The 72,089-nt window shown below is 36.3% G+C and overlaps 3 protein-coding genes across 5 annotated transcripts; 2 read left to right on the plus strand and 1 right to left on the minus strand.

The window, feature by feature from the left end:
* Positions 1-6,215: 6,215 nt before the first annotated feature.
* Positions 6,216-28,329, plus strand: LOC116259296 (inositol-phosphate phosphatase). 2 transcript variants are annotated; one of them, XM_050079172.1, is made up of 12 exons: positions 6,216-6,519; positions 6,644-6,699; positions 6,795-6,845; positions 8,065-8,145; positions 8,238-8,341; positions 8,468-8,552; positions 23,301-23,355; positions 23,468-23,511; positions 27,536-27,604; positions 27,690-27,752; positions 27,861-27,917; positions 28,052-28,329. In XM_050079172.1, the coding sequence occupies exons 1-11, from the start codon at positions 6,507-6,509 to the stop codon at positions 27,912-27,914; spliced, it is 675 nt and encodes a 224-aa protein (XP_049935129.1). In that variant the 5' UTR covers positions 6,216-6,506; the 3' UTR covers positions 27,915-27,917; positions 28,052-28,329. The 2 variants fall into 2 exon arrangements, with proteins under 2 accessions (XP_049935129.1, XP_031492895.1); XM_031637035.2 differs by having other exon boundaries at positions 6,220-6,519; positions 27,690-27,790.
* Positions 8,609-12,381, plus strand: LOC126410301 (uncharacterized). The gene is made up of 2 exons (XM_050079171.1): positions 8,609-10,664; positions 10,958-12,381. The coding sequence occupies exons 1-2, from the start codon at positions 9,642-9,644 to the stop codon at positions 11,708-11,710; spliced, it is 1,776 nt and encodes a 591-aa protein (XP_049935128.1). The 5' UTR covers positions 8,609-9,641; the 3' UTR covers positions 11,711-12,381.
* A 35,058-nt stretch (positions 28,330-63,387) lies between the features above and the next one.
* LOC116259161 (photosynthetic NDH subunit of subcomplex B 4, chloroplastic) lies at positions 63,388-71,452 on the minus strand. Of its 2 annotated transcripts, XM_031636830.2 has the most exons (6): positions 71,204-71,440; positions 71,066-71,128; positions 70,713-70,872; positions 70,232-70,287; positions 64,097-64,168; positions 63,388-63,781 (listed from the first exon to the last, which is right to left on the minus strand). In XM_031636830.2, the coding sequence occupies exons 1-6, from the start codon at positions 71,288-71,290 to the stop codon at positions 63,647-63,649; spliced, it is 573 nt and encodes a 190-aa protein (XP_031492690.1). In that variant the 5' UTR covers positions 71,291-71,440; the 3' UTR covers positions 63,388-63,646. The 2 variants fall into 2 exon arrangements, with proteins under 2 accessions (XP_031492690.1, XP_031492691.1); XM_031636831.2 differs by lacking the exon at positions 71,066-71,128 and having other exon boundaries at positions 71,204-71,452.
* Positions 71,453-72,089: the final 637 nt, after the last annotated feature.

Raw genomic sequence — 72,089 nt, forward strand, 5'->3', positions numbered from 1 at the left:
AGAGAAAGACCAGCAAGAAATGAAAAGAGGGCTAGGGTTGGACCAAATTTATATCAAATTTAAAAAATTACAAGAATGGTCCACCTTAGTAGTGTAGTTTTCGGAAAAGCGGTTATATTTTTCAAATATTCATGTCGCAACGTTTTTGCTAAAAACTTTTTCAAGAAGAGGCATGTGTTATTTTCAGCATGAGTCGGATATTTCATACGAAATAGCGAATTGGTACCCTCTAAGTCCTTAAAATGTCCAAAAGAGAGTTTTTATTAAATTGTTTGCAATTTCAGTGAAAAAGTGAAATATTATGTTGTATTTGCTCTATAATGCCTTTAGTTTTGTTTGAAATTTCAGAAAAAGGGTTCTGAGATCTCTTGTTTCTATATAATGATTACAATATTATTATTTGAATTTTTGGATGTGAGATACTATGTATTGTTGCATGTTTACTCGACTTTGTTTTGTTGCCATTAAATCAAGTTATAAAATGGCTTATTTTTGTTGTATGAGAAACCGAGCCTAAGGGCAGTTTTTGTGAGAGGTAATAGACGATGTCTAATGATGAGAAACCCTCACATTTGAAATTCGAAGGCGAAACGTTGACTGTGTGCAACAGTTTATGTGAGTGGGAGCTTGTGTTTTTGCCCAGTGTTTGGCTTTGTCTCGGGAGGTGGTGGTGTGCGATAGCTCATTGTTGGCGCACACTCCTCTGTCTGTACTGGAGGGTCCATAGGGTATTGGGTGGCATAAGGGTCTGGGATTTTGTTGTTGTTGTTGGAGAGCGAGGCGTCTCCTGGTCCCTCAACCCGGGTGCCTAGAGGTGGCATGCTGCTGCAGCGGCGATCTGGGATATCTCAGGAAGCTTCACTACATGTTACCCTCGATCTGTTGGATCGCCTGGTGAAGATGTGTTCTGTTTTGCCCGTCAGTGCCTATGGGGTTTTCTATTGTTGCTCAGCACGATGACCATGACATTGTCAGAGAACCACGGTTGGAAGCCTACAAAATTTTGAAGGTTGTACACACCTCATTTTGTTTCTGATAATGAGACGTAACTTTTTGTGTGTTAAGATTTGGGTACTTATGGCTGTTGATCATAGGGACTCATTCGTTTTTGTTTGAAGAGATAAAATATTACTTTGTTGGGCCATGTTCCATTTATAGCTGAATTTTTCCATACTTAGAGGAATTTTGACCCTTCTTTCTATCTCTACAGATAGTTCTTGAGGGTTTGTAGCTATTAGATCGACCTTCTCATGCTTGTGATGGACGGGCATTGGCAGTCTGGACACTGCGTCGGATTTGGGCTTAGTGGTTATTTTAGTTGTTTGGGTCCAAGTGTTTTTATTGTTGAAATCAATAAGAAGTTGTATGTTACACCTGTTGCAAAACATGTTTCAACAAACAAAAATACCAGGTAAAACATATTAAGTAAAAATTCATTGACTTTATGCACTAGAATGAGTAGTAATGTCATCTGTTAGATGTTGAAGGTGATGCTTTGAGGGGTGGAGCATATGCTGATTTGTTATAGCTGGCAATAAAAGAGACAATAGGTTATATGTCCATATGTCCTCAATAGAGAACAAGTACTTATTTCATTTGTTACACATTATACATGATGCATTTGATGGAGTTGAAAGATGTTTTATTGTACCATAGTTTAAATGAAGTAGATGTTGATTTGCCACTACCACAACCAACAAAGCAGACAATAGGTTGTAGTCATCTATTCTACTATACTTGAACATCTATAGAAATGTCGTTATTTGAGACTAAATCAATCATACAATGCTGCTATTGATTGAATGTCTTGTGTCTTGCATTCAGTACAAGCAATATTCACTGCCTTCGCATGACTTGTGTATGTCATTTGTTACACACAAGGGTGCAAGTTGAAGATGATTCTATTGAAGCATAGTTAGCTGAAACAGATGCTCAAGGAGTCACCAACAGTTAAAATAAATGATCAGTGGTAGACTGTGAAATGCCAAAGGCAACCATACAGTTAGCATATAGGCAAATGTGGATTGGAACTGAAAGGCTTCAATCCTAGATTAAATTGGTTCATAAATTTGGTAATCTTCACATAAATAATTTGTTTTTGAAGTTCACATGCTCATGAAGCTTGAATTAAGCATTCCTCAATTGATTAGATGTTTATAAAAAATTTGGAGTACCTATTAGTAATGATTTGTGATATATATGGTAAGTTGTATGCACTCACATGCTTCATAAAAGTATGCACCAAATGTTTGAACAGTGGCCAATCATCAGTTCTGTTTATTTTATGTTGTCATTTTTTGAATTCACAACCATTCTCACCAATCATTTCCAGCTTATTGAGTAGGATCTTTTATTTATACATGCATGCATTCAAAAGACAACCATAAGCTTTGTGATATGCAACTGTTGTATCATGTATATAAAGTACATGACATGCTCTATTTATTGGTATGACTTTTTGCTTTGATTCACAAATCCAAAAGTAGACTTGTGCATGCTTCTTAAGCTTTTGTGCTGTACACCTTTGGAGTAATTGTGCTGTACACCTTTGGAGTAAGTAACTTGCTATTGGTAGTTGGAGAACTAGATGGGAAGACCTTATAAGTGAATGCTAAATGGAATAGCGATGTGCACCCATATGCAACCCAGAAAAAAAGAAGTTGAGTTGAGGACAATCTTTTGGGGAACTTCACCGTACATAAAATATGTAAGTATTTGGTATTAAATAATACATCTTATGTCTGTTGCTACATTTTACAACCCATGTGTATAACAAATGTTGCAGAGACTATCAATTGATTTGCACTTTAGTTATGCAAAGATCCTTATCCCCATAAGCAAGGGAAAATGTTTTGAAAATATTCTACTGTTGATTAGAGAAAGTGGTGTGAATCTGGAGGCAAATTAAAAATAGGGAAACAAAATTTAGGAAAAGGGAAAAATATTTGTTTGCTTGCATATAGAAAGTCATGTCAAGGTTGATTTCCAGCTTGGAAATAAAATCCACATCTACTACAAAAAATAGCAGTTTTATTGACGTGAAGGAAATGTCAAAAGAAAAAGCAAAACCGTCAGTAATATATATATTAATGGCACACTGCACCTGTAACGTAGATGGTGTCGCTGAAGAAACTGCGAAACCGTCATTGTTTTACCGACAGCATAGTAATGTTAGTAAACTTTGCACTATTACTGACAGGTACTCTATGTGGTAAAAAGTTCGTTTTGTATTGACGTTTCCAGACCCTTAAAATAGTGGACAGCTAGACGAGCACAATCAGACCACGAATATATTCTAGTTAAAATAGCTTGTCGCCCACTGGACAAAGGCAGCGAAGTGTAAATGATGATGATTGATAGGACGGTGCACAAAATTGTAGGTTGCAGTTGCATTAAAGTGAACGGTTGTAGATGGATAGGTTGTTGAAGCAGTAAAATGATCTACCATGAAATATTGAAATGCTTTCCAATCTAATTTACATAAACTAAAAAAGTAGAGAATTAGAGCTGTGTGTGAGCATCAGAAGCGCGGTAACTAAATGAAAAGGGAAAACGAGCGTGTGTGAGCGTCGGGAGCAGCTAATTAGAGCAGAGAATTTGTGCAGAGGAAACCTCATTACACACTGCCCTAACAGATGGCCGATGAAGGTGGGTGCACTTGTTACTGACCGTGGCCAGTGAAGGTGGGTGCGATATGGACGACGGTGGCCAGTGGAGGTGGGTCGCCAATGGAGGTCGTCACATCGACGGTGTGCAGCTTCATTGCTGGAGGTAAAGAAGACCTGCAGTTAGGGCTGCACAGGAGCCGAGTCGAGCCCAAGCTTGGCCAGTTCAAATTTGACTCGTCTGAAAACACTCGAGCTCGAGCTTGGCTCTAAAGTCTTGACTCGAGCTCCTTATAGCAAGCTCGATCTCGAGTTGCCTACGCAAAATCGAGCTGGAACTCGATTAGTTTAACCCATTTAATTCGTTTAATATTAACTCGTGTAAGCATTAACTCGCTCAACTTGTGTAAGCATTAACTCGTTTAACTCTATAACTTGTAAAACCGGTTTTGACAATATTATATAGAGTATTGGTTTGCGAGTTGAGTTGAGTATAAACGAATCGAGTTCCTGAAACTCCAATTCGACTCGTTTATCATTTCGAGTATCATTATAAACTCGAACTCAGCTCATTTATAAACGAGTCGAGCACAAGCTGAGTTTTTTCGAGCGAATACTAGTTGAGCCCGAATGACTGGGTTACTTGTGCAGCCATACCTGCAGTGAGAAAACAGAAAGTAGAAAGGGGGAAAGGGAATCCGATGGAGAAAATAAGGGTTAGCATTGATTGACTGGAACAGCAGAACCGTCAGTAAGAGAGGCTACATTGATGCGCACCGAAACCTATCAGTAAAACGAACATACACTGAGGGCAAGGGAAACTTTAGTGATAAACTTATAAATACTGATGACTCAAGAAAAAAATGTCAATAATAAACAGAAAAATACTGACGACGCAAGTGATAATCAATCAACAATGACGATTGACGAAGGCCATCAGTAAAAGTTGAATCCTTACCGACATGCACGAAATACATTAGAACCTATTCCCTCCGCGAGGGACACCATTACTGTTACTGACAGGCACCCATAAGGTCAGTGAAACATTGACCACTGACGAGTATAGTCAAACGAGACTATTGGCTGAAATGAATATTGATTATCCGTTAGTTCATCAGTAAATATCCAGTTTTTAGTGACGACTCTTTCCGGAAATCAGCAAATATGAAGCTTTTCTGAAAACTATATCCGACTGTAGATAAAAGCTTTTTTTATTGATACCATTGGGACGCCGCCGACGAAATCCTTTTTTAACAGACGGTTTTGTTTCCCGTCAGTAAAAGTTCGCTTTGTTTGTAGTGATTTGATTTACTTGGGAAGTTGTTTCTTTCAACTTCTTGCATATGGATGTATATACCTAGTGTTGACCTCATTCACACTTTTAATTTAAACAACCAAGGGCTCTGTTTGGGAGCTAGCATTCAAATGAAAACCTCACAACCTTTTTGGGTGCTCTACTTTTGATATCTCGCCAAGCTACCAGGACACGGATTCTTTGCAAAGAACTAATTTAATTGAGCTGGCTAACATGGCGTCCTACATTGTTGCATGGTAGTAACTAGGGACTTTCACATATAAAGGTCCATACTGGAGAGAGAGATCGAAAAAATTTGTAAAGAGAGAAAGGTAGATGAATAAATCGATTGATCACCAGACGTCGGGAGAGAAAGAGGGACAGAAACAGCGGTTCTAGAAAGCAAGTGGAAGACCTTTTTTTCTCAGACGACCTTTTCGACTCGGCACTTCCTTAAGCTCCATTCTCTAACCATGTCTTTGGATTCCATTGCTCGTCAAAAGAGGTGGATTATTAAACTTTGATATGCCAAGTTGATCGATCGGCAAAGAGAGGCAGATGAGAGAGAGAGAGAGAGAGAAATCTGATTGTCACTCTGAGTCGGAGGGATATGATTGTCAGTCGGTAATTTGGCACCAGAAGAACATATTCTAACTTCGTATGTGGGGGCTGCACGAGCAGAATATCTGTAGAACGATAGATACATCCTTCGAATCAATGCATTGTTCTAGGATCTGCACACGATACGAGGGGAACGTGGCATGAAAGGAACAAGGGGTGAAATGGTTTGCCTCCAAGGCAGATTCGTAATTAATGTCTTTGATGAGAAGTCGATGCGTTTTACCATTATAGGAATGGTTAGGCTCTTAGAGTCTTCGGTCAGGTCCACTCTTCGGTAAGAAGGTGAAGCGTTTTACCATTATTGAAATGAGCGAGTTGAAAGACGGGCCTCTTCCATAGGTTTTCCGTAGGAATGTATAACGAGCGAGTTGAGTTTGCTTGAGATTGGCTCAACCTTAACTGTAGTTCAAGTCAAACTTTATAAGGCGAGTTTGAGCTTGGAAAATGAAATCCGAGCTCTAGCTTGGCTCATTTAAACTCATGTCACTTGAAGAAAATGATAACTAATAGAAAGGGTGATAAAATTCATTAACAAATTATCGAAATGCCTTTAATAATTGGTAAACAAGGAAACATGAGTCGAATGGGGTTTAAACGAGTTGAGTTGGAATAACTCGAAAATGACTTAGTTTATAACTCGAGTTTTAAATTAAGTTGGAGCTCGACTGGTTTATGGTGGGGTTGTGGTAATTGGACGCCTCCAAGCACGTGGAGTTGCGGGAGGAAACCCCAGTGACGTCCTTTGTTCGGGAAACGAACATATGGCTGCATGGAAGCATCTAACGCGACCCAAAAAGCTTTCCGGAACAACCACCGAATATTCGGCCTCTCGTTAACCACTCAGACTCCCGCGTACTTCCTTGGTCCCGTGTCCATCTTCATACGGAGTGCGCGAAAATCGAGCTACGCGTTCTCTCTCTCTCTCTCTCTCTCTCTCTCTCTCTCTCTCTGGTTCGTCGAGGCAACAAATATTAGGTTCCTCAATAATGGGGCACAATGGTATTTCTCTAATCATTATCTGTTTGTGGAGGTCCTTGTTTCTCCTTTTAATTCATTAGGGTTCTGTGTCATGTCTAGTTGAATTAGTTTTGACTTGTTTTGCCCTATGCATGAACCCAAAAAGATGTTGTCGGAACGTACCTGATTGTGGCGATTGAAGCGGCGAAAGGAGCTGGAGATGTAAGAGATTCTTTCCCCCCCTTGCAAATTGGTAAAGTTGGTGCTTGGCAGTGTTCTGGTTGGAGTTCTAATTTTGATTGGTTGGTGATATTTAGGTGATCCGTAAAGGATTTTACCAATCAAAACATGTAGAGCATAAAGGCCAGGTAATTATTTTAGGAGTGCATTGTGGTACCTAAGCTATTTGGGTTGTTTTTATTCTGGTTGTTATATGTTTGTTGCGCTCCTTAGGTTGTGATTCTTTTATGCATTCAAGTTCTGTGAAAGTGAAAACGAACTATTTTCCCTCAATATGGAGATTACTGTGAGCAATGGTTTTTCCCCTAAACTACTGGGTTCTGTTCCGTATTAATCGTCTACCGCTGGTACTTCTTGCACGTCTTGTTTCTCAGGTGTGGTTTGAATTTTTGGTTTTTCTACTCGTGTCCTTTTATTGGTCCTGTTTTTGTTCTCGTCCTTTTATTGGTCTTGATTTGCTTGTGGGTCTTTCTAGAATCAGATGTGGAATTCGATGAGGGCAACTAATGTTTGTGTGTGTGTGTGTGTGTATGAACACCTTCTAGGCGTAACCCAAATACTATTTTTTTTTTTTTACACAGTTTGGCATGGTGATACTAATTAATTAGTCCATTGGACAATGATTGAAAGCTTCCCTTCTGTTCAAGTTTGTGAACGGCACTTGTCATTCTTTTGCAATGAAAATTGTTCCTCTACATTATGCCAAAGAATATCGATTGTTGAAAACGTTGATTCCCCCATGAAGGTGGTATCAGTAGTTTAAATGTTGACTGATAATATGTACATGACTTGGTTCCCGTATAGGAATTCAATTTAGTCTGTGTTTGCTTTTGTGGCAACCAATTCCTGGTAACCGAGACTGCTTTATTTCATTAGTGTATTTGAATGTCAGTTAAATTTATTTCTCTTATTGGAGATCATTGCATGTGCAATACTTTTGTTCAATGTCTGGATAATTTAGTCTAATCTAGTAACGCTTTAATCTTTATAGGGAATACCATATTAGCTTGTTTTTGTTGCGTTTGATGCTTGCTAAACATTTGGCTTTTGTATGCTTGGACTATTTACACTGATGTGTTTTTCTTTACATTCCTTTTAATGTCCCATCTTTTCTCGATTTGTTTCCTTTCTCCACTTTTCTTTTCATCTGTTTTCTTTGTTTGATCCCTGGGGAGCACAAATCCACCTATGCTTTGGCTTTTACGCCAGACCACAAACACTGTATTCAAGCTGGAGATGCCTCCTTAACTTTTGAAAATTTAGCTGATTACCAGGCCATATGTGTATACGTTTCCTTTTCCCATTCTTTCAGTGACTCCTTTTTTTCTTTTTTTTATCCCATTGAAGGTTGATCTGGTTACCGAGACTGATAAGGCCTGTGAAGAGCTTATATTCAATCATCTCAAAAAGCATTTTTCTGACCATAAGGTATTATATGTGGGTAAATTTCCACTGGATAGGGAATGGAGAGAGCTGTTACTGAACCGTCATTATCATGATGACCATTTCTATTTTCAAAGTTTATAGGAGAAGAAACTTCTGCATCACTTGGAACTGTAGAACTGACTGATGATCCTACTTGGATAGTTGATCCTCTTGATGGAACAACCAATTTTGTTCATGGGTATGGACTGGTTCCGTTTTCTTGTGTTCTTTACATTTAGAATATTTTCTTGCAAGATTTCAATGGACTACACACTCAAAGTCTGCAAAGTGCTTGATGCTTATCTTAATGATGGGTGTTTTTCAGGTTCCCTTTTGTTTGTGTTTCAATTGGCCTTACAATCGGAAAAATTCCTACTGTTGGTGTTATATACAACCCAATAATCAATGAGGTAAGCATATGTATGCTTGTGATGTTTATATTTTTATGTGCTTAATTATCAAGCATTCCAGGCAATAGAAACTGTTGACGGATCTTGGTGTTTGGGTTCGGGTCTGGACCCGATCCAGTATGTCCTAATTAGGGCATACTTATATCATTGTAAACCCTAATCTAAAGTTTTAATGAAATCTTAAAAGAGAGAGAGTCTGGTCGCTAGTGGGCGCCAGTTCCTCCTCGTTCGTGGTTTTTTTCTTCAAGCTGAGGGTTTTTCCACGTTACATCATGTTAATCGTATTCCTTTATTCTTGATCTTCGTGTTTCTACATGGTATCAGAGCCGTGAAGTTCCGGCGTGTCTGATTCGCGTTTTGTTTCTGTTGTGGTCGTGTGAGAGGAGGACTCGTGCCGGCACTGTTCATTGACCATCGCCCGACGCCGTGCCGTTAGTGTTTGCTGCCCGATGGGGACGCGGTCATCGCCCGACGCTGTTGGTGTTCAGGCATCTATTCCAACAACTCACTCGGCGCCGTTGGAGTTCCGGCGTCTTTTCTAGCGCCTCACTCGACGCCGTTGGAGCTCCGGCGACGCCTCGACGCCCTCTGGAGTTCTTTCCGGAGACTCTGTTTCTGCCCTGCTTGCCGCTGTGAAGCTCCGGTGGACCTCGACGAAGGCTGTTGTGCCCGACGGTGCATCTTCTGGCTGCATCGCCTGAGAACGTTGCCGCCGCCGCCCCCAGCGTCTCCAACTGCGTCGCCCGTTGTTACTCCATCGCCTGGTGGAGTCCCTGCGTCGCCCGGTGGAGTCCCAGCGTCACCAGCTGTTGCCGCCCTGCCGCTGCCTAGCCTCTGCCGCCCTGCTTCTGACGCTCCGCCCTGCTGCCTCAGCGTCGCCCGACGCTCCTTGTCGCCCTGTTGCCTCAACGTCGCCCGACGCTCCCTGTCCGTTGCTTCTTGCCCCCCCTTCACCGTCTGCCTTGCCTGCTGCCTTGCCTTGCCTGCTTCATCGTCTGCCGTTGTGCCTTGCCTTGCCTACTTCATCGTCTGCCGCTGCTCGCTGCTACTGTTCCTTTTCTGCTCTCTTTATAGCGCTGGTCTGTGATTATGGCAGCGTCTTCCTCGTCCACCGTCAACACTGATCAATCTGAAATTGGGTCTTATAGACCTGAGAATGTTCCCGTTCAAGTCACAACTATTCGCCTTACCAAGGAGAACTATGTCTCGTGGTCGGCTGCTATGACTATGGGGATTGCAGGCCGCGGTCGGATTGCCTATATCAATGGAAGAAAACCTGAACTGGCAGAGACAAGTGGTGTGTGGGACACTTGGTTTCTTGAGGATAATCAAGTAAAAACTTGGATTGTCAACTCTGTTTCAGCTGATATCCAACCCCTTATTCTTCGAAAGAAGACTGCGAGAGACATGTGGGTGATTTTGGAGCAAATGTATGGCCAGAAGAAAACAACTATCCGGACTTACCAACTCATGAAGACTGTCTATGGAATTCGTCAAAGGAACTTATCTGTTGCAGATTATTATGGGGCTTTGAAAGCCAAGTGGGAGGTTCTTGATTATTATTATGACATTAAGTGGCATTGTCCTTATGATCAGGCACTTCATGTTGCTAAAGAGTGGGAAAATAGGGTGTTCCTCTTATTAGCTGGTTTAAATGATGAGTTTGAAGGTGTTAGAAGCCAGATTCTGAATTCAGGAGAAGTGTCGAGTATTGAGGATGTGTATTCTCGTGTTGAAGCTGAAGAACAGAGGAGGCTGGTTACTGCTGGGGGAAAGAGAAATCTCATGTCATATAATGAGAGATCTGCTCTTGTTAGTCGGGGTCCTGGACGCACCACTAGATCTCTTCGTAGATGTACTCATTGCAAGAAGAATGGTCATACTGTGGATTTTTGTTGGGGTCTTCATCCCGAGAAAAAGGGTAACAAAGGGAAATCATCTAATGGGAAGCCGACTGTCTCTGAGGAGACAAAATCTAGTGGAGGAAAGATCTCCATTTCTGCTGAACAACTTCGGGAACTGAGGGCTTATTTGGGTCGGATCGATGTCAATCAGGTTGAGGCATCAGATGAGATAAAGGCTAGTCATGCTCTTGCCATTGTAGGGATAAAGGTAACTCTTGTGTAGGGGAATGGATTGTGGACAGTGGTGCTACTCACCACATGACGGGTAACCCTAAATTGTTTCATGAGTATAAGTTGTCTTCTGGAAGGGAACGTGCATCTCTTGCAGATGGTTCCTCTACATCTGTGGCCAGAGAAGGGAGTTTGTCCTTGTTGGACAAATTTCATGTGCGAAGAGCATTACATGTCTCTCAGTTTCCCTTAAATCTCTTGTCAGTCAGTAAACTTACTAAAGAGTTGAATTGTGAACTCATCTTTTCTGCAACTCGTTGTATTTTGCAGGACTTGGCGACAGGGAAGAGGATTGAGATTGGTTTGGCGTCTGATGACTTATATCGTCTTCCCATACGCGTGGCCACGGCTCTTGTGACAGCGATCAGCATGACAGAAAAGCACAGAGAAGATTGTCTTCAGTCCTTCTTGTATTGGCATGAACGCCTTGGGCATTTACCTTTTGGGATTTTGAAACAGTTGTTTCCCGATTTGTGTTCCACTCTGAATTTGTCGTTGATTTCTTGTGATGTATGTCAGTTTGCCAAACATGTGAGGGCTTCGTACCCTATTTCTACTAGTCGTGTTAATGAAGCTTTTTCCTTGGTTCACTCTGATGTGTGGGGGCCTTCGGGAATTCATACCCGTCAAAGTTTTCAATATTTTATAACTTTTATTGATGACTTCTCTCGGACCACCTTTGTGTACTTGTTAAAGGATCGAAGTGAGGTACCTCATATCATAGAAACCTTCATTCTACTTGTGCAAACTCAATATGGTGGAACGGTTAAACCTTTCGGTCGGATAATGCCCGTGAGTATATGTGTCAGCCAGTTGAGGAGTTCTTTCGAAAAAAGGGGATTGTTCACGAGACGTCCTGTAGTTATACTCCCCCACAAAACGGGGTGGCTGAGAGAAAGAATCGCCAGCTCCTTAATGTCACCAGAGCCCTTTTATTTCAGAGGAATCTTCCAAAGCACTATTGGGGTGATGCAGTTCTCACTAGTGTGTATCTCATCAACCGCATGCCCAGTTGTGTGTTGAATGGTCGGACTCCCCATTCTTTAATTTCGAGAAGTCGTCAACCTTTTCTCCTCCCTCCTCGTGTTTTTGGCTGGGTGTGTTTTATTCATGATCACAGTCCCAATGTCAAGAAACTTGATCCCCGGTCTATTAAGGGTGTGTTTGTTGGGTATTCTCCTACTCAGAAAGGGTATAAGTGTTTTGATCCTACCACTGGTCGAGTTTATGTTACACGGGATGTTACCTTCTTGGAACATGCCTCTTACTTTTGTGAGAATCCTCTTCAGGGGGAGAAGTTTGTGGTTAGGGAAGAGTATTCTCAAAGTCAGGAGATTCAATTTACAGAATTTTTAGACTATAAGAAAGGAGAACCTCTCACAGTTGTTGATGTACCTGAGAAGGAGGAAGGATGTGACACTGGAACTGAGAAGGAAGGTCATCGTTTGTTTGGACAGGTCTACTCTAGACGAGGTGCTCGGACAGAGGAGGTGACTTGTGGTGCGAGATCTACTTTCAATCCCAATGCCATTCCTTCCCTGGATGAACCAAGTCCTACCTTGAAGATTCAAGATGGGGTTGAAAAGAAAAATGAAGATCTTCCCATTGCCCTGAGGAAAGGTGTCAGGTCATGCACTCAACACCCGATTGGTAATTTTGTATCTTATTTTAGACTTAGCAAAGATTACAAGTGTTTTGTATCTTCTCTTTCTTTGGCTGTGATTTCCAGGACCGTTGCTGAAGCTCAAAGTGATTCCAAGTGGGCGGATGCTATGAAAGAAGAAATGGAAGCCTTGAGAAGAAACATGTCATGGGAAGTTGTGGAGATTCCTGAGGCAGCTCACTTGGTTGGATCCAAGTGGGTGTATACCATTAAGTACAAACCCGATGGAAGTGTTGAAAGATACAAAGCTCGTCTTGTGGCCAAGGGGTTTAGTAAAAAATATGAGATTGATTATTTAGAGACTTTTGCTCCAGTTGCAAAAATGAAGACAGTTAGAGTTGTTATGTCTCAATGAGTGGAGGATGTACCAACTCGATGTTAAGAATGCTTTTCTCAATGGTGATCTCGAAGAAGAAGTGTATATGCATATGCCCCCAGGATATGAAGAATCAGAGAATTGCTGTAAGCTAAAAAAGGCTTTATATGGCCTCAAGCAGTCGCCTAGAGCATGGTTCGAACGACTCCGACGAGTGATGCAACATCATGGGTACAATCAAAGGAATGGAGACCACACTCTATTTGTGAAGAAAAAGGAGGGCAGAGTCACACTTTTACTTGTATATGTTGATGACATGATTGTCACGGATGATGATGAGGAGATCTTCAAGTTAAAAGTGTTACTGGCTACTGAATTTGATCTCAAGGATCTTGGCAAACTGAAGTATTTTCTTGGTATTGAGATTGCTAGATCTAGTATTGGCCTTGTACTAAACCAAAGGAAATATACATTAGATCTATTGGAGGAGACTGGTAAACTGAGATGTAGACCCGCTTCTACCCCACTTGATACTGGACACAAGCTAAGCCTTAAAGATGGAGAGCTGCTCTGTGAAGAAGTTAAGGGAAGATATCAACGTCTGGTTGGAAAGTTGATTTATCTTACCCTTACAAGACCAGATATTACGTTTGCGGTGAATGTACTGAGTCAGTTCATGCATGCATCTACTGATATACACCTGAAGGCTGTGGACAAAATATTGTGCTATTTGAAGAGAAATCCTGGCAAGGGACTCTTGTATGTGAAACAAGAGAATGTAGAGATTGAGGGATACTCCGATGCAGACTGGGCAGGTTGTGCTGATACCAGACGGTCTACCACAGGATATTGTGTCTACTTGGGAGGAAATCTTGTTGTCTGGAGGAGCAAGAGGCAGGATGTGTGTTCTCGATCTAGTGCAGAGGCAGAGTATAGAGCCATTGCTATGGGAGTGTCAGAGTTGCTATGGCTGAAAATATTGCTGACTGATATCGGAATAAAGGTTGAAGGGCCAATGAAGATGTATTGTGACAACAAGTCTGCAATCAACTTAGCCAATAACCCTGTTCTACACGACAGAACAAAGCATGTTGAGATTGATCATCACTTCATTGCTAAAGAGTTAATTTTACCTTACATGAAGTCTGAAGACCAAACCGCTGATATTCTGACGAAAGCTCTATCTTCAACTTCATTCGAGAGAAATGTATCCAAGTTGGGCATGTTTGATATGTATGCCCAACTTGAGGGGGAGTGTTGACGGATCTTGGTGTTTGGGTCCGGGTCTGGACCCGATCTAGTATGTCCTAATTAGGGCATACTTATATCATTGGAAACCCTAATCTAAAGTTTTAATGAAATCTTAAGAGAGAGAGAGTCTGGTCGCTAGTGGGCGCCAGTTCCTCCTCGTTCGTGGTTTTTTTCCTCAAGCTGAGGGTTTTTCCACGTTACATCATGTTCATCGTATTCCTTTATTCTTGGTCTTCGTGTTTCTACAGAAACTTAAAATTTTTTTGATGGTACTTTGATGTAGATTGTAGTTCCTATTAGTGAAGCTGTTATCCGTATCGTACGATACGTATCATATATGTTAAAGAAACCTATATGATACGTATTCGATATGCGATACGCGTGCGTATCGTGCGATACGGGCGCTGTATCGCACGATACGGGGTGATACACCCCCGTATCGTACAATACAGGTTAAAACACAATTTTTTTTATTTTTTAAAGTTTAAACACTCCTCCCTCTCTCTCTTTTTGTATTTAAAGACTTCAAGAGATGTATGAGGGAGAGATTTTGCACATTTTTATAAAAAATAACCAAGGATTCATCGATTTGGGAGATATTATTGTTAAATCATGAAAGATGATAGCTATATATTTTGAACTTATAAAATTGTGGTGTAATCTAAGTCCTAAAACTCCAAGTCCTAAGACTCTAAGTCTTAAGATTCTATAAAATTTTCAAGTTTAAAATTGTGATGAATGATTATTATGTTATTTTGAATATTTAATTTCTTATTTTTGAATGTGTTGTTGATACACATGAATGTTCCTTATGTATGATGATCTTTTTTATATTTGAATACATTTTTCTTGATTTCTGATTTTTTGTTCATTTTTTCAGATTTTTAATAATTTTTCTCTATTTTTTCTGATTTTTAAATATTTTTTAAAATTAAAAAATTAATTTTACGATTACGATACGTTACGATACGGCGTATAGGTCGGCCCGACCGATACGCGATATGCTACGCCTTTTATAACATTGAGTGAAGGTATTCTCTTTTAACATTTGTGACTTTTGAAAATAGAATAAAATCCTTTTCATTCCTGAAGATACTTTAGGGAATGATATGAATAGTCATGACTGAACTACAGAGAGAGTGGCAGTTGGTCCCCATAAGAAAACATTGACACATATAAATATAAAATTGTGGACATTCATGCAGGTTTAGACACTGGTGCCAAACATTTAAGAAACTTGGGTGCAGTGACAAGGCCGTACACATACATATATATTATACATATAAACACACACACACACACAGAGAGAGAGAGAGAGAGAGAGAGAGAGAGAGAGAGAGAGAGAGAGAGAGAGAGAGAGAGAGCAACAATAAGATCTGCAGCAACCAAGCACATATATTCATAGTTTATATTTATAAAATATAAAATCATTATACAAAAAATAACACATTATACTAAAAAATTCAAAAAATCAATCGGCCATGTCCAAGCCGTGTCCCATATCCACATTCGTGTCCAACACAATTGAAATGGGTATGATGCCCTTTTAGGAGTGTCAGTGTGATGAAGGCTAAAACTCTTTAAGTGTTTAGTTCTAAAATGTAAATCTGCAAGATAAAAGTTCTTGACTAATCAGCACAAGAAGTATAAATTCTTCATGTAAATCCTTCTGTTCCACTAGATTCTCCTTGACGTTGGTGGTGGTGATCTTGGTGTAAACTTGTAGTATATTCAGATGTATATGTTCAACACTCACAGCACCAATAAAGAATGAAGCTCTTGGTGTGCTCTAAGGCACACAACAGAAGAAGTAATCCTTATTGAATTCTTATCAATACCGAAAGATAGAAATAAAATCTCTAGAAGAGAGAGATTAAGAAAATCTACAATGCGTTTATAGAGAATTTTGAATGAGCTAGCTATTGACTCCATGCTACACAAAGTTGCAGCAGAAAACAGAAAAATAAAAATGATACTACAGAAAAAAATTACAAAATAAACCTATATATGTTATATATTTATTCACAAACATATGTATATATGTATATACATATGCTGATGAATAAGTGCAGAACATATTTACATGTAAGTCTAACAGTTGGTGGTGCCTCATCCTCATCTTCATAACTGAAGATGCTATTCAATTGTGTAAAAATCAACATTATCTTTAAGATTGGGACTACTAGATTTGGATTGTCTACTACAACCCTGTCCATGAAATGACTTCCTCTCAAACAAACATATGAGGGCAATCTCGTATGACATGGCATGGCAAATTAAACCATGGACAAACACGTTCTAGTTGGTCAACTGGGTGCAACTTAAATGTATCAAGTGAACCATGTATACATCAATTTCACAAGGAAAATTTTACAATATTTTTTAAAACTCACATAATTGATAAATTTATGCTCAATATCACAGTATTCAAAGGCATTGCTGAATCTAAGTTAAGGACTAACAAGAACTACTCCAATGTATGGGCACACTGTATGCACACTTACACATCAAAATTATATGAAACTCTCCAACTTATAATCACCATGCCGGGTCATTGGAAGCTATCGTACGATACGTATCGTATAGGTTTAGTACGATATGCTTACGATACATGATACACTCGTGTATCGTAAGCGTATCGCCCGCATTGTATGATATAGGTGATACACCCTCGTATCGTACGATACGGGTGATATCGTATGATATGGGGAAAAAGACAAAAAAGGGGTCCAGTGGCCCATTTAAACACTCATCCCTCTCTCTCTTGTGTTTAATGACTCCAAGAGATGTGGGAGGGACAGATTTTGCCCATTTTCATCAAAAATCACTGAGGATTCATTGATTTTGACAGATATTACCATGGAATAGTGAAAGATGATAACTATATGTTTTGAACTTATGAAATTGTGATGTAATATAAGTCCTAAGACTCTAAGTCCTAAGATTCTATAAAATTTTCAAGTTTAAAATTGTGATGGATGTCTATTATGCTCTGATTTCTTATTTTTGAATGTGTTGTTGATACACATGAATGTTCTTTATGTATGATGATCTTTTTTATATTTGAATACATTTTTCTTGATTTCTGTTTTTTTGTTTATTTTTTCAGATTTTTTATGATTTTTCTCTACTTTCTCTAATTTTTTAATATTTTTTAAATTAAAAAATTCATTTTACGATACGCTATGCTATACGATACACCTTTTACAACATTGATTGGAAGACATTATTCCTCAAGGAAAAGGCAGTCTACAAAGGCCCCCAAACAAGAAGTGAGAGAAATCGAGCTCCAATGCACAAAATTGGCCACAAATGTGTTGGCTTCACTTTGAACACACGAGCTACCTCTCTCATACAACTCATAAGAATGTGTAAAACCCACACGAGCTATAGCCTTTGTAAAGTCTCAGCCTCCTTTTTTTTTTACAAGAATGCACTCCACATCACATGGTACAGTAAGCACTGAAACTGGTTGGTTGACCTGACCCGCCTATCTGTTAAAATGTGTATTTTCATTGTTTATATGTATTCTTTTGTATTTTTGTGAGAATGTATATATTGTATTTATATATATTTTTATTTATTGTTAGGTGTACTTGTTATTTTTTCCTTTTTTTTTCATTTTTGTATTTTGTAATTTTTCGGTTTTTTGTGTGCCTGAACTAACTGTTGACCAGTCTTGAGTGGTTAGGTTAGGTGATTCCCTTCTCCCTCGGCGTATATATTACAAGGGTGCTTTTCCCATTTCTTTGTATGCTTCTTGGAACCTCTTGTAAAGCTATCTTTCTATATATCTTTGAGCTCTTGCCTAGTTCTTGACAGTATTTTTGTGGGTATTGTTAGTGCATGTGAAGCTCTTGGTTTGGGTGTGGCTATTTGTGTAACTCCTTTTTGGTTGTGTGAGAAAGAGTGTTCATGCCGTTGTCTTGACTGAAGAAGATACCATCTACATGGTATCAAAGATTGGCTGGTTCAAGATGTGATTTTTGTTTATCACCTCATGAACTATGTATTGCAATTCACATCATCTTGAAAGTTTGAATCAACAAGTTCATCACTTCTTGAACATGATCATCTGAGCTTCTGATGATGACAATGTCATCAACATATGTGAGTAACCAGGTAGCATAGTGAACCCCAGTTTTATCAAATGAAAAGGCAATCTTGAGGACTAACCCTAAGTTGGAGAGGGTTTAGTAGTGTGCGTGAGAGTTAGTGTCTTATTAATAGCTGAAAGACTATCAACTTGTATCAGAGCATGGCGACCCTGACGGCGTTGGAGGGCATGCGAAAATAGGCTGAGGTTGATCATAGAGTGATGTCCGGTAGGATGGAGTTGATGGAGAAGAACGTAGGACAGCTGGACCAGCAGCTGTCCGACGTCACACAAAGGATGCAGATGCTGGTAGCAGAGAATCAAACCATGACTGCTTTGCTGAGGGAGCTGGTGACCCAAACGTTAGCAAGCAATGGGTCAGAGAATGCCCACAGAAGTCGCGAGACCTCCATGGGAGAGGTCAACACCTGCGCACCCCGGGGACGTAGTCTCCCACAGGAAATCTAGGTATACCTCCAAAAAATCGACATTTTGGTGAAGGAATGGGCTACACCAAGTTGCCCAGGGTTGATTTCCCAAAGTTTGTGGGCGAAGACAAGGCTGAGAAATTTTTCGATAGCCAGAATGTTGCTGATGATCAAAGAGTAGGGTTGGCTGCGATTGTCCAGGTGTCTCCAGCCCTTCTAGTAAAAACGGATGGTACATGGCATTTTTGTTTTACATTACGTTACAGGACATTGAATGCTATAACGGTTAAGAACAATTACCCCATTCCTATGGTAGAGGTGTTGTCCATATTTTTCAATAATCTTTGGAGCCACACAATTTTTATTGTTGTAGATGCCATGGTTTGACATTCAACTTCAGTTGATGATAGAGACACCTTGTTCTGTTTCTTGCATCGCCAAGAAATTAACAAATTACCTAAAAACACACAAAAACCAGTGGTGAAATGCCTATTATTGAGATTTCCACTCCAATCAACATTTGTATAAGCAATTAATTCTAATTTAGAAGAGGAAGATAAGAAAAGCCCTTTGTTGATTGTATTCTTGACATAATGCACAATTCTTATTGCCACCCCTATATGTACTGAAGTAGGCCTTTGTTGGAATTGGTATAACATAAACCGCAGGAGGGATATCTAGTCTGGTGATAGAGAGATAAGAGAGAACATCAACAATTTGTCGAAATGGAGTGGGGTTCTCTAGTATCTCTTCATCATCAATCTTTATTTTTACTTTAGAGCTTCTGAAGTGTCTACAATTTTGTCATCTGACATCTCTGCTTTGTGAATTATCTCACTAGCAAACTTCATTTGTGAAAGCAAATAGCCTTTTTTGCTATAGGCAACTTCAATTCCAAGAAAAATACGTTAGTCTTCCTAAATCAATCATTTGAAAGTCATTCTTAAGAAATTGTTTTACTTTTATGGTTCCTTTATCATCACTGCCTGTAATTCCCATATCATCAACATATAACAACAATATAATTATGCCTATTGAAGTGTTATTCACAAACATGGCAGTATCTGAATAGCATGATCGGAAATCTTGATCAAACATGACACTGCTAAACTTGTCAAACTAGGCCTTGGGAGCTTGTTTTAAACTATAAGGAGCTTTCTTAAGTCGTAAAACTTTATCTTGAGGCAAGTCAAGTCCAGGAGGGACACTAATGAAAACTTCTTCATTTAAATTGCCATGTAGAAAAACATTTTTAATGTCCATTTGAAAAATAGACCATTGTTTAATAGAAGCAACTACAATATGAGTTCCAACAGAGGTCATACGAGCAACTTGATCCTGATCATTAGAATCATCGATATGTTTCAAGATTTTCGTAGGCATTCTATTAATCAAGTAAGTTGATGTTAAAACAGCTTTAGCCCAAAAATTTTTAGGAACATTTCTGGATAAAAGAAGTGCTCTTGCCACCATGGCCTGTACCATGTTCCATCGTGCCACCAAAAGAACTATGGCCACACCCTCTTGATATCACAAGTGCAGAAACTGTTTGTCATGTGTAGGCTGAGAAAGAGTGATTGCAAGACGACTCAGCCTATTATATGTGTCTGCTAAGTCTGGAAGATCACTGCTTGTGAGGATTTGAGACTTTGCCACAGAGTACTCTGAAGATAACCCAGATAGAAACTTTGCTATCATGCCAGTTTCAAAATGAGATGCATAGCAGTGCTTGCAAGGTGGGCGAAGAGCTTTTAACCGTCCATATGCAGCAGCCAATGTAGCAAAATATTGTGATAGGTCTTGATCACCTTGCTGTGTATTACAAAGCTCCTCTTTCAATTGTAAAATCTTAATAACATTAGTAACATGAGAATGTGTCTTCTTTAAGAAAGACCACATATCTTACCTTTGGTGTAGTATGCAATTGTTGGAGCGATACGAGACTCTACACTGTTCATGATCCATGACATTACAATGTTATTATCTTCATCCCAAGCAGCATATTTCCCCTTTTTCTCAAGAGGTTCATCTTCTTCAAGAATATGTTTCTTCCTATAACCAGCCGCAGACATCATAAATACCCTCAACCAAATTTCATAATTTGAACCATCAAGTTTGATTGTGGTTTCATAAGAGAAAGAGTTACCAGTCATCTTGTATTCATTAGACCCTTCTGACCTACTACTGTCAGCCATAGTAGAAAAAACATTAATAGAACACAGAGATCACAACCAAAAGACGTGCAGCAGGATGAACACAACCAGAGAATAGCAGACTAGTTTCAGACGTAGATAACTACTTTCAGATGTAGATATCAGTCTGCAATTTCAGATATAGATAGTAGGCAGCAAACATGCACAGGTTTGACAGCTCCACTGAACTTCAACTATGTTAAAAAAAAAAACTGTACCCTGTCTACACCACTTGACTTCAACGATGCTGTCCCTCCATAAAAACTGAAACCTGTCTACACTACTTGACTTCAACAATGCTGGTCCTTCATACGATTTCAAAGCTGCCAACAAAACATACCTTTAACTATGAGGATCCACGTGCACTACATGACCAAGCAGATCAGCATGCCCTAGTCAATCAAACGTTCTCTGGCTTGACCTTCTTCCACGGCAGCAACTGAGTCAGATCTGGTACACAACGACATCAGATTTGTTGTTTTTGTTTTTCGGCAACTTAACGTCATTAACAACAATACAATGGTGCTAATCACATCTCTACATGTTAAACGTGATTAGCCCCTTTCCACCAAACAGTTTGATTGTTTCTTTTGTAATCAGTAGGGACTTTAGACGTGAAACCCTAGCTTGAAGGAAGAGATGAGAAAGGAGGGAAGGAGCGTGAAACCCTAGATTGCACAGCCCTAGGTCCGTTGCTCTGATACCATGTTGAATATTGGAGGAAGAAAGGGGCGAGAGAGAGAGAGAGAGAGAGAGAGAGAGAGAGAGAGAGAGAGAGGAAACTTTCTGATCTCTATTCACGTAACCCTAATCTCATATTAAAAGAGATTAGGGTGTGTTAACAAATTTACAAATTCCACTAAAAATAAGATAACAATAAAGTAGACCCATTTCAACTTTCTAATATTTCAGAAAGCCTCTAACCGACTCCTAGAAGTATTTAACAACGATGAAGAAAGGAAGTTTTAACACCATCAAATTTGGGTCTTAGACCAATGACAAACTTATAAAATTTATCACGTTGGATTTGCTTTTCCCTTAAAACAAAATCTTGTGCATCAACCCAATGTGGTTTAAATATGCTTCACTCATCATACAATTGATCTATTTCGGCCACATAGTCTTTAATGGATCTGTCTCCTTGTTGGAGATTGTGAATCTTGAGTTGAATATTATGCATATATGCTACGTCCCTCATAGTGTGAGTTTTCTTTAAGTATTCCCATGCTTCTTGAGCATAATTTAATTTTGAAATTTGCCCACTAGTAGCATTGTCTACACAAGTCAATATCCATGTTATAATTTTGTGATGACCTACCTTCCACTCTTCTCACTTCTCATTATATTCAACCACAACCTTTTCTTTTTCCATTCCATCCAATTCTTTAGCCTTTTCATCAACAACTTTGGTCAGGACTAATTGAGGTTCAATTTTCATCCCATCAACTAGTCCCTAAAGGTTTTTAGTACAGATGAAATGTTCCATACTTCTAGCCCATTGGATATAGTTGATAAAAGTTTAGGAAAGGGAAGAGGGGAAACTTTTTTAATCCATTGAACAAGTTCAACAAAAGTAATCTACTTACAGTTTTAGAATTCCCTTGGAGAGATCTTTTACTTGGACAAATAAAGCTTGCTGGCCACGTGAAGAAAAAATGATCCCAGCAGCAAAAATAATCCATAGCCCCCAAGCGGTGGGAGATAATAATTTAGGTCTCGTATGTTGTGATCGAGTTGTTGAGCTTCACGGAGAAAGATATCCATGAAATCAGCAACAAAAGAATCTTGTGACAATACTAAAGCCACTAAACAGGTGCTTGTACCAGCAGTTTTTCTGGCAAGAAGGCAGGTTCTTAGCTGCAGGAAATAGTAAGTTGTCTTCTCAGCAATTTCACCAAACAGTTGGTGAATTCCTCGGTCACATACAACAAGATCTAATTTCCAAAGTCTTCAAAAGACGAAAAACCAAAAGCCAAAGCAATGACTCTGATACCATGAAAACCAGAGCTGGACTGATACCATGAAAACCAGACTGGACAACTGTTAGAGATGCTTCATTATCATAAACTTGAGGGCACCAGCCTCACCAAGAACTCACACAAGAAAAACCTCAAACTAGAGGTGCACAAACTTGTATTGCTGAATCTTACAGTACAACAGAAAAACAGGTCTCAAAGCCCATGGAAAGCATGTGAATAGTCACCGTTGGACTAGTTCCAACGGCTAGAAATCTAGCCATTGGGACTAGTCAACTCCCAGTCAAAGTCAAAGAGGCCAAAACAAAAAAGAAAGCAGAAAATAAGAAACAAAGAAAATACATAAAGAAAAGGAAAAATTACATAAACCAACCGAGTAAAAGTCACATTTGTTGGCTGAATTTAGTAAGAAGATGGAGAAAATGACACTTGATTTTGTTTGTATTCAACTGTGGGAATATAAACCCTATATCATATATGTATGTGCATATATATGCATATGTATACATATTCTTGATAACCTATGTTTTCTATAGCATTTAGCAATCTCTTAAAACATATATAACCAGCACATAAGAGCTGGTGCTTGTTTCTGTGTTAGTTGTGCTTATATCATTTTTTGGTATTCTATATGTGTGCTTCATCTGATTTTATTGAAGCGATAAATATTGTGTTAATATGTTCTTTGCAGCTCTTTACTGCTGTTCATGGACAAGGAGCTTTTCTCAATGGCAACCCAATAAAAGGTACTTTGTGCTCTTATTACTTGAAGGAATGTCTATTATGAAATTGTTGGATCATGTGATCTTATGCTTAAGTGCTTTTCAATGAAAAGTTTTATATTGTTGTTGTCAACAGCATCCTCTCAGACAGAATTGATCAAGGCACTCCTTGCGACTGAGGTAGGAAACATTATTTTGGCATCTAATTGTACATATACTTAATGCACATCATTGTCATTAGCTTTTTTCCGCAACAGCTTAGGTAGTCTCCCATGTATTCTTGGGTCCATTGATTCCATAGTTGCCATTGACAATGTGTATATCATTTAGTATATTTGTTGTAATTCTTAACTTCAAACTTAGAAGTTCCTTGATTTTTTGTTACCCCTCATTAGTAAGTCTTATCTTCAGGACAGGACGTGTTTTTACCTCCTTTGGGGTAAAGGAGGTTGCTTCATATAAAGTTCGTGGCATTTTATTGCTACATCTCACAAAGTGAGCTTCTTCAGTGATACGTTGTCCTCATGTGTTAGTGTGTATATTTTAACATGGTATCAGTGTAATTGGAGCCAAAACAAGTGAATACAATCCACTGCTCAGCCCTTGTATATGCACAAAAGCTTATACAATAAAAATCAGCTCCAGGTCTCACTCAAGTGGATACAGGCACCTAAAAGTAAAGAATTCTTGTGTAAAGAGAAGCAAAAAATACTTAATGAATCATAGAAAGCAAAGGGGAGTGATTCCCTTGATATATACAGCAAAAGGAGAGTGAACTAGCCATTATGGTAGCTCCAATGTCTAGAGAACTAGCCATTGTTGCTAGACAATGACTAGCTTAGTCTTGGTCAAAATCTAATCTTGACCAGAGCCAAACAAAGACCAAGAATAAATGTAGAAATATAAAAAAAAATTACATCGATAATGACATACATGTATATATGCCACATATATCTAAGTTTTCAAAATCCGAATTTGGACACATGTTGTTTAGTTCCCTACAAAGACTTAATCAGAACTTGCCAGCCCAACTGGTCCAAGTGACTACTGATAAATAATATATATGTAGATGGAAATAATACACAAATATATATATATATATATATATATATATATATATATATATATATCCCACACACGTTTATAGTTAAAAGTTAGTCTATGTGTGTGTGTGTGTGTTTATGCATGTATGTATCAAAAAAGAACTCTTTTTGCTTTGTTCAGTTTTGTTGATGAATTCTGATATAAAGAGAAATAATATCCTTCTTATTGTTCCCAGTTTTAGTAGTTTTTGTTTTTTAATAACTAATTAAAGTTTCGATATCTGTACTGGTCCTAGTCAAAATATTCTTTCTGTGGTAAAAAACTGGTGATTTTCAATTTAAAATACTTTCTATCTAGATTTTTGATCTGTATCAATTGTATATTTATCTTTTAGGCTATCAATTATAGTTACATGAAATGATTCGTATTTATGTGTATTGTGGTTAGAAATCTCTTAGTGCATGGTTATTCGTAATGTTGATCCACAAATATTGGAGTCTTTCATATGTTCATAATTAGGATATTTATATGATAAAAATCATATCTGCAGTGTTTGCGATTCAGACTCTTCGATGAGCCAATTTATAATAAGCCTTTTCTACGAAGAATCAATTGGTCTTTTTCTTCATATGACCCTAGTTTGGGTGAGTTGTTAGTTAATCGTATGTTGCTGATTGACTTATATATTTTGATTTCTATTTCTGTATATATTTGTTTTTATTTCATTAACTTGGACCAGTTGAAACCAGCAAAGTCTGGATTAGGCTTTTATGATATTGAACGACCAGTGGCTAACTTCTGATTTTGACAACCTGGAAGGAAATTAAATCTAGGTGAATAGTTTGTAAGAAGGCAAAATATAGGTATAAACCTATGTTCTTAAAATCTTCTCAGCACTTGTATTACAAGAAACTAATATTTCCTTCACACATTTATCACTCAGACAATAGAGAGGAAAACTGTGCACTAGGGCACTCTTACTTTAACGGTGCTGAAAACAGCTTCAAAGAAGCATCAAATACAAGGGAGCAAGTAGGTCTTATTTACAGGTACAAGAACTAGCTCTTGGGTCCCAACGTCTAGAAAACTAGCCAGTGGGTAGCCCAACGGCTCAAACAGCTAAACTTCCAGCTGAAAAAGGAATGCAAAAAGTAAACAAATGAAGTACAAAGAAAATACAAAAAACGGATAATGAAAATGCTAAAAAAAGGCTAATAAAATACTAGCCAAGGACTGACCTAAGAATGAAAATCCTAACACCCACTTGAGACTTATGGTATGATAATGTAAAGTTTTCAAAAAGAAAAGAGAAATGAGGAGCTCCAGTCCTTTGGGGAACAAATGTGCTGGCTGACATTCTGATCAAACATATGGTAATTCCTCTGTCACACGGGTGCTCCTCCTAAGGAGGAGTACCCACACGGTACGGGTACGGGTACAGCCCTGGGTACGGCAGGGTACTGCGTTGACCGCACCGGGTGCAGACAACGCACCCAAGGTCATTTTTGACCTTTTTTCAGATTCGGTCAAAGTTGACTGAGTCCAAATTTGTTCGATTTTAATGTTAACGATTTTTGCATTTTAACTTTTTAAATCATTTTAACGTTAAAATTTTTGAAACCCTCATTTTAGTGTCCCACTTCCCTCTTTTTTCTTCATTCTTGCTTCGTAGTGTTGGGATTCGTTTTTTGCTTCGCTAGCTCCTTTATCTTGTTATGTAAAAGTTTATGTTGTTCTTTTGTTTGTGCTTATGTTTCTGTACACGCGTGATTTTCCTCGGCCTCAGTTGAGCAGTAATTTGCGACTAAGGAGAATGAGAATCAAGAATGATAAATTTTGGATTATGATTTATGAATATCTTATTGTGTTTGTAATTTTTTGATATATATATGTGCGAATATGTTATTCTATTTGAAATTTTTTGACACATATATGTATATGTGCATGTGTGTGTACGGCCGAACCCCCGCACCCAAGTTTTTTAAAAATGGTTCGTACCCGCACCGGCACCCGTACCCGGGCCCGTACCTATGTGACATAGGGTAATTCAATAGTCTTCTTTAGATATTCCTCTCCCACAAAATGACGGTCCATCTCGATACGGTTTGCCCTCCCATGGGAAGTAATATACCTTGTACTATAAATAGCATTTTTGTTGTTGCAACCAATGTGATTCATAATTTCATATCGTGCGATATGTATCAATAGGTTTTTCAAACGATACGCCTACGATGCACGATACGTTTGTGTGTCATAGGTGTGTCATAGGTGCACCGCCCGTATCGTGTGATATGGGTGCCGCCATATCGTATGAAACATTTGATACACCCCGTATCGTACGATACAAAGAGACTTCTTTTTCCCTCTTTCTAAACATGTCTAAAAGTTGTGAAAGGGGAAGTTTTACTAGTTTTTCTAAAAAAATTGCCCATTTATGTGATAAATTGTCGACTTAGGGAAGAACTCGCTCGTGGAGAAGAAGGTTTGCTCATGGCCCTGTGGGGATGATGAGATCTTGATCGATGGTAATCATGACATCTTATATGTTGTGAACTTTTAATGTAATCTAAAGCACTTTAAAGTTTAAACTTTAAAGTCGTGATGGATGCTTATTATGTGATTATGAATTTCTTACTTCTCATTTATGAATGTGTTGTTAATATATTGTGGCTTATGAATGATGTGATGAGTTTTTTATATAGAACACATTTTTTTTTTGAAATTTTCTTTGTTTTTCCTGATTTTACTGATTTTTCTCTATTTTTTTAATTTTTATGAAGTAAAAAATTAATTTACGATACGTCATGAATTATGATACAGTGTATAGGTTGGCCCAACCGATACACGTTATGATACGCCTTTTACAACATTGGTTCCAACACAGCTTGGATGGTTTCTCAAGTTGGATCCTGACATCTTCAAGTAGATTATTCAACCAAACAATCTCCTTTGTTGTTGAGGTCATAGCATGGTATTCTACTGGGATGGATGGATGGTGGAGAAATCTTTTTGTTGTTCCTTGCATCTCTATGAGATTTCAATGTACCTAAGAACATACAGAATCTAATAGTAGAATGTCGATTAGTGCCATTTATCCTTCTGAAAAGATAGCTTGGATAACCTTTCAATGACTTCTCACTTGTGCTCTTTCTGTTGTTAGGTTGGCACAAAACGTGATCAAGTTACTGTGGATGCCACCACAAATAGGATCAACACGCTGCTCTTTGAGGTGTACCAGTGTTCAAAGCAAATTTCTATTTCAGTGAACTATCTCTTGTTGCAACCTTGTAATTTTCTTCATTTTGTTATGCCAGGTGCAATCTTTGAGAATGAGTGGATCTTGTGCTTTGAATCTATGTGGTGTTGCATGTGGACGGGTTGATATTTTTTATGAACTGGGTTTTGGTGGCCCTTGGTGAGATTCTAAGTTATTTATTATGTATTTTAACCATTTCTCATAATCGACTATAAACTTTCATGTACAGGGATGTCGCTGCTGGGGTTCTCATGGTTCAAGAAGCAGGAGGCCATGTCTTTGATCCGTAAGAATTATATGGTTATTGTAGTTTGATCTTATCATTTTGTCATGATGTTATGATGTCTTCCATAAGACATCGGTTTTAGCATTATCTTTACCTATTGCAGAGTTTGATATTGTCCTATGTTTCTCCTTCAGATCAGGAGATGATTTTAACCTAATGTCTCAGCGGGTTGCTGCGTCAAATGCACATTTGAAGGACCTCCTTGTTGATGTTCTAAAGAAAACTGCATGATTACTTCTCATCACCTTATGTCTCAAAGGTTATTTATTAACTTGTGTCTTGAACAAATTGAGTCGATGTTTCCAAGTCCTTTTTGGTCTCCATCGCAGAAGTTTCTATTTCCATTGTGCATTTTTGCCAGTACATTAGATGTTACATGATGACCATTGGATATTCTATTTCTTTGCTCCGAGTTCTTCTTTGGCATTTCTATTAAATTTTTATCTTTAATATATTCCTGGATATTATACATGTTCAAGCTCATCAACACATTGCAGTTATAGAGTCTAACAGTGAAACACCGATGCCCATCATTTGTGTACTTGATTGACTTGCAAAGCTTCAAAACTAAAATGTAGGACTGTCAAGGCATAATCAGCTTGGTGGACAAATGTAAAGTTGTTCTCTGAAGTTGGACATACAAGTGTTTTGCTCCATAAATGAAAGGAACAAATTTTTGATAATAAGATCGAGGATCTAATTAGGTTAGTAAGTCCTGTCTTGATGGAGTGTGGAAGCTGGATAAGACCGATGAAAACCACTCGAGTGTTGCCCTTGGTTCCATGGCGCTTGGCCCTGGTTTGTCAGTAGGTTGTGTCCTTTCACCATTGCCGGGTGGTTGCTGGGGGTAGAGGTGGTGGGTTTTGAAAGGCCTGATCTGGTCGAAATTTCTAAAAATATATTTACTGACGGCTACTGAAATGCATCATAGTGTGTGCACTCATTCATGATTTGAGTTCGAATTCCACGTTTTGGTCGTTTTAGGCATCAAGATGATGAGGTTTAAGTTGGACTTAAAGAAAAAGTAAATGAGAAACATACTGGTGTTTTTGAGACTTAGATATGTTTTGCAAGAAAATTTGGTTTCATAGCGGCTTCAAAATGAATAATTTAGATCATGGATCAGATCTAGACTCAAACCTGAGTCTCTTATCCAAATGCCAAATTATTGAGAAATTATAGAAATGCCCTTTATAGGTGGTGACAACCTTGTTTTCGGGAGTAGGGAGCATTTTTGGCTTTTTAGAAATCAATGTGCCATAATAGGTTTTTGGCAAATTTTAAATCAAATTCAACGAGTAAAAACCCTGAAGCTAGAACCGTGGGATACATCTAGAACTTGAGAGAATGCTGGTTTCTGGTCGTCTTCTTCCTCAGGTGCTCGAGTTGGTCAAATTACTCCATTCATCGACATTGTTGAATTGGTCGGATGCTTCCGCCCATTTTTCTGCATTGTTTTTTGACATTTTTATTCCTTCCATTTTTTGTCTTCTTTCTTTGCTGATTTTGCATGAATATGAAGGAGAAAGTGGAACTTACTTCTCACCATGAATTGGTCGAGTGCCAGCTGTGGTGGATGACATTCCTTGGTCATGATCACTTCTACTTCTTCCACATTTTGTACCCTTATTGCCGTAATTTCCTAGAACTTTTTGTTGCGCTAAAACGTCAAAAACTAGAGATGAAAACGTATGTACCAGGTCTTCCAACTCTTGGTGATTCTTTTCTTGTAATTTTCTTCGTTGGAAAACTTGTGTAGGTATTCTTCTCACCCTTTTAGTGTCTAGGAGTTTGGGTTCTCAAGTTTAGTTTGTCTAACTTATTGTAGTCTTTATTTTTCTGCAATTTTTTGGGCCGTTTGACAGCAAAGAATTGTGGAATAAGAAAGATGTTTCCAGAAACAAAATTCTGGAAACAGTGGAATGGGAATAAAATGCATATTTCTGCTTGTTTGATACATCTGGATTTACGTCCCTGGAAACAAGTTTCCTTGTTTGTTTAAAAGGCTATTGAAAAAGGGATGGAAATTAGAATGGGCGGACACAAAACCATGTTTTTTGTTCTTTTCTCTCCACTGTTCTCTCGTCGTCACCATGGAACCAGTGGAACCTGACCGGTTGGCGATCGGTGACCAACGATCGGCTACTGGTGATCGACGACAAGCGGCGGGCGACAAGCAAACGAGAAAACCCATCGCAGGTGGGTTTTCTCATTTTGTTTCTTTTCTGTTTTTGATTTTTTTTTTTTTTACATTGGAAAACCGATGGCCAATGCCGGCATCGGAGTAGGGAAACACAGATGAGAAAAACCGACACTGATGCCGAAGAAAATAAAGGCCGACGCCATCCTCTGATCTCTCTATCTCTCTAGTCTCTGGAGATCGTCGAGGGTTTCTACCGTTCGCAGGAAAACAAAATCAGCAGGCAAGTGATACTAGAGAAAATACAGAAGATAGCTCAGACGATAGGGATAGCTTAGACGCCTCAAGTTCTTCCTCAGTCTGCCTCCTTCTTGTGCTTTTCCTTCGCTGTCTTTAAAGTGGCATATGATAGTCGTGGATTGCTCCATGACCAACTATGATTCCAAATACGGGATTTACGATGACAACAACCCCTCACCATAGAAAAATCCACCACCATTTTTTGAAAATCTGCAGAAAAAAATTAGGAGTGATGCGGTACAGGGTTCGGCGTCCTACAAGCCTTAATCCGGGGTAATCAAGATAATGATTGAGTTATGTTTTTCTAATGTATAAATGCCTGCCTATCATGTAACATAAGACCCATCAAAGAGAAAGAAAGCAAACATTATAGGTTTTTGAAAGGAGAGGATTAATTTTGAAAAGAATGATGTCTAGGACTAAATTTTGAAAGAGGGTTTGAAGAAAACCCTAGGTGGATTTTGATAACTATTTCCTCATTAGGTCCATGCATCCTAATCTATATGATGCATGACTTTGGACATTGATTTTGACAATAAGGTTGGTAATAGACTTTCCAGAACGGATTTGATAAAGGCCTTGAAAATCTAGTTTGAAATAGGCTTTCACAAAAGAGTTGAAAATTTCTTTGAAATAGGCTTGAATATGGGAAAGGTGTTCAAGAGTGGACACTGCAAATAGGTTATTTTGAAGAAGGCTTTTGAAATAGAATTGCCGAAAATGGACATTCGAAATAGGGGAAATTGGGAAAGGTTTGGGAAGGATTTTGGAGAGAGTTTGAGAGTGGTTTTGGAAAAGAAATTCTGAAAAATCAAGTGATTTTGGAAGTATTCTGTAAAAGACGGTAATGGATTCAAGATTATTTCCACAACTATATTTTGACCTATTATGTTGATTAAGCACTTGAAAACCTTTTGAAAGAGGCTTTGAAAACTATGAATGGTTTTTTCTAAAGTGTGTGTTAGAAGGCATTAAGGAGACCATGATCTTCTCAATATTTAGGTTTTGACCAACCATATAGATTTGGTTTTAATTTCCTGAAGTGTGTGTGAGTCCATAGTTGAAAATTTTGAAACCAAGTGTTTGAGGATGTATGAACAAATCACAACATACTAAGCACAAAAACAAACTATATGCATATGCTATCTAAACTAAAGCAGTGAAAAGTAAAAATTTCATTATTCTTTTCTTTTCCTTACAATGTACATTGATCTTTGAAAAACAAGGAAAAGAAAATATAGGAAGAAAATAAATGAAAAGCTGCACAAGGAACGAGTAAGGTTAGTCGCCCAAACTATATATAAAATTTGAAATGAACTCAATGACATAAGGTCAACAATGAATGAAACCTTCGCCTTTGCTCATTATATACCTTCAATGCAAACCTGTGAACACCCAAGATTTTTACAAGTCCAAATGGCTATTTTACCCTTTACCATGAAATTTCCAAATTGAATTTCAAAGACCAAATCAAGAACAAAGGGTCATTTATGAGCCAAACAAGCACTTTCCCGAACAAGCACTTTTAGTAAGAAGGCTTTGTTTTGATATGAATGCCATATCAATAGGTGTTCCATCATGCAAATAAGACATATCCTGTCCAGGCAAAATTTTTGAAATGACACCTTTTCTCTCATGTCTTCCAGCTACTTTTGATTTTATGTTTCTATGAGATATATACACAAATCATTTATGGATTATAAATGGAACTCTCCTTTTTTTGGAACCACCTACATCAATAACTCAACCTTCCAAGTTAGAAATTATCAATTTTCCCTTGCAACCTAGTCTTAAAATTGCATAACATTTAAGCAATTAAGTCATTTCTCACCTTTATATGACCCTAGGAGTCACTAGAATTAGCTCATTGGGGTTATCCAAGTTTGAAGTCACCTCTTCTATAGCTCAAATCAGCTCACTAGAACCCAAAACAGTGATATTTAATTGAACCAAGTCAAAACAAGTTCACCTTAATGAAGAAAAATTTTATTTCACTTATTTTGAGTCACCCAACCCAAATTACAGTCACATACAAACTTGTAAATTTGCCACTGGGTTTTTCTCTATCCTGTTTTTAGGAGTTTGAGCAAGTTTTGAGCTCAACCTGGAAGAGTGAGCTTAACTTGAGTTAGGACCATATTTGTCATGTATAAATCAAGCTTCATTTAGTTCGTTTGAATTCGTTCATCCTAGTTGAAGTTCAATTCACCCAGTGCTTTCTCTCTTGTTTTAAGGGTTTGAGCTGAATTTGAGCACAAACTGAAAGAATGGGCTAAAACAGAGCTAAAACCATGTAGAGCTAAAAACGAGCTAAAACCATGTTTATCATGTATAAGTATAACTTCCTTCGGTTTCGTTTGAGTTTATTCATTTCATCACAGTTTGAGTTCAATTCAGTTCTGAGTGCTTTCACTTTCATATTTTGGGGGTTTGAGTTGAATTTGAGCTCAACCCAAAAGATGAGCTAAAACTGAACTAGAACCATGTTTATTATGTATAAATCAAACTTCATTTAGTTCACTTGAGTTATTTTATCCCGGTTTGAGTTCAATTCAGTGTTGAAGGCCGGGGAAATCATTTTTAGTACTTGCTACACTCTGAAAGCTCCTGCAGAGCTCAATTTTTGTATATACATTATACATACCTATACTATACTATACACACACACACACATGTTACGTATGTGTACATTATACAAAGTACGTATATATGTAATGCAAATATGTTATAATATGTTATTTGTTACGTATTAGATAACATTATGTGTGTATAATATATGTGCATATCATGTATACATATATACTATTGTTACAATTTATACTATTATATGACACGTTATATAATGTAATATATATATATATATGGCATATATATATATGCCATATTAATATATTATATATGTTATAGCATATATACACATATATTATAGTATATGTATATATTATATAGATATGTTACGTGCATATAATATATATAAGTTATACATTGCGCATATGTTATAACATATATAATATGTAACATATATTATCCATATATATTTTATGTTATAACATTGTATAATATATATGTAATGTACATATACATTCTAACAATATTACATATATGTGTATATATGTAGTATTAAGTTGTATTTTATATATATATATATATATATATATATATATATATAACGCATATAATGTATACGTATAACACATATGCATATATTACGTGTTACATACATATGTACATGTATAGTTACATACATATACATTTACATATTATTATATAATATACATATATAATACAAATACACGCGTAAAATACATATATTATATATGCATACATATATAGTAACACATATTATACATATGTAATATACATATGTTATAACATATGCATATAATGTCATATAATGTATACATAACATTATAGTATTGTATGTTAATATACATATGCACACAAGATATCCTATGTAATATATACACATAATACTTACATATATGTGTATGTATATACATATATAACACATATATTATATATGGGGTGAGTGAATGATGGTTCTAGTAATCTAGAGTCACCCAGCCATCTAACCAAGACTGTCCATTTAAATCAAATACATTGTTGAGAGATGAGAGAAAAACAAGGAGAAAAATGTGTAAACTAATATTAGATGGTGGAAATTCCCATCACCTTTTTCTCCTTATTTTTCTCTAAACAGTCCATCATGTTGGATCAAACCGTGCATATTAGATGGATGAGTGACTCTGAAAAGCTATAGTTGTCATTCAATTTCCCATTATTCACATATACACACACATATATATGCTATATACTATTAGCATATATAATACGTAAACTAATATTAGATGACGAAAATTCCCATCACCTGTTTCTCCAAACAGTCCATCATGTTAGATAAGATGGTGCATATTAGATGGATGAGTGACTCGAAAAAGCTAGAGTCACCATTCAATTTCTATTATACACGTGTACACACACATATATATGTACATATATATAGCATATATATATGATATATACTATTAACATATATAATATGTTAATACATATATAATATTGTATTATATATTGTACATATTGTAATATATAATACATGAAATACATCTTATGTATTATATATATATATATATATATATATATATATATATATATATATATATATTTGTTATACGTACACATATGTACATATTAACTAATATATACATATATATAATTATATATACATACTATATATATAATTGTATAACAACTATGACACATTATATACGCACTATATACATATACATATAATATACCTATATACATGTATATAGGTATACATATATATACAAATAATATAAGTTATCTGTATATATTATATAATGTAATATGTACGTATATAATAACATATTGTATATGTCACTATATAAGTGTATATGTATATAACATAGTATATTTGTGTATAATATAATCTGTAACATATTATATAACATGTATATATGTTATACATACATCAATATATATATATATGTTATACTACATGTAGTATAATATAATATAATATAATATAATATAATATAATATATTATATAGTATAATATATGTATATACATACATAGTTATATATATTATATGCACATATAGCATGTATGTATTATATGTATACACTATATAATATATACATATAGTACCTATACAACATATGTTTTATATATATATATGTGTGTGTGTGTGTTTGTGTGTACATATATATGTATATTAAAACATATATGTTATAATATACTATATATGTTGTGTATAGATGTAGTATATATATATAATTTATGTAATATATTATACATAGTATATTACATATACATTATGTGCATAAATATAATAAATTATCCTATATAATATATATACGTATATTACATATATGGCATATGTATATGTACATATAATATATTAGTAATTTGTAGTATAATATGTGTATATGTACATAATAAACCACCTATATATTATGTTGTATATTTATATATGTATATATGTACACACACACACACACACACACACACACATATATATATATATACATGTACATATGTAATATGTGCATATACATATACTATATATGTAATATACGTATACATATTATATAGTATAATATATCATATTTATGCACATAATGTATATGTAATATACTATGTATAATATAATGTATTATATATGTATATATGTACACATATATGTATATATGAATGGTTTAATATATTATATATACATATATACTATGTAATATATGTTATATAATGTACGTATTACTATATATATATATATAATTCATTTATTATACATATATATTACAATATACGTATAGGTATCTTATACATTATAACATAATATATGTGTAATATTATGTTATATATGTACATAAAGAGATTATATACGTATTATACATATAACGTAAAATATGTATACAATATGTTGTACATATATACAATATATATGCATATTATATAAATATATTATATATTGTTATAATATATAACTATATTATATATATACATATATATATACACATATAATATACAATATATTATATATATACGTCATACGATATATACACATACGTATATTATATACGTACAACATTACATGTTACCTATGGCTTTCACGGTCGTTTCACTCTACTAAAGCTTTTTTCTTTTGTTGATAAATTACGTGCACCTTTTGGCACTTGGAAGTATGACTCCTTAAGTGTCTTTTTCATTTGTATTTTACGAAAATAAAGCAATAAGCAATAGTTGATGCCAACCAATGAGAAACTACATTAGTCCAAAAATTTATATACCGTGTAAGTTGAATACCGCAAGAAAGAAAGTAAAAACAAAACATAAGCCACATTCATGATTTGTAATTATGTGCCATTTTTTCCCCATTGCACCCATTTTCCAAAGCAATCATAATTCTCTTTTGTATCCACATCCATTTTCTAGATATCCCTTAAAGAAAGTAATCCGCATGAAATGCCACAAATGCACCCAACCCTCTTGAACAAATTGGGTACCAACTCCTAGCAGTAGAAGCTTTTTCTTCCATACAGTTACCAGCCAAGTGGAGAACATGTGTGATGCAAATCCCCTCCCACTAATCTTTGTCGAACTCGGATAAGAGCTTTGAAGCTTTGCTGCAAAAGGGGGAGGGGCCAGGTTTATTAAATTTTCAAATTTCAAAGGACAATAGTTGAAGCAGTCAATAGTTCAATATTTGAAAGCTGAGTTATAAAAACTTGTTCTCTCTAAGTTCCATGGTTTTGTAGTGTTCCTCTCATCAAATATTGATTCTGTAGTGTTTTCTTCCCTCAAATAATGCCTCTAGCAAAACACTAGGTTGACACTACGGCCTGTTCATGATTTAGAAACGAATTAATGCATAGTTTCCAACAATGTGTAATCCATTTGAATAGATACATGCTGAAGGAAGATAATTTAAGCAACCAATTGAGGATGTTGGATGTTTGCAAATTTGGAATGTTAATATTTCACTACTCATACCTGCAATTTCTTTTGTAGACATTCACATGTATATGGTCCCAAATGACGCCGGCTATTCTAGATGCCCTAGCACATATTTAGTGATTCTACTTTGTAACAAAAGATGAAGGAATATAGTTCTCTGTTTCAATTCAAAGAACCATTAAAAGATTCTACGTAGTAGGAACTATGAAGGAAAATCCCATCTACAAGAGAGTAAGTTTACCTTCTAACAAAAGATAAACGCGTAGATTTCTCCAACGCAATTTAAAGAGACCATTAAAATTTTCCGATGCTGCAAGAACTTGGAAGAAAAACCTTCCATATCTCCAATAAATAGTGAAATGATGAGTTAGACAAGAAAAGAAGCATGCCATTCAAGCCTTGGTGAAACTACCATCATTGCAGAATGCTAGTGCTGGTTCTTGAGTACTTTCTAGTCGTTCATGAATGAGAGATTGCCCGTTCTCCACATGAATTATAAATATGTGAATAGAACAAAAAAAATCATATGACAACACAACTACTAGATTCTTTTTCCGATACACTCAATATGAAATAATTTGTTGGCAAAACAAATTACAATAATGCAACTATTAGATTTGTTCTAGGATACACAAATAAAATGATGTTTACTAGGACGTCATAAGTACTCAAAAAATTTAAATGCGACAATGACTATGTATGGACTACTTTTACAATAAAATGTGTTTACTAGGAGGCGATAAGCTATTGTATAAAAAATCATGCAATAACACAACTATGAGATTTGTTTTATGATACACTCAAATAAAATTGAATTTACAAGCACACAATAAGCACAAAAAAGTGTGCGGCAATACAACTGCAGGACTTGTTTTATGATACACACAAGTAAAATTATGTTTACAATGACACAATAAGTACTCGAAAAAATTAAATGCAACAACGACACTGTATGAAGAGGTTTTACAATAAAAAGGCACTTAATAAGAGGCAATAAGTGGTTAGACACAACAAATTTCGATAAAACAACTACATAATTTGTTTTATGATACACTCAAATAAAATTGTGTTTACAAAGACACGATAAGAACAACAATTTGGGCGATAATGCAACTGTAGAATTCGTATTATGATACACTCAAATAAAATCATGTTTACAAGGATAGGATAATTTAAAAAATCATGCGATAATGTAGCTATAAGATTCATTTTACGATACACTCAAGTAAAATCATGTTTACAAGGATGCAATAAGCACTCTGAGAAGTGCAACAATGACACATTATGGACTGGTTTTGCGAGAAATGGGATTTACTAAGAGGCAATACTTAGTATGACAAAATAGATTGCGATAACATAACTGTACGATTCATTTTATTCTACACTCAAATAAAATTGTGTTTACAAGGACAAGATAAACACAAAAAATCCTACAATAACACAGCTGCAAGATTCATTTTACAATACACTCAAGTAAAATTGTGTTTACAAGGATGCACTGACACTCGAAAAAATTACATCCGACCACGATGTTGTATGGACTGCTTTTATGATAAAAAGATGTTTACTAAGAGGCAATAAGCTGTTGGACTAAACAAATTGTGATAACACAACTGCAATATTCATTTTACGATACATTCAAATAAAATTGTCTTTACGAATACGTGATAAGAACAAAAAATCATACGATAATAAAACTGTAGGATGCATTTTTTGATACACTCAAATTAAATCGTGTTCATAAGGACGAGACAAATACTCAAAATTATAAATGCAACAACACTGTATGGACTAGTTATAGAATAAAAAGGCGTTTACTAAGAAGTGAAAATCTGTTGGTAAAATAGATTGTGATAATGCAACTATGATACACTTTAATAAAATCTTGTTTAATAGGACATGATAAGCACTCAAAAAAATTAAAGCAACAACTATGTATGGATTGTTTTTATGATAAAAAGCATCTACTTGAATGCGATAAGCTGTCAGACAAATTATGCGATAACGCAATTACAAGATTTGTTTTATGATACACTCAAATAAAAACATATGTACAAGCACACGATAAGCACAAACAATTGTGTGGTAATGCAACTACATGATTTGTTTATGATATACCTAAGTAAAATCATGCTTACAACGACATGATAAGCACTTGAAAAAATTAAATGCAACAATGACATTGTATGGATAGGTTTTACGATAAAAAAGACATTTAATAAGAGACAACAAGCAGTTAGACAAAATATATTGATAACACAAGTTTGTTTTATGATACACTCAAACAAAATTTTGTTTAAATGGACATGATAGGCTCTCAGAAAAATTAGTTGCGACAACGAGACTACATGGATAGGTTTGACAATAGAAATGCATTTACTAAGAGGCAATAAGTAGTAGGATAAAACAGATTGCGATAACGCAACTACAAGATTTGCTTTTCGATATGCTGAAAAAAGTCATGTTTACAAGGACATGATAAGTACTTATAAAAATTAAATGAGACCATGACACTGTAAGGACTGGTTTTATAATAAAAAGGCGTTTACAAAGAACCGATATGCAGTTAAACAAAATAATGTGCGATCACACAACTACTAGATTCATTTTACAATACACTCAAATAAAATTATCTTTACAAGAACACAATAAGTACAAAAAGTTGTGTGATAACCACTGCATTATTTGTTTTACGATACACTCATGCAAAATCATGTTTACAAGGATGTGATAAACATTGAAAAAAAATAAGTGTGAGAATGATGCCATGGACTCGTTTTATGATAAAAAGGCATTTACTAGTAGGTGATAACTAGATGAAAAAAACAAATTGCAAATAACACAACTTAGGATTGGTTTTAGGATAGACTAAAAAAAAAATCGTGTTTACAAGGATGCGATAGGCACAAAAAATCGTCTGATTAGGCAACTATAGGATTCATTTTACAATTCACTCAAATAAAATCGTGTTTATAATGATGCGGTAAGCACAAAAAAGCATGTGATAACGCAACTGCATTGTTCATTTTATGATATACTCAAGCAAAAGCATGTTTACAAGACTGCGATAAGCACTCAAACAAAATTAAATGCGACAATGACCTTGTATGGACTGGTTTCATGATACATTAAAAAACATGTTTACAAGAATGTGATAAGCAGTTATAAATACTAAATGTGACAATGACACTATATGGACTGGTTTTAGACAAAAAGGTGTTTACTAAGAGGCAATAAGCAATTGGACAAAACATACTGTGATAATGCAATAGTGGGGATTCACTTTATGATACACTCAAATAGAATTGTGTTTTCAAGGACGTGGTAAGCACTCAAAAAAATTAAATGTGACAACGACACTATATGACTGGTCTTACAATAAAAAGGTGATTACCAAGTGGTGATAAGCAATCAGCCAAAATAGATTATGATAAAGTGACCGTAGGATTTATTTTAGGATACACTAAAAAAATTGTGTTTACAACGACACGATCAGCACTTGAAAAAATTAAATGTGATAATGACACTATGTGGACTCGTTTTATAATAAAAGGAGGTTTACAAATTGACGACAATCAGTCAAACAAAACAAATTGCGATTACTGAAATGTTTGTTTCACAATACACCCAAATAAAATAATGTTTACAATGACATGATAAGCACAAAACATCGTGCGATAACACAACTTTATTATTCATTTTATAATACACTCAATCAAAATTTGTGTTTACACGGACGTGATAAACACTCAAAAAAATTAAATGCGACAATGACACTATATGGACTGGTTTTATGATAAAAAGGCATTTACTAAGAGGCAATAAGTAGTTGTAGCAAGCAAATTATGATTACACAACTACAAGGTTCTTTATATGATACATTCAAATAACATAATGTTTACAATGACACGATAAGCAATCAAAACAATTAAATGCGACAACGACATTGTATGCACTGGTTTTACATAAAAATGCATTTGCTAAGAGGTGATATGCAATAAGACAAAAGAAATTGTGATAAAGTAACTACATGACTCATTTTACAATACTATAATAAAACTGTGTTTATAAGGACGTGATAAACACTCGAAAAATTGAAGGCGACATTGACACTATATAAACTAGTTTTACAACAAAAAAAATGTTTACTAAGAGGCGAATATAGTCAAACAAATCAAATTGTGATAATGCAAATTCAAGATTTCTTTTATGATATACTCACATAAAATTGTGTTTAGAAGGACACAATAGGTATTCGAAAAAATTGTGTGTGATATGATACACTCACATGTACGTATTGGTCTAAGATGCAAAAAGAAGTCGGACAAAAAATCATGCGATTACGCAACTGTAAGATTCATTTTTACGATACAGTCAAATAAGATCATGTTTACAAGGACGTGATAAGCATAAAAAATCATGTGATAACGAAACTGCATTATTCGTTTTACGATAGGCTAAAGCAAAATCGTATTTACTAGGATGCGATAAACACTCAAAAAAATTAAATGCAACAACAACACTATATGAACTGGTTTTACGATAAAATGGCATTTACCAAGTGGCAATAAGTAGTTGGACAAAACATATTGCGATAACATAAAAGTATGATTCATTTTACGATGCACTCAAATGAAATTGTGTTACCAAAGACGCGATAAGAACTCAAAAAAAATTAAAGCGACAACGACACTATATTGACTAGTTTTACAATGAAAAGGTGTTTCCTAAGAGGCAATAAGCAATCAGACAAAACAGATTACGAAAATGCAACTATGTGATTTGTTTTATGATACACTTAAAAAAATTATGTTTACAAGGACGTGATAAGCAGTCAAAAAAATTAAATACGACAATGACACTTATGGACTAGTTTTATGATAAAAAGGCATTTACTAAGAAGCGAGAAGTAGTCAGACAAAATGAATTACACAAATGGAGGAACTATTTTATGATGCACTCAAATAATGTCATGTTTACAAGGACGTGATATACAATTAAAAAAATTAATGCAAAAATGACATTGTATGCCTTGGTTTTACGACAAAAATGCATTTAGTAAGATGTGACAAGTAGTCAAACAAAACAAAGTGTGATAACGTTACTACAAGATTTGTTTTATGATAAACTTAAATAAAACCATGTTCACAATAGCCAATAAGCATTCAAAAAAATTAAATGTGACTATGATGCTATATGGACTGGTTTAACGATAAAAAGACATTTATTAAGAGGCAAAAATTAGTAGGACAAAACAAATTGTGGTAACACTTCTACAAGATTCGTTTTACGAGTAGGACAAAACAAATTGTGGTAACACTTCTACAAGATTCGTTTTACGATACACTCATATAAAATTGTATTTACAAGGATGCGATTAGAGTTCTGGAAAATGAAATGCGATGACAACACTATATGGAGAGGTTTTATGATAAAAGACATTTACTAAGAGGGGATAAGTGGTCGGACAAAATAGATTGCGATAACACAATTGCATGATTCACTTTATAATACACTCAAATGAAATTGTGTTTTCAAGGACGCAATCAACACAAAAAATTGTGTGATAACGCAGTTGCAAAATTTGTTTTACAATACACTCAAGTAAAATCATGTTTACAAGGAAGTAATAGTACTCAAAAAACTCAAATGCTACAATGACACTATGTGGACTGGTTTTATGATACAAAGACATTTACTAAAAGGTGATAAGTTGCCCAACAAAATAGACTGTGGATTTGTATTACTATACAAAATCACGTTTATAAAGATGCGATAAGCACTCAAAAAAATTAGATGTGACAACAATACTATATGGATAGGTTCGACAATAGAAAGACATTTACTAAGAGGTAATAAGCAGTCAGACAAAACATATTATGATAATGCAACTACTAGATTCATTCTAAGATAACACATATATAATCTTGTTTAATAGGACGTGATAAACACTTGAAAAAATAAATGCGACAATAACTATATGTTTACAAGGATGCAACAAGTAAAAAAAATTGTGTGATAATGCAACTGAATTTTTTTTTTCATGATATACTCAAATAAAATCATATTTTCGTGGAGTCGATATACACTTAGAAAAATTAAATGCAACAACAACAATGTTTGGATTGGTTTTGCAAAAAAATGGCATTTACTTAGAGGTGATTATTGGTCAAACAAAACAGATTGTGATAACAAAAATGCAAGATCCATTCTAGGATATATTCAAATAAAATCTTGTTTACAAGGACATGATAAGTATGTGGAAAAATTAAATGCAACAATACCACTTTATGGAAAGATTTGACAAAAAAAAGGGCATCTACTAAAAGGTAGTAAGCAGTCAGACAAAGCAGATTGTGATAATGCCACTATAGGATTCGTTTTACGGTACGCTCAAATGAAATCTTGTTTACAAGGATGTGATAAGCACTCGAAAAAAATTAAATGTGACAACACTGTATGGACTCATGTTACAATAAAAAGACAATTACTAAGAAGCAATAGGCAGTTAGACAAAACATATTGCGATAAAGCAACTACTGGTATTGATTTACAATATGCTTAACTAAAATTGTGTTCATAAATATGCAATAAAAAAAAAATCTAGTGATAACACAACTGTAGGATTCATTTTACAATACACTAAAGCAAAATCTTGATTACAAGGACACGAAAGGCAATCGAAAAAACTAAAAGCGATAACAACACTACATGGACTGGTTTTATAATAAAAAGGCATTTAATAAGAGGTTATAAGCAGTCAAACAAAACAGATTGTGATAACTCAATCGCAAGATTTGTTTTTGGATACACTCAAATAGAATCATCTTTACGAGGATGTGATAAGCACTCAAAAAAATTAAATGTGACAACGACACTGTATGGATTCACTAAGAAGCAATAAGTAGTCAGAGAAAACATATTGTTATAAAGTAACTATAGGATTCATTTTCTTATATATTAAAATAAAATCATGTTTTCAAGGACGTGATAAGCATTCGAAAAAAATTAAATACGACGACAACACTGTCGGAACTAGTTTTACGATAAAAAGATAATTATTAAGAAGCAATAGACAGTTAAACAAAACAGATTGCAATAAAGCAACTGCTGGTATTGATTTTACATTATGCTCAAACGAAATCGTGTTTACAAAGATGCAATAATAAAAAGAATCTAATGATAACAGAACTACCAGATCCATTTTTTGATACACTAAAGCAAAATCTTGCTTACAATGACACAAAAGGCAATAAAAAAAACTAAAAGCGATAACAACACTTTATGGACTGGTTTTATGTTAAAAAGACATTTACTAAGAGGTTATAAGCAGTCAAACAAAATAGATTGTGATAACTCAACTACAACATTTGTTTTTTGATACGCTCAAATAAAATCATCTTTACGAGGTTGTGATAAGCACTAAAAAAAAATAAATGTGACAACAATACTGTATGGACTGGTTTTATGATAAAAAAATGTTCACTAAGAAACAATAAGTAGTCGGACAAAACAGATTGTCATAAAGCAACTATAGGATTCATTTTATTATACATTCAAATAAAATCATGTTTAGAAAGATGCAATAAGCAGAAAAAATCATGCGATAACACAACTACAAGATTCGATTTGCAATACACTAAAGTAATATCGTGGTTACAAGGATGCAATACGCATTTGAAAAAACTAACAGCGAAGACATTGTGTGGCTGGTATTGTGATAAAAAGATTTACTAGGATGTAATAATCACTTTGTATGGATAGGTTTTTCGATAAGAAGGCATTTACTAAGAGATGATCAGTAGTCATGCAGAACAGATTGCGACAATGTAACTGCTAGATTCGTTTCATGATACACTCAAATAAAATTGTGTTTATTGTGACGTGATAAGCACTTGCAAAAATTAAACGCAACAACAACACTACGTGGACTAGTTTTACGACAAAAAGGCATTTCCTAAGATGCGATAAGCAATTAGACAGAACAGACTTGTTTTATGATAGATGCCAATGACTTGATATGGACTTGTTTTATCATAAAAATGCATTTACTAAGAGGTGATCAGCAGTCAGACAAAACATATTGCGATAACACAACTATAGGATTTGTTTTATGATACACTCAAACAAAATCATGTTTACATGTACAAGATAAGCACTTAGAAAAATTAATTGTGACAACAACAATGTATGGTGTGGTTTGACGATAAAAAAGTATTTACAAAGAGTTGATAAGCCGTTAGACAAAATAGATTGTGATAACGCAATTGTTGGATTCGTTTTATGACACACTAAAAAAAAGTGTGTTTACAATGTGATAGGTAATCATAAAAGTTAAATGTGACAATGGGACTATACAGACTAGTTGTACAATAAAAAGGTGGCTACTAAGAAGTGATAGGTAGTCAGATAAAACAGATTTCGATAACAAAACTGTAGGATTCATTTTATGGTACTAAGAGATGATAAGTAGTAAGACAAAAATGATTGTGATAACACAACTGCAGTACAATACACTCAAATAAAATTGTGATTACATGAATGTGATAAGTCATTTACTAAGTGGCGATAAGCAGTTAGACAAAACAGATTGTGATAACGCAATTGCATGATGCATTTTATAGTACACTAATAAAATCATGTTTACAAGGCCATGATAAGCACTTGAAAAATTAAATGCGATGACGACACTGTATGGAATGGTTTTATGACAAAAAAGCATTTACTGAGAGAGCCGATAAATAGTCGGACCAAACAAATTTGTATAAAGAAACAACAACATTCGTTTTATGATACACTCAAATAAAATCATGTTTCGAAGGACGTGATAAGAACCAAAAATCATGCCATAATGCAATTGTAAGATTTGTTCAATGATATACTCGAGCAAAATCAAGTTTTCAAGGAGGTGATATGCACTTGAATAAATTCAATACAACAACAACATTGTATGGACTGGTTTGACTATAAAAAGGCGATAAGCAGTTTTCAAGGGCCATGTTTCAAGAACAATGGCCATTTCTGGACCAAATAAGTACACTTCATCCCAGCATTGAGCACTAGACCTAGATCACCTATGTCACCTTTGCTAGAAATTACCATTTTGCTCCTATGTCCTAGCATCCTCACCTAGAAAGTAGAGATTTTCACCAGATTTTCAAGAATTACCTAACATTTGAGCAATTACACCATTTCTCAACTTTATAAAACCTCAGCGTCATTAGAGTCCACTAACTATGGTTTCGTTAGCTTGAAGTCCGCTCACTATAGCTAAATCAACTCATTAAAACCATGCACTACCAATTCTAGAGCACCAAGACCATGTCAATTTCAATCGAGCTAAACATATGCACCCTTCTGTTCATACAGAGTATTTCTTCAGTTATTTTCAATTTTGAAATTCAGATTTGAGCTCTAGATCTTTGTCCTAAAATATGAGAGGCATTCTCCCACCAGCTCTAATAAATTCGGGTCATAATTCTCACAATTTACACCATAGTAGCTCTCACGGAGCTCATATCATATCCTAGTGTCCAATGTGAGTATTTTAGATGTTGATTTCAATTTATTCATCCAGATTTGAGCTGAATTTTCACTTTACAAATTTACTAAGGTTCTGACAGATTCTGCGCTCAATTCTAATAAAACCGAGAGTCAATTTCTCAATTTCTTCATATGGTTGCAATCAGCAATACTTCAAGAGAGTATTTGACTATGGATGGGATGAATATGGCTTAAATAACAAGTTCCCAACTTACCCTTGCACAGTCTTTAGAAATTAAAAATTGAAATTTTAAGTTTTGTAGTGGCAAACAAGGCCACTTTTCAACCAAATTTCATAGGACGCCTTATGTTTACTATGTTCTCTTTCTAGTATGCTCAGCCTGCCCACACAACCCACTGGCTTGAATTTCCTTGCAAAGGGTATTTTGGATGCACATATTTTTTCCTAAAACCTAACTTGATTGCCACATGAACCTAAGTTTGCTTTTCACAAATATTCCCATGAATGTAGTACGCTTGAGCCAAGTTTAGCCAATCAAGATTTTCACTAAACTAGGATTTCCAAAGATAGCACCTAGGTTGAGCCTAGTAAACCTGCACCCAACATAGGTCTGAACCAATTTTCAAAGCTAAACCTAGCCCAAGTCTTGCCCATGTCACCGTATTTGAACCCACTTAGGCCAAGTCCAGGTTCAAGCCATTTCAGATCTTCATTTTAGATTTCAAATCCAATCTCATATCCAAGCTCAATTTTTATATTTGGATCTCATATCCAAATTTCAAAACTTAGCGAATCATGATCCAGATTTTTGTATTATATCCAAATCTAGATTTTCATATTATATCCAGTTCCATTTTCTAGAATGTTCTTCAGATATACACTTGGATCTTCCTCTCAGTAACCAACCTAGATCCAAGATCCACATGCACATCATATTCCAATAATGCATCATGAATTTCACTTTGTGCCTATTGTCAATTCATATGAACGGACATGAATTGTGCAAAATTTTTCGTTGAGCACTCGCAGACAGAATTCGTATCCCTATGTGGTCTGAATGAACTTTTTTTTTCTAATTTGATTGTTTTAACTATACTTTGTACGTGTGTTTTCTCTGCTTTATGTTCTCACATTGTTCATTCTCCACGCTAAATGTCAACTAAATCATTTATCATGAATTGATCATCATTTCTCTATGCATGCATTGCTTTTTGTAAAATTGAATTTGGATTATGAGATTACATCAAATAATATTCAATTGAAAGCACAATTTTACAGTATAGTTTTGTGTTTTTGAAGAGGAGGAAAGAAGTTTAGTTCCATAAAAGGGACTCACGACTCAACCCTCACCCCCAACTCCCCCACACCAAAAAAAAAAAGAAAAGAAAAGAAAACACACCAAAAGCTACTCAAAAAGGCCAAATAAAACTTGGAAAAATCCAGTTTGGTGCCTAAAGAAATTAAATTTTTTAGAGTCTTTTGATTTAAGTCTTGGTTCGGGCTGCATTGGCACTCAACCTAGACTCAACCAGGCTTAGTACAAAGGTTGTGGAAGGGGGTCCAGTCAGGTCTCCAAATTCTGGTAATTTCTTTTTCCCTCTTCTTTCTTTTCTTATTTTCAATTTACTGTTCTCCTTTCTTTTCTTTTCTTTTCTTTTATGTGTGTTTTAGTTTTTTTCTTTTGTTTGCTTTTAGCACACTTAGTTTAGTTTATCTCTCATGTAGTTCATAGGTTTTCTTTATATGCTTTAATAATGCAATAGTGTAGTTTATTTGTTTTCCTAGGATAGATTTAAATTAATGTCTATGCTAGCCCCAGGGGTCAGGTATGCACTTCTTGTCCCTTCCTTCTGTTACTTAATTGGTTTACCTCTTAAATCATGCATATAAATCATGTTTCTTTTGTTCTTTCATTACTCATGCATCACACAATATTTTTTTTAGCACTCAAGACACCTTGTACCCACATACACCCTGTATTTGAAACTAGATTGGGTCAGCCTAGTAGTTTGCCCTGTAGCATTAGCCCTAGCATGTGAACACATACGCTCGGTCTAGTCCTCACGCATGACCACTTTGTAAAATATAGGTTTCTTCTGAATTATTTCAAAGTTAACTTTTCAAATAATTTCAAAAAACCTTAGATCATGTAGGCATTGAGTCTAGCCCTAGTCAAGACCTCTAAGACCTAGCCCATGACCGATCTTCAAACCTCTCTAGATTTGAAAGCTCTTCGAGCTTTTGAGTGAGCTTACGTGGACTCTCCATCTCTTTGATTGGTAGGTGGGCGCCCTACTTAAGTGACCACTCAAATCCTTAAACCATGATCTAGCCAATTCCATGTTAAAACCTAAGGTCATGAAACAACATCTTTAAGATGTGCTCTATCAAAACACTTAGTTTGGATCGACCCCATTCGTCCTAGTTAGGCTCGTCCTAGGTAGGTTCAGCCTAGTCAAACCGTCAGATCTAATCCCTTTGATCGGACTAGCCTGTAGCCATATAAGTCCTAGTCTCTAATTCAAATATAGATCAAATATGATTATAAGCATCAAACAAAGCTCAATCATGATATTAAATCCATAATTGACACATTCGAACCTATATCTCAAGAATCAGATTTTGGATCTTGGACCTTGAATTTTTTATTTTCATAATTTAGTATCAGGTCCTAAGCTCTAGGTCGATTCTCACAAGATTGGAATCAAAGTCTAAGAATTTTAAATCTTGATGACAATTGAACTTGGATCTATCTTATCTGAATTGATATTTTAGAGGATTAAACTATTTACACGAGGTCAGAACTTGTTAAATTATAGGTCTTATAGTTTGATTAAGAACTTTTGATGATAATTCTAGATTATAACATGTTGATCTCTATAACAACACTGATTTCAAATTTAGACAAAGAATTACATGAAATATTTCGGATCATAATTACCAATTTTCGGATTTGCATCCAATTTTCTCCTAATAGGTCTATGTCCTATACATGAGTCCTAGTAGACACTGGACTCCAAGTCTATATGATCTAGTTTCTATGCATCATAATAGATTTAATATAGCATTTGCATGTATATGTGATGATTCAGACATGAACAAACATCCAATTAATTTCTTCTTTTCCATTAGTATACTTTTGAGATCTGCTTAGATTTTAAAATATGCATAATCTCAAAATTACAACGTGTTTTGTTTTCTAGGATTTTGACAACATTTAGACTTAGGAATTGGAACATTTAATCAGTCATTGATCTGATTACCCCTAGTAAATGCACCAGAAACAGTCATACCATATACCGACAAGTTGGTTTCGTTTCACAAAATCATGCATAAGGAAACAAAGACGAGTACAAGTATTTTTCTCATTTGTATGGTTCACATGTAAGACAAATTTTACATGCAAGTAAAAGTGGCGACAATGATGGGACTTGGCATTGTCTATCTAGGCAAAAATATTCCAGCTTTCTATGTTTTAATTGTCATGCAACCCTTAGAGTCACTTAGGTGTCCTCGTGATTGATGATTATATATTCTTATATGTCTTAGGACTTGGAATTGAGATAGATTTTTCATGCTCACATGGATATAGAATTACATATTACATCTCTTAATTTATGAAGTTGTTTGAAAGCAATGTTTGTATATCTGATTTTAATTTTCATCTTACATCTCATTGCATTAGAGCCAATTGATGTGCATGTGCTTCCATATTTTAAAATTTTTATTTTCCTGTATGTCCTAAGCATCATGTCTTTTAATACCCCTTGCATGCATTAGCTTAAGGTTGTTCAACGGTCAGACTCTCCCCTCACCTATACTGAAGTGGTAGCTCGATAAATTTAAGTGATTAAGGAGAATGAAGATATATAATCCTCAAAACTCATTTGGATGAGTCTATTTTATTGTACGACGAATTTCTTGTCCAGTTCGGATCAAAAGACATCTAGTTTAGGATACCAAGCTTACTTTAAACATTTGCATGATAGAATCGCGTCATTAGAGAGCACTATTTGAAGCATTTTATGCACGTCATGTCTGATGACATGTTTATCACATTTACATGCATCACGTTTCATTGATGCAATGCATAAGATTTTCATTAAAATTGAACGAAAATTTCAAAAAGACCCATTTTTCCTATGTCAAAAACTACTCTGGAATTTCACGTTTCTATATGTCTCTCCCTAGTATTTCTTAAGTTTGTTAGGATCAAAACTGTCATGAAACCGAAACCTCCTATTGAGTCCATCCTAGCAGACAGTCTCTTCACAAAAGTTTGGTTACCTTCCTATTACATTTCTAGTTTCTTATATATCTGCTCCAACATTTTGTCCAATTATGTCGACATTTTAAATATAGTTTGGACTCATTGTCATCCATGAGACACAAGACACCACAAACATTTATTATGGCCCCACGTATAAGATCACAAGGAAATCAGGAAAGAGAGCTAGAGATTCCAAAGACAGATAAGCTTGAGGCCAATCCAACATCAACGTTAGCCATTTAGAAGATGATACAACATATGATAAAAGGGGGAGGTGGACCCACTGGAGAACTTGGCCACAAGAACTCTGAAGGTTCAACCAAGGATAAGAATCCTAAGACATCCACAAGTAGAACATAAGACTTCATGTAATTTAAGATTGAAGAGATGGAGAATACCATCAGGAAAATTCATAATAACGGTAAAAATGTCTACCCTTGAAGAGATTCTTGTGAGGGTTGGACGATGATGACCTTGATGGAATGGTTCAAAAGTTCAAGAAATTTAAGGATATATAAGACCTTAACACCAATGTAGCCATTTTCTTAGTCGATTGTGTAAAATTGAAAAATAACAAGGCTTTATTCATTTGTTTTCCACAAAGTCTTAAAGCGGAGGCCGCTCAATGGTGCTTGGAGACCATCGACCCAACCGATATGAGGGTCTCCGATGAGGTGGCCAATGCCTTTATCGAAAAAGTCAAGCCCAATCTTTTTGTGGAGCCAACCATTGATGCCCTCATCAATCTCCGATAGGAGCCTAGAGAGTCAGCAAGAGAATATATTATTATTACTCTACTTTATTGATATGTATATTACCTTATTGAGAGTTTGTGTGATTCTAAGAGGAGAATCCCTGATTGACATGGAAGTGTGGCCTCCATTTCTACAAATTTGGAATTCCCCAGATGGTTGCCAACTAAAAGATTTGCTACCACATTAGTTGCATGATTGTGGTTCGTAGACCCATATCTAGCGCATTTGGCATCTAATGTTTATGGTATTTGGTGCATTTTTTGTGCAAATACAATTTAAGATGCGATACAATTTTCTATTTAATATATAAGATCAAATATATCAAATTTTTTGATGTAATACATAATGAAATCACACACCAATTATAACTTCGAATTCCACAAGTAGTGAGTCTAGGTTGAACGCTAGAGCTTCTTGATCTTCAATAGTGATGCAAGAAGAATTAAGATAAATGGATCTTAAACCAACTGCACTCACAACTAAACTAAACTAAGCTTAAACTAACTAAAACTCAAGCAAATGATCAAAGGAACAAGAACATAAGAAAACTAACAAAACAACTTGAATTTCATTTCTTTTCTCAACTGATTGACTATCCTTACAAAATGATCCACATCCGAAAGGGATGGATTACTAAAAATCTAACTAAATCCAGTTACATGATTTGGTTATGCTTTCATTTTGCATCAGACTCCCCTAGTCGGAAAAGAGTCGTCCTTAACGAGTTTAAATCTATCATTCTGCCAAAATGATTCTTCATCTTAGAGGGTTTGAATAAGGTTTGGATCTGCTAAACAAAAGGACCCACCGCTCCCCTAGGTGGTGGTCCGCTCACTTCTTCTAAAGATGATCAAGGTGGCGGCTTAGGCGGTGGCTTTGGAGAAGGAACACAAGCTTGGTTATGATCTAAGGGCATTCCCGAATCAGATCCAGTCTCAAATAATGGAAAGAACTAGTTTGGATCTAGATCCAAACTCTTATGCCTATAAATCAGTAGATACGGACCCGAATCGGGTCCAAACTCTGATTCGGTTCGAACCGGTCCCATAAGGGAAGGGACCGGCCCGAACTGTCGGGCCCTTCGGGATTTCTCTCGAAGCCCCCCGAGACACCGCCGCTGTACACCCACCATCATCACGGGTGGGAAGTGATGGGCGCCCCTCCCTCAATCCACCTTCTTGGGTGGGCGGCAAGGACATGCAACAGTCGAACAGTTGTAGGTGCCTCCGGATTTCACCCACCAGTAGTAGAAGGAGTGAAATGGACTCTGTGGGCGTCGGCGGCGCTCCCTGCACCACCACCTCTCCAGCGATGTCCGCCATACCTCTTCTTGCCCACCCAAAGTGACGGGCAACCCTGAAGCTGCAGACGCTCTCTTAGCAGAACAAGGAATCCTCGTCCGTTCACCGGCGTGTAGACCAGCGACGGTCAGATCCACGGCTGAACCCACTGCCTGTCGACGAGAGGAAGACGTAGACGAATGTAGGGGAACTCTGGCAGGGAGCCTTGACATCGGATTTAGAACGCTAGCGGGCAACGGAGCTCTGGCAGGAATTCTTTGATATTCCTGATTCCATATTCCGCCCAACACCCTGGCGTCTCTCGAAGAGTAATCCCACGACTGTTCATCTCCTTCAGCTCCCAATGCGCAGATGTTGGGAATACTGTTTACAGTAGGAAACCCCTGGTCATTTTCTACTTTGTTTTGTAAGTACTGCAAAAACGAGCAAAGCATTCCTCTGATTTTGTCAATGTTCTTGGTTATGATAGTAAGATCCTATCTAATGAAAGATAAATCAGATTCCTGCCTTGCTACCGCAAGGTTTGCTGAACTTGGTCTTTCATGTTCGTAAAAGCCTCGCTCTGATACCAATTGATGCAAAAAGAATTAAGATAAATGGATCTTAATCCAACTGCACTCACAACTAAAGTAAACTAAGCTTAAACTAACTAAAACTCAAGCAAACATCAAAGGAACGGAACAAGAAGAACAAAAGAAAACTAACAAAACAACTTGCATTTCATTTTTTTTCTCAACTGATTGACTATCCATACAAAATGATCCACGTCCCTTTATATAGAGAAAAGGATGGATTGTAGATCTAGATCTATTTACAAGTACTAAAAATCTAACTAGATCCAGTTACATGATTTGGCTATGCTTTCATCTTGCATCAAATAGTGTCATCAATCTCCAATACACATGACTTCTGAACTCCTTGTTGATGTTCTACTCCCATCTTGAGTGGGTTATGTGATGCACAAGAGAGTCTTCAATTGCACAACGTGTTAGAGAGTAAAACTGGCAACTCTATAAAATTGTATGAACACAAAAACATGACACTGGACAATGTACTTGTGTGGGTGTATTAACTGAATTCTAATACAAAATGCAAACCGGTGTTCAGTGTCTTATGTGGCAGCAATTGTTCAAGGCTTGGTTAATGTCAGCTAACCCAAGTCTAGACAAGTTCACTTGTCAAATTATGTGAATTCAAAAATATGCAACCTACTGTTATAGACTACTAATGTACAAAACAGATCTAATTCTAATAAACTAAACACTACAAAACAACAAAATTTCAGAAAACAGTAATCTAAACTAGCAAACTACAATGAGAAATGCATCAAAATAACAAACATTCAAGTAGGATGCACACTTTCTCCTCCTACAACATGAAATGTAATAAAGAACCATTTGTCCAATAAACTAAGTACATCTACTAATTAACAACTAATTTTCATCTAAAAATTATTTTTAAACAAAAGATAACTACTTCTCCTACTAAACTGTAATAGAAATTATAGGAAAAAACAGCAAAAACCAAGAGATTACATTAGAGTGCAGATTTTCTCTCTAAAATGAGAGAAATAGTAAGTAGCAATTCACAATCTTAAACTAGCTATACCTAATGATTAACAAATAGTTTTCATTTAAAAATCAATTTAAATAATATTTAATCCACTATAGTACAATAGAAATTTCAATAAAAATACGGTAAGAACAAGGTAAAGCACCTAGACACTAAGTTGAAACCAGTAAAACAGTCACGAACAATCCACAATATTAGTGTAACTACAACTAATGTTAAACAAACTGTATTCATCTAAAAAGTAGTTCACATGAAAGGTAACTATTAAATCCAGCTAGGAGACTTAACATTCTACACATAACCAACAGCCAGCAAGTGCTTGTCATGACCCACACTAGCCGGCAACTAGTGATAGCACCCAAACTATTCCAGTCTTACACCAACGTAGAACAAGAAGTAAAAGCACTTTTAAACTAAGGAAAAAAAATTGAGAGCATTCATGAAATAAACATCTACTATACTGTGCGAGTGGAGTAAAACTACATGGCAAGCAAATTAGGGCAGCATGGTCCAAGGAAGCCCATAGAAACACATCAAGCGTAAGCTTGCCAGAAAGCATGTCAGTTGACAGCATTATAAAAACATATGCCAATAACACTTTGAATCAGCGCATCACCCTTTCTGTAATTAGACCATGTAAACGAAGCATTCTCATCCTTGGTTAAATGCAGGCCAGTATAGTAGACAAAAGTGTTAAATGACAGGCACAAAGACAGTAGAGATTCTCCCCATCCTTTCCTCTCTGTATGAACTGAATTAAAATCACCAATCAAGAGAACTGAGGCCGACTTATTTGCCACTACAGCTCCTATCATCACAAGCAAGTCATAACAAAATACGCAAGTCTGTGTGAAGATATTGCATCGAACTGTCTACCCAAATTCATTCAAATACTTAAAAGAACAGCCTATCCAAAACTTGGTAAATCTATAACGAAAAGAATGTCAATCCTAATCCACCCACACAAAATTGGAGCCCAATTTCCTTTTGCCTCTATATTAGACTCAAATTCATAGTAATGAAATCTTCTGTAGAAAAAGGACAATCAACCACTAGAGAGCCTTGTATCAAACAGAAAAAGTATGTCAGGATGGTGGGATCAAGCAAATTATGCCAGTCTCTCTAGGCCACCCTCCCAACAAGCCCCCTGGCATTCGAACCTATTATCTTCATCTAATCAGGAAAGAAAGGATAATCCATCACCATACCCTGGTCCATTGTGACCATGCCTCCACCAAACTCACCTTCAGTCATAAAACTCTTTCCCTTACCCTGTTGTCCTCCTGGATCCACCTCAACATTGGAGCCTACTGCCTTATAGATTCCTTAGTCCCTGCAACCCCAACCTCCTTCTTGTACAAACTGACCTTATGCTTCAAGGCACGTTTCTTACCTGCAAAACTATCGGGCATAGATTCTATATGACTCCATGGATTCTTTAGGTGTCTTCCAATGCGCTTTGAATTTATGTACCACCAACCTACAAGTGTCATCCACGGACTCATCCTTCCCTAATCCATCCAATCCCATCTCAATTTCTCTGCTACCTTCATCCCCGATAGTAGAAATACCAAGATCTGATGCCTCTTGGTCCATCCTCAACTTTCAGCAACCCATAGACCCTACCTTCTTCTGATTTTGCCATTGGTCCCAATCATGTTTTTCATCACTGCAATGAGGAAAATCACCCTTCGGCTACTCCTCCTTATCTAAGGCCGCAAAAGAATAGATTGCTGAAGATGACCACCAAAGCTTCTATCAGTTCCACACGGTTGCTTTTTGCAACTTTAACATGAGCCCACCCATCAGAATTCTCCTTCAATAACTCGTTCTAAAATAGACTGGATTCCTTTTGATCATCACGGGCAGCTCGATATGTTATGAAATATTGCCTCACAAACTGCATGCTACTCAAAAACCTTCCCCTCATCAACAACACAAATAAAACTCAGAGGCAAGAAAAAGTTTGGAACAGAAATAAGAAGACAGACATAACCATACCTGACGTGTGCCTTAATAAATCCATCGGAATCCAAGGAAAGACCACCAAGCATTCTCGCAATCCCTACAAAGACATTGGCATTCCACAAATGTAGTGGAAGCTCAGGTAATCAAATCCACAAAGGAACTCTTGCCACATCTTCAAATTTGAAAGGTATTCCTGGTGCCCATTTGCAAGCTACCAAAAATTTTCCCGTAACCGTCCAACATCCATCCTGCAAAACCTCCTCCAGGGCTGCCTCTTAGCCACCCTAATAAAAAACATCCCCTTCGCGAGGACCATGAAAAGAAGTGATGCCATGGAGCCTCAAATCACTGAAAATGATGGAGTAGTCGATTCTCATATTAGGGTTCCCCCCAACAAGACCAACAAGCGCAGACCACCTAAATGGTCACGCCACTTTCATGTGCCTCCTCTGGGATAACCAATATCTTCCTTCCCTTCATCTTATAGATTGCCAAATCTAAAATCTAGATTGCCTCCTCCCACTCCTGATCCCCTCTTTTGCACCAGCAGTCCATGGTATTAAGTTAACTATAAATAAACTTGTATTCATCTAAAAACTAGATCATTCGAAAGGTAACTATTAAATCAGCTAGGAGAGTAAAGATTCTACACAAAACCCCCAGCCAACAGGTAATGGTCATGACCCGCACTAGCCAGCAACTAGTGACAGCCGCTTAAACTATCTCAACTCTTACTAGACTATGATAGAAATCTAGTACCAATATCGAAAACCAGAAAACAACACTCACGCAGGAAGATATATATATATATATATATATATAGATATATATATATATATATATATATATATATATATAGAGAGAGAGAGAGAGAAAGAGAAAGAGAGAGAATGAAAACAAGAAGAAGTTGAGGAGAAGAAGCTGTAGCCAAAATGGTTGGCACGGTCTCTATTTATAATCTCATTTCCAGAATTCTAAGAGTCTCCAATCCTAGAATCCTATGAGATTTCACAAGCTACAAGGACATTAATTGCATCATAGAATCCTAGGAGACTTCACATGTTACAAGGATATTAACTACAACATAGAATCCTAAGAGACTTCACATATTACAAGGATATTAACTACATCATAGAATCCTAGGAGACTCTTCACATGTTACAAGGACATTAAATATGTTAACACATTTTATAAGGATGTGGAATCCTAAGAGACTCCTCTTCAATGTGCTGGTGAAGGATTTATAGTTTAACACCCTCCCTCAAGTTGTGCATGGTTTTGCACTATGTACAACTTGCCTTTTAAAAACCAGAACCGTTGCTTCGTTAATCATTTTGTAAATAAGTCTGCAACTTGGTCATCTGTACGAACATAAATAGGTTGAATCTCCTTTGTCTTCCACCTTTTGTCTAACAAAGTGTTGATCAATCTCAATGTGCTTTGTTCGACCATGTTGTATGGGATTAAAGGCAATGTTAATAGCGCTTTGATTATCACACATTAACATTGACGTTTTAATCTTTTCTCCAATGTCTTCTAGCAAATGTCTAACCCATGTAACTTCAGCAGTACCTGCAGCCATGCATCTGTATTCAGCTTCCGTGCTGGATCTTGTTACTGCCTTTTGCTTTCGACAACTCCAAGACACAAGATTACGTCCAATGAAAATACAAAAACCAGAAATGGACTTTCTTTGATCGGGATCTCCAGCCCAATCTGCATTTATGAATGTCATAAGTTGATGTCCAATAGTTATATTTTCACTCTTACCATAAACTAAGCCATCTCCTGTTGTCCCTTTAAGATATCTTAATATTCTTTTGACAGCATCCATGTGAGTATCTGTAGGTTCATGTATAAATTTGGATACTTGATTCACAACATATATAATATCTGGTCTAGTAAATGTAAGATATTGAAGTGCCCCAACAATACTTCGATATTGTGTAGGATCTTCATATAACACCCCATCCTGAGCACTTAGTCTTTGATTTAGAATACTAGGAGTTCCAACAGGCTTACAATTAGACATACCTGACTTTTTTAGCAGATCCAACGTGTATTTCTGTTGTGTCAATGTGAGACGATTATTGTGTCTATCAATCTCCACTCCAACAAAGAATCGTAAATCACCAAGCTCTTTCATTTTGAAATTTTGTATCATCAAAACTTTAGCTTCTTCTATGTGTTTTTCTAAATTGCCTGTGATAACAATATCGTCAACATATATAAGAAGTAAAGTAAATATGTTTTCCTTTCGATAAATGAAAAGAGAGTGATCTAGAGGACATCTCCGAAAACCACATTCTTGAATCTTGCAGGAGAAACTGTCAAACCACGAGCGTGAGGCCTCTTTAAGTCCATAAATAGATTTTTTTAGTTTACAAACCCATGCATGAGAGTCTCCTTTCGTACATCCAGGAGGTTGTTCCATATATACTTCCTCCCTCAAATCACCATGAAGAAAAGCATTCTTCACGTCCATTTGATGTAGTCTCCATCCATATTCAACTGCCAATGATATAATCACGCGAATTGTTTCCATTTTGATCACAGGGCTGAATGTCTCTTCATAATCTTCTCCATATTGTTGTGTAAACCCTTTTACTACTAACCTTGCTTTGTGTCTTTCTATGCTGCCGTCAGGTTTGTATTTAATTTTGTATACTCATTTGGATCCCACTACGTTCTTTCCATGTGGCCTTGGAACGATCTCCCATGTTCCACATTCATGCAAGGTATCCATTTCTTCTTTCATAGTCTTTCTCCAATGATGTGATTTTGATGCTTGATCAAATGAAGTAGGTTCTTCCTCCTTGCCAACTTTTGCCATGAATAACTAAAAATCAAGTGATAAAGAGTCATAGCTAACCCACCTGTGAATGGGATGACGAATGCGTTGGGATCTTCTAAGGTGGGGCATGTTGTCTTCTTCACTATGAGCATCTCTGTCCCTTAGTCGTCGATTGTAGATAAGACCCGAATACTGATGTGAATCGTTGCTCTGTTCTTCATTATTGCTTTCGTGATGACTTGATGACGGTGTTGGATCTTCTTGATTTTCACTTTGAGCCATATCCGACGGTTGTATTGCTCTCTCTTGATCTTCACCTTGAGACACATCATTTACTATAACAGGATCTGCATTGAATAACTATGTACTGGTCTAGGGATCATAAGATTCAATGGTCATAGACATTTCATTTGTATCATCAAAACTTTGTTCATCAAAAATGACATTTCTTGAAGTTTTGATACGTTTAGTTGTTGAATCATAGCATCGAAAACCTTTATATTCATCAGCATATCCAATGAATCTACATTGAATAGCTTTGTCTTGAAACTTGTTCCTCAAGGCAGCATCAACGTGAACATATCATACACAACAAAAAACCTTTAAGTTCTTGTAATCTGGTTGTTTGCCTAAGAGCGTAAAATATGGCGATTTAGACATCAAGAGTGTCATAGGCAAACAATTTATTATGTATACAGTAGTATGGAAGGCTTCAGTTCACAAGGAAATGGGCAAATTAGTATCATGCATCATGCTCATGGCGCTTTCAACTATATGTCGATGTTTCCATTCAACTACACCATTTTGTTGTGGTGTGTAAGGGCAAGAGATTTGTCTAGTTATCCATTTTTCACGTAGAAATTCAATAAAATCAAGTGAGGAATATTCTCCACCTCCATCACATTGAAAATGCACTACATTGGATGAAAATTTGGTTTGAATCATGACATAGAAGTTTCGAAATATGTGGAGTACTTTTGATTTGTGTTTCATGAAGTAAATCCAGGTGAAACGTGAGTAAGAGTCAATGAATAAGACATAATATCTTGATCCAGACATGGAATCAATAGGGGCGGGCCCCCATGCATCAGAAAAAATAGTTTCAAAAGGTTTGGAAACCCTTTGATTTATATTATGAAAAGGTAAAACATGACTCTTACAAAGTCCACAACTTGAACATTTTTTGACACTTAAAGTAAGGGGTAAGCTTGATCTTGGAATGAGACTATCTGTGACAAGTTTTTCAATGAAATGATGACCACAGTGTCCTAGCCGACTATGCCACAGATCAGACTCCAAAAATTGGTTAGGGCCCCTTACTTTTGATTGAAAATGACAAGAACTTGGCACTGATGAAAACATTATGAGAAAGAGAAAAAGTCTTCAATCCTACATCAAAAGTGGATGAATCATTAGGTTGACATTCCTTGAGGACGTACATATTCTCTTGACGCTCCCCTCTAGAGAACATTTTCTTCGTTTGGAGGTCCTTGACATAAACAGAAGAAGGTGTGAATTCAACAGAAGAGCTTGTAACATCAATGAGTTTAAAAATGGATATGATGTTCTTTTTTATATTGGGAGCAAGAACAACATTAGACAGTGATAGAGACGAGGATGACAATGGAATATGTGCATTTCCAATATGTGTAATGGGATAAGATTTTTCATCACCTGTTATAATGCAACTTCTACCGTAATGAGGGGATAAGTTAGTCAATTTACCTGCATTTCCTGTCACATGGGTAGCTGCACCTGAATCCAAGAAACATTCTCCCTGCTCATTTTGCTTTATAGTCATCTTTGAGAATGCGGTCATCAATAGCTGCTGCATATCTTCGGCGGTGGATTTAGAACTTTGTCCTCCTTGTTCATAATCATGTCTTACCCCTTTGTTTTTATTTTGAAGATTAAACCAGCACTGTGCATTCATGTGCCCTTTCTTGTTGCACTGAAAACAAATTGGTATTTTTCTTGAAGTATCCAAAGGAGACATACCTTGGTTATGTGGTGTTGGTAGAATGCCACGACCACCATGATTGGAGTTCCCATGACTCTTACCAAACTTTACATTCATAGCCAACACATTTTGGGAGTTCCCTTGATCAGTCCATTCAATGATTCTTTTCATATTCATTTCGTATTGGAGAAGTTTACTTTCTAGTTCGTTGAAGGAAGGCAGAACAGGAAGGACCCCAAGAGCTGTAATAAAAGCATGATAATCATGCCCAAGTCCATTCAAGGTTTGCTGCACATTTTTCTTATCAGAAATGTTATTTCTTGAGGAAGCAAGTTGGTCTGCGACGGCCTTAATATGCCACAAATAATCCATGATAGACATTGAACCTTTGCTTAAATTCTGAAATTCTTTCTTTAAGTACATAATTCGAGCTTCTGATATTTGGGAAAAGGTATCAGCAAGGGTTTCCCATAATTCTTCTTTACAGTCATCAGAAACTGAAAATAACACTTGTTGAGATAGAGTAGACAAAATATACGCAACCAGACTTTGGTCACGTCTCATCCACATAGCATGTTCAGAGTTGCTGTCTTCATGAACAACAATAACTTCTCCTGCCTCATTTTTTATTTCCTGCAAAATGGATATTGGTGGAGCCTTTGTTGAACCATCGAGATGTCCAAAGAGGCCTTGACTTCTTATGAAAGGCATGATTTACCTTTTCCAGATCAGATAATTCTCATGGTTGAGTTTTTCGGTAATAAGGTGAGGAAGAAAACTTGGGGACATGCCAGAATGCGAAAGGTTTTCCATGACAACATAAAAGAAGGGTATACAGGTAGAAAATGAGAGGGAAAGAAGACAAGATATAACAAGATGTGTCCTTAGGTAAACAAGAAGAAAAAGGAACAAGAATTATGCAAGAGAAAAGTAAATTCAGGATAGAGACAAGATGAGAAAAGAGTTCTAACCAGATCAGACCTGTTTGGGCATTTCGTTAGGTAGAGATAACGTAATCTGGTGCTCTGATACCATGATAGAAATCTAGCACCAATATCTGAAACCAGAAAACAGCACTCACGCAGGAAGAGAGAGAGAGAAAGAGAGAGAAAGAGAGAGAATGAAAACAAGAAGAAGTTGAGGAGAAGAAGCCGTAGCCAAAATGGTTGGCACGGTCTCTATTTATAATCCCATTTCCAGAATTCTAAGAGTCTCCAATCGTAGAATCCTAGGAGATATTACAAGCTACAAGGACATTAATTGCATCATAGATACCTAGGAGACTTCACATGTTACAACTACAACATAGAATCCTTGGAGACTTCATATATTACAAGGATATTAACTACAACATAGAATCCTAGGAGACTCTTCACATGTTACAAGGACATTGATTATATTAACACATTTTATAAGGATGTGGAATCCTAAGAGACTCCTCTTCAACGTGCTGGTGAAGGATTTATAGTTTAACACTAGATGAAGAAGTAAAGCAATTTTAAGCTAAAGAAAAAAAAATGAAAGCATTCATGAAAAAAACATCTACAATATGCAAATCCCACACGATCAAAGCTGATAGACATAGGCAGCCTCTAACCACCAGCTGAAAACTGTAAACCATCAAACTTAACCATCCAAATCCCACACGATCAACAAGATGCTATTGTGTTGCATGGTCATCTTGCGAGCTGCGCTTGAGGGTTTAAGAGAAGAAGGAATTGAAAGAAGAAGGTTGCAAGAGGTGAAGGCAATCACTCAATGGGGCATCGCCTAGAAGATGCCGGCAACTTTGTCCTCCACCACGCTTTACCGAGAAGACCACAAAGAGAAGCGAGGGAGAGAAGTTGTTTGACCTTCCCCCAAGAGAAACACTGGAGATAGGGTTTGCAGCCTAGCTCCAATGATCATTTTTTGTTTTCAAAAGTCTCAAATCAAAGCTCATTATTCATTTAACTACCTAATCTACTGCTTTGCTAACAACACATATAAATTTCTGCTTAAACCTATACACCTTGTGACAAAATGCAAAAATCTAAGTGTACCCAAGTGAAAACTAGAGTTCAACGGCCTTGAACGGCTAAAAATCTCGATTTTTAAGGATGTAGATTATTATTGTAGTGTTGAAAGCCGAATTTCACTGCATTGGACATTTTTCACTCGTATTGGCTCGGTGTTTTGTCAAATTCGAACCATGGCTTCGTAGACCCATCACAGGCACAAGCATCGAATTTATGCACTAAAATTTGTCAAGATGCATGAAAATAGCATTTAAAAATTAATGCATTTCATGCATTATCAGTATTCATCTTTGGATAATGTAAATCTTTGTGTTTCAAAAAGCTAGCATTTTGACTTTTCAATGGGCATGTTTTCTTTTTTTTTGTAGGTTTGACCCAACTCATATGGAGGTTGGAAATTACAATTGGTGCACGACTTTAACAGTTTTCGATTTTTTTTTTATTTGCAAACCAAAGTAAATCAGCAGCGATAACATTTTGGTTTCCTTTATAGCAAATAAAGATTCTCTCTCTCTCTCTCTCTCTCTCTCTCTCTCTCTCTCTCTCGGGCTGAGTTTCTTCTCCTACAGAACATCAACTTTTTCGAGTATCTTACAAAAACTAAAGCCTATACACAAGTGAAGCACTTGAAAGATGCTTTAGTTGAGCCCATGTGGCACATGTTTTTCTAGTTGACTAGCTCCTCTTGGTTTTTCTTGCTAACTTCTTGCAACCCCCTCAAGCCTTCAACCTTTTGCTCAATCTCCTCAATTAGTTCCTCCCTCCACAGCTGTGCTCTAGCAGCTTCTTCAATATCTTCTTGCTGCATGGATGTTACCAGTCAAATCAATTTGTGCTCTAATATCTGGTGAGAGATGTGGAGAGAGTCGCAAATACAAATGTGTAGTTCAAATCTGTCGGATGCTAGATGTTGGTGGATGGTAAAAATCTCGTGCTAAAAAGTAGTTGTCACAAGTGCATTGGCAATCTTGTGGTGCGACAATTGCTCATGGTGCTTTCAATAATAGATTTTGATTTTTTCTCCTTTCAGCAACATCCAACATCTTGCATGATTGAATCATAGTGATAGGGCACATTTTTATGGTCAGGACAGCTTAGGGGACGAAGGTTGTTGTACCTTGTCGTATAGCCAAAAGCCTGTTCCGTCCCCTCCATCTTTCCTGTACTGCTCGCTATCATAGTATGGATCCTGAAAAGCAGCTAATATGTCAGAAGCACTCACATTTGAAGGAACTTTGTGGGTGCAATGTAGGGCTTTCAATATTTCACAGTGCATAAATTGTAATGGCTAATTGATCTTTTTCTATTAGTTCCCCTTGGAACTTTTTAAGGACTAAAAGATATAGCGCTTGTGTTGTAGGGAAGGAGGATGCTAGCTGAGGACAAAAGTTTGCTTCATACAATTTCCTATAAAAGATGTCATTCTGCAAGTAGACTTTTTTCTTAGCTGGGTTAATAAACAATAAAAGCAGAAAGCATGTGCCCGTATGATGAATTTCAATATTCCTGATTTATGCCGTTTTCTCTACAACATCTAGTCTTATATCCCCCAATATGGTTCCCTTTTCCAAAAAATTCAGTCCCATGATTTCTTTTCTACACCGTTTGGTTGAATCAAACCGGCACTAAAAGAAGGTGCCGAAATAAAGCAGGGATTAACATTTTGAAAGGAAAAGATGTCATAATTCAAAAGACCGTCCAAGTTTTTAAGAAAAAGGATTTTAGCAATGCAAAAATATTCTAAACATCGATTTTTTAGGGCCTTTGCTCAAAATTTGATGTGCAGGTACCATCTTAATGGTTTGAAACTTAGAGTGGAAAACAGATTCCTGTGTTTAATAACTGAAGAGTATACACCTTCGTGTTTTGGAAACTACAACCAAATTAAGGGCGCTTAGTAGTATGCAAGTTGTGGAACAACTGTTCATGATGCATATATATGTCGTATGGCATGAAGGACTCAAAATCAAGAAAATGCATGCATACTTCCCAGATTTACAATAAAATTCGTTTTGTGACTGATGACAACTTCAACAGGGTAAAAAAGGTTCGCACAACAATTAAATACCCAATAATTAAGTACTGAATATATAATATATGCTTGAACTGACTGCAATTTTCCTGGGCTGTGCTATTTTCACCCAAAAAATGCAGTGTTATGTCCTCTCAGACAATTTCTTTTTCTAATCAAAATTAAATGCAGTGAAAATCACATTGCGACAATGTCTGGTGGAACAACCAAGGCCTAAAATAACTTGGTAGCGAAATAAATGTAGGATTTGCAGATTCTCAACGAAAGACGCAAAGATTCTTTGTACTCCAAGTTATGAAAAGAGATACGTGCACTGTCATAAAGTTCTGGAATTCATAAACTCAGCCTCTTCAAAAGCTTAAATTGTAGTTACGGAATTGATGGTCTAGAACCAGGAAAGCGGAAAAATTTTACTATGTATAAGAAGTGAAGACTCAACAACATAATCATGAATTTTGATTTTTTTTTTTATTCATGCACATCACATTCATGCCACAAAGGTTAACTTAAAAAGTTAATGTAGATTTGTCATACATAATTTAACCAAAAAACAGAAGCAACTGTGGTGTAAGAAAAACAAATGTGGGCCCTAGATATAACTTAGAACTAAACCCGAATTTATGCGAAGAAAAACTGACAAGAATCTCGACGTCCAAAATAATTCTCAATAATAAGCTTAACAAAGTATACTTAGTAGGAACTTAATAACAACGCCAACAAAGTTCACAAAATGAACTTGACCAAGCAACGATATAACATGTGCATCAACACTTAAACCATGAATAACTATTTTTAATAATAAAATATTACATGAACACCAAGAGTCTAAGAAAGACTCACCTCACTAGCTCATGTAATGAGCTACCCCACTTACAAAAGAATACACACCTTGCTGCACTCGTATCACCCAAGCAGCTCACGAAGTGAGCACACTCACTCAACACAATCCAATCAACACACTTCTTTCTCACACACACTCAAAATGCCTATCATCCCTATTTATAGGGATGAAGAAGTCTGTGGATGATGCTTCCACCGATTTTTACACGTTATATTATTATTATTATTATTTTATTTATTTTCTTAATCATTACAAGCACCGACTTAAGAGAGGAGGCTCAAAATGGTTCGTGAGAGTCGGTGATGACTCTCTACAGTCTCCCCCTCATTACCGACTTTCTACTCATAACTCTTAACATTCTTCTATGCTTGATGAATGTTTGTATTGGTAAGCCTTTTGGTGAAGATGCCAGCAACTTGATCTTCTGATGTGATTGGCAGCAATTGAATCTCTCCTGTTGGACACCGAGCCTGTGCTTTGGTATGAATTCCCAGGTCTCGTTATGCTCCAATGCCTTTATTTCATCTTTCATTGCAGCTTGCCATTTTTCAACATTTTTTGCTTCTTCAAATGAAGCTGGCTCGATCTCCTTCATGATGGCACAATCTGCATCTGCATACTTGGGATTTTGTTTTGGTATTCTCGTTGATCTTCTTCGTGTTATGGGTGCTTCTTCTAGCTCTTCAAGTTGTGATGGTCTTTCTTCTTCTATACTTCGTTGTTGAAGAGGACCGACTCCTGTTCTCCATGGATCTGCTCTTTCTTCTTGTCTTGGGCTATGAACTTGTTTATCTGGTCGTCTTGCTTCTATGATTCCGGCTCAGGCTCTCCTTGATTCATCTCAAATTGTATTTTGTTTCGAACATTTCTCTCAAAAACTAGAGAGTCTGAAAACATCTTCTTTTCTTTTAACCACCAGGATGATGTTTCATCAAAGATGACATCACGAGAAACATGAACTTGCCATGTGCTAGGATTAGCACATCGCCATCCATTTCGATATGGATCATATCCAACAAAGACACACCTCTGTGCCTTCTTGTCGAACTTAGTCTTGTGCTGTTCAGATAGAAAGACATAACATACACAACCAAATACTCTAAAATAACTCACAGACGGCTTCTTTTTATGGAGCATTTCATATGGAGACTTAAAATTAAATCTTGGCACGGTAGTCGATTAATGACATGTACAGCAGTGCTGACACACTCGGCCCAAAATTTTGTTGGCATGTTCTTTGCATGCATCATGCTTCGACATGTTTCTGCTATGTGGCGATTTTTCCGTTCTGCCACTCCATTTTGTTGTGGCGTATAGGCACATGTAAATTGCCTTCGAATACCATGTTGCCTCATGTATGTCATAAACATATCATATATATATTCGCCACCATTATTGATGCATAGACACCAAATTTTATACCCAAGTTCTTTTTGCACCATCTGGTGAAACTCCTTAAACTTTTCAAGTGCTTCAAACTTTTCCTTCATAGAATCGACATAAGTATATCTTGAAAAATTATCAATAAATGTGATAAAATACCATTGACTTCCAACTGATGGATCTGGTACCTTGCCTAATACATCTAAATGAACAAGTTCGAATGGTGCTTTAGCTCTGTACTTGGATTCTTTGAATGACCTTCTGTGCGCCTTTCCATATTGACATCCAGAGTATATTTTGTCTATTCGTACTTCAAGTTTTGGTAGACCAATCAACTGCCTTTTATTAGACGTCTCCCGAAGTTTGTTGTATCCAACATGAGCGAGTCTCTCATGCCAAATATCTGAAGTATCATGCTTCCTTGTTTTGTCAATATATGTTGTTTTTGCTGACAGGACATATATTGACTCAATTTTTCTTCCTTCAAACATGGGAGTTCCTTGAACATCTGCGTCTTTATAAACTTTCACATTATTTGGACCGAACAAAACATAGTGCTGCCCTAAAGCTGTAAGTTGTGGCACAGATAACAAGTTCTTAGTCATTCCCGGAACATGATAAACGTTCTCTAAAATCCGGTCTTTATCGAAATTGGCTACAACCTCTGCTTCTCCAATATGTGCCACTGGGAGCTTTGTGTTGTTAGCAGTAACAACAACTCGATTTTCGTCATATTCTTTCATACTTAAGAACTTGCTCTCATCACCAGTCATATGATTTGACCATCCAGAATCAATTATCCAATCAGTTTGACAATTGATATTTTCTTCTTTTTCTTTTGTATGTTTTATATGAGTAGAATTGCATCTTTCTTGTGTCATATCTTCTTTAAGCTTGATTGAGTACAGAAATAAACTTTTCTGTACAGTCTCATTAGCTCCCCCATATTGCTTACTTGTTGTGATTGTATTTCATTTATTTATTTTGACTCTACAGTCACGAACAAAATGATCCAATTTTTCACATCTAAAACACTTTTTCTTTGGTCTCCACTGCTGTTTAGTTTCTCTTGTTTTCTTTCTTTTCTATATTTTTCTCTTTCTTTTCATCAATATTTCTACTTGGAGACCGAATGACTAGCTTAGCTGGCCAATGTGATCTCTGACTCTTACTAAACAAAGCTTCCTTATTATTTACTTTGAGTGAAAGTCCAGCCATTTGCTTCGCTAATGTTTCTTGATTGATCAAGAGATTCTCTAACTCCAACAAAGTTGGTAGAACTGGCCAGCCTTGAACACCAATTATAAAACTGCTAAATTCTGGACGAAGTCCACGAACAAGAATTCTCGCATACGGGCCTCACTAATCTTAGACTCAGGGTCAATTTGAAAAATCTCCCTACAGATTTTTTTAACCTTCATAAAATATTCTGCTATCGACATGTTTCCCTGAGTTAATGTAGTTAACTCATTTTCTAGCGGTTGTAAGCAGACATCATTAGCTCGAGAGAATAGCGTTGCAAAAGCATCTCATGCTTCTTTAAGAGTCTTAGCATCACGTATATGCTCTAGTAAATCATTCTCAATTAATACCTTAATTGCAAATAGAGTTTTCCTTACTTTAATCATCCATTTCTTCTTCGCTTCCTCATCGACAGGAATAATAGTGTCTGATCTCAAAACTATATCTCATAATTCATATCTTAGTAAATAAAACTTCATGCAAGATTTCCAATAACCATAATTGCTATTGTTAAGTTTCTCAATAATATTTAATGCAACCACTAATGACGCCATAATTTCATAATATAACTAGCCCAATTAATCTCACTAGTAAACCGGCCCTTAGACAGAACCTCGCTTTGATACCACTTGTAAGAAAAACAAATGTGGACCCTAGATATAACTTAGATCTAAACCTGAATTTATGCAAAGAAAAACTGACAGAATCTCGACGTTCAAAATAATTCTCAATAATAAGCTTAACAAAGGATACTTAGTAGGAACTTAATAACAACACCAACAAGGTTCACAAAATGAACTTGACCAAGCAAAGATATAACATGTGCATCAACACTTAAGCCATGAATAATTATTTTTAACAATAAAATATTACATGAACACTTAGACACAAGAGTCTAATCACCTCACTAGCTCATGTAATGAGCTACCCCACTTACAAAAGAAAACACACCTTGCTGCACTCGTATCACCCAAGCAGCTCACGAAAGTGAGCACACCCACTCAACACAATCCACTCAACACACTTCTTTTTCACACACACTCAAAATGCCTATCATCCCTATTTATAGGGATGAAGAAGTCGGTGGATGATGCTTCCACCGATTTCTACACGTTATATTATTATTATTATTATTATTTTATTTATTTTCTTAATCATTACTAGCACTGACTTAAGAGAGGAGGCTTAAGAGAGGAGGCTCAAGATGGTTCGTGAGAGTCGGTGATGACTCTTGAGTCGGTGATGACTCTCTACAACACCTTATTCCAGTTCTTATGGTATGCAAAACCATGGAAGTGAACCTCCCAAACAGTGCAAAAATATGAATATACAGTCGCATGCAATATTGTCGCCCAATGATATGATCCCCTTCTTCATTTGACAAACGGAAATGTATTTTTGAACCTACTAAAGTTATGTTCAAAAACATAAATTTTTTTTCCCTTTTCCAAAAGTGGAAACTATTTTTCAACCTACAATTTTCTCTTGATTCGATATTTCTTACCAAATAACATAGGCCGAAAACAAAAACTAAACGTTGAGGGTCCTTTTCGTAATTCTTAAAAATAAGTAAGCTAGCATATGAAGATTAAAAATGTAAGACCCGTATCTACGATTATAGGTAAAAGGTGGATTCACGGTGTCTTTCATCTGTTCTCTTTGTTATTTTTTATGAGATCGCAGAGTATCAAATACATGGGAGGCATGACAGGCAGAGAGAGAGAGAGAGAGAGAGAGAGAGAGAGAGAGAGAACCTTAGTAGATCCAAAGACACAGCATCCCCAGCAAGTGAACATGATGTACATCGTATCTGCATCCATCCTCTTCATGCGTCAATGAGAGAGTGAGAGAGCGGAAAAAAACAGATGAAATCATCAAAATCCTCTTCTCATGTGTATACCCGGCAGGGTTAAATGAATACTCTGCCTCTATGTGCATGCGATTACCCACACCTACTGATGGGAACCAATAGATTTTTTATAATGCTGTTTTGTTTTGCTTCTTCCCTCTTTCCTTATACGGAAGGAGTGAGAATACGATAATCCTCATTATTTCAGAGATTTCATCCACCAACCACACAATTTCAGGTTCTTCACCAGCTGTAGTTGGTTTGATGTGATTACGAGTCTGCGATTTGAAAGCTATTGTTTCGCTCGAAGTGCAAATGCTTTCTCCAAGTAAGAATGAAAGGGAAGAAAAAATGTAAAGGAAAAGAAAAGGCGAAGTGCTACTGACAGACGCTCTTGAGAGCTTCATCGTTGAGATGCCAAACTGCCTTGTGAAGGATAACATCCCTTTCACCTTCAACGTGCTGAACTAAAACAGCCAGCAGAGGCCAATCTGGGAATGCTTGGATTCTCCACTTTTCCCTCCTCTGGCCTTCGCGCCTTTGGTTCTGAAGCATGAAAATTATATAGACCACAACATTAAACAATTCACCACTGAATCATTCATCACATGAAGAGAAGCCCTTTCATGAAATTGATACGTTGCCGAAAGAAGTAAGACGCACCCAATTCCATGGAAAGGGTTTCCTTCCACTGCGTGAATCAGACAGACGGTTAAATCATCGTCACTGTGTTTTTTACCTCAGGAAAACAAATGCTCTTCTTCAACTCTAAGCTACGACTTGAGCTTTTTGTGACTATCGACTGAAAAGCCAGGAAATCGTGTTTCAGGTACATGACGCTTCAAAAAACGAAAATACAGAAACGTGCAAAATATACCGTGCAGTTTGCCATTGGAAGGTGATGGCGGTGATGGATAAGGTGAAGGCTAGACGCTATTCTCACGCTCATGATTGCATCTGCCATTTACCTCTGAAATACGGGGTTCACCCCCCACGGCTTTGCAGCGATGATCCTCATTTCTGCGCATTGTATATGCGGGAACGGATGGTTGGGGAAGAGATAATGTCTATTACTAATGAGTGGTAACGAGAAGACAGGAGATGCATGAGTGGTCCCAGGAGGAAGGAGATGTTTGGGAGGTTAGCACATTATGTTGGGGCTCTCCCTAGGTACTTCCTTCCCTATCTACCGGATGCTGCTCCCTCTCACTCGAACGGTCGCATATCGCCCGGTCAAATAATGCCTCCGCCCCCATGGATTCTAGAAAAATGGTACGAAAGTACATCCATTTCCTTGTTAACTTCACAATATAAAAGGGAGGTTAATGCTTTAATTTAAAGAAAAAAACGATTGTAGTACCATAGTAATTCAACCAGCTATTTATATAAAATATATAGATGGTTGAAAGAAAAACAATCAATAAAAGTATAATTTAATACCATATAATAAAATATTCATCACCTTTTTTTTTTTTTTTACCATCCACTATGTTGAATCGAATGAGCTAATTGGATAGTTGGTCAAATTTGAAAAGTTATAGTCACCATTCAGCTTTTTATTCTTTTCCTTCATCAGATACTATCTACAAATATATGCAAATAATGTATTCTAGATTGTCCTTGTAATTAGTCAAGAAAAAGACTCGATCAAAGGATGTTGTGCAAGCTGCACTTGGCTTGCCCTTTGTAGGGTTAATACACTAGAAAAATACCTGCACTTGGCTTGCCCTTTGTAGGGTTAATACACTAGAAAAATACCTACA

Source organism: Nymphaea colorata, chromosome 8, assembly GCF_008831285.2.
Source record: "Nymphaea colorata isolate Beijing-Zhang1983 chromosome 8, ASM883128v2, whole genome shotgun sequence".
Taxonomy (NCBI): domain Eukaryota; kingdom Viridiplantae; phylum Streptophyta; class Magnoliopsida; order Nymphaeales; family Nymphaeaceae; genus Nymphaea; species Nymphaea colorata.

Excerpts from the sequence above, each read along its gene's own strand:
- LOC116259296 (XM_031637035.2), top strand. Across the intron at positions 6,700-6,794 it reads CGGCGAAAGGAGCTGGAGAT|GTGATCCGTAAAGGATTTTA; the intron begins GTAAGAGATTCT and ends GGTGATATTTAG. Across the intron at positions 8,553-23,300 it reads ACAACCCAATAATCAATGAG|CTCTTTACTGCTGTTCATGG; the intron begins GTAAGCATATGT and ends TGTTCTTTGCAG.
- LOC126410301 (XM_050079171.1), top strand. The coding sequence starts at position 9,642 with ATGGCAGCGTCTTCCTCGTCCACCGTCAACACTGATCAATCTGAAATT. Across the intron at positions 10,665-10,957 it reads TTGCCATTGTAGGGATAAAG|GACTTGGCGACAGGGAAGAG; the intron begins GTAACTCTTGTG and ends TGTATTTTGCAG.
- LOC116259161 (XM_031636830.2), bottom strand. The coding sequence starts at position 71,290 with ATGGCAGATGCAATCATGAGCGTGAGAATAGCGTCTAGCCTTCACCTT. Across the intron at positions 70,288-70,712 it reads TGAAGCTCTCAAGAGCGTCT|ATACGATGTACATCATGTTC; the intron begins GTCAGTAGCACT and ends GGATGGATGCAG. Across the intron at positions 64,169-70,231 it reads GTGTCTTTGGATCTACTAAG|GATCCATACTATGATAGCGA; the intron begins GTTCTCTCTCTC and ends GCTGCTTTTCAG.